Source organism: Budorcas taxicolor, chromosome 2, assembly GCF_023091745.1.
Source record: "Budorcas taxicolor isolate Tak-1 chromosome 2, Takin1.1, whole genome shotgun sequence".
Lineage (NCBI taxonomy): Eukaryota > Metazoa > Chordata > Mammalia > Artiodactyla > Bovidae > Budorcas > Budorcas taxicolor.
The window spans coordinates 70,983,596-71,044,543 of record NC_068911.1 but is presented as its reverse complement, the minus strand read 5'-3'; the positions used below and the strand labels follow the sequence as shown (position 1 = coordinate 71,044,543).

The 60,948-nt window shown below is 37.4% G+C and overlaps 2 protein-coding genes and 1 non-coding gene across 3 annotated transcripts in view; 1 reads left to right on the top strand and 2 right to left on the bottom strand.

Moving 5' to 3' along the window:
- Positions 1 to 791: 791 nt before the first annotated feature.
- FASTKD1 (FAST kinase domains 1) lies at positions 792 to 33,666 on the bottom strand. Its single transcript, XM_052635721.1, has 14 exons — positions 33,326 to 33,666; positions 31,588 to 31,656; positions 25,099 to 25,224; positions 22,717 to 23,115; positions 20,890 to 21,000; positions 20,016 to 20,147; positions 15,007 to 15,493; positions 13,607 to 13,721; positions 8,514 to 8,642; positions 7,683 to 7,814; positions 7,204 to 7,317; positions 2,687 to 2,825; positions 1,428 to 1,542; positions 792 to 887 (listed from the first exon to the last, which is right to left on the bottom strand). The coding sequence occupies exons 1-14, from the start codon at positions 33,658 to 33,660 to the stop codon at positions 792 to 794; spliced, it is 2,499 nt and encodes an 832-aa protein (XP_052491681.1). The 5' UTR covers positions 33,661 to 33,666.
- LOC128044086 (small nucleolar RNA U13) lies at positions 17,085 to 17,191 on the bottom strand. Its single transcript, XR_008199062.1, has one exon. It is a non-coding gene; the product is annotated as a small nucleolar RNA U13 (small nucleolar RNA).
- A 26,441-nt stretch (positions 33,667 to 60,107) lies between the features above and the next one.
- PPIG (peptidylprolyl isomerase G) overlaps positions 60,108 to 60,948 on the top strand; it is a 20,589-nt gene continuing 19,748 nt past the window's right edge. The window contains exons 1-3 of the mRNA XM_052635437.1: positions 60,108 to 60,135; positions 60,445 to 60,522; positions 60,624 to 60,698. Of these exons, the coding sequence (XP_052491397.1) occupies positions 60,462 to 60,522; positions 60,624 to 60,698 (136 nt within the window). The 5' untranslated portion in view covers positions 60,108 to 60,135; positions 60,445 to 60,461. The remainder of the gene's footprint in view (positions 60,136 to 60,444; positions 60,523 to 60,623; positions 60,699 to 60,948) is intronic.

Sequence of the window (60,948 nt, the reverse complement as noted above, 5' to 3'; positions counted from 1 at the left end):
AGTGATCCAGTGAAAATACGAGTTTTTATTTCTTTACTAGGAACTCTCCAATGGCCTCTTATCTCAGGGTAGCCAGGAGGTAGTATATATTTGACACTGTTATCAATCTTACCCTTTCATATACTTCTAACCTCCAACTCCCACTTGTGCTCCAGCCACGGTAGATTCCTTTTATTTTCAAACATGCCAGGAATACTTGCACTTACTGGTGCTTCTGCCTAGAGTTCTCCACTCCCAGATAACTCCTTATGTCTTGACTCAAATATCACCTCAGTGAGCCTTTCCCAGATTACCCGATATAAATTACACCCACCCACAATATCCCTATCACTCCCCCACCAAGGTTCAAATTTTTCTCCACAGTTTTTAATATCATCTAAGATATTGATATAACAAACTGTGTTAATTTATTGTGTTTAACTCAATCCATGAAAGATATACTGTACTAACTCCAGTATACCCAGTATCTAAAATAGTTCTTGGAACAAAAAATAATTAAAACAAAATAAAAAATAAAATAGTTCTTGGCACATAATATGCACTCAAAGAATGAACAGCAAACTATTTAAGTTTCCTAAAAGCTACATGTCTTTTATATTAAGAATTTTAAAGTTTCCCAACTAGACAGTAGAGAAAATACTCAATTGTAAAATGTATGTTAATTTTAATATTCAATTGACCTAGAAATCAGTCAGTTCTACATTATTACTTTTTAATTGAGTCAAGCCACTTAATTAAATTCAGTCCAAATATGACACAACATGATAACTCATTTTCAGTAAAAGCTACAATCATGATTTGCCTTCTCCAAATATCCGTTCTCTCAGGTAGTCCATTCGAGCATCCCTTGTTGACAGTGCCATGGAGTTCCATTCGAAATGAGGGATCTGTAAAATAAGTACTGTAGTCTAAACGAAAGCTCGAAAGCAACAACGAAAAAGATCAGGGAAGGCTTCTAAGAATACTGAAAAGAGCTGTGAGACCCTAAGATGTTAGTTTACATAAGCATAGCCTTTGAACCCTTTTTGGAAGGTTGTCCTCCATGACAACAGCTGGAAGACCCTTCTCTGCCTCAAAGCTTTCATGCTCCTAGTTCCTACAATAGCAAGAATAGACGCTTTTTCCTATGTGACTGTCTTATATTTATACACTAGCCTTTTTCTCTTATAACTCCATCCATCTCCATAGAGCCTCTCTTCATTGTAAGATAAATATAAAAATCAAGAGATCGTCTAGAGACAATTTAAAAATTGATTTTTATTTGCTATTCTTCAAAAAAAATGGAGAGTATTCTATTTCAGAGATATTTTAATATAGCTCTTAATATTAAAAAAAAGGTAAATCTATAACTTTCACCTTAAAAGAGGATACATGTAAAACCAATGTCTCGGGGTTTTTAGAGGCTGAATTATATAAGTATTTCATACCTGAATCACATGATAGCCCAAAATTTCCAAATGTCGTTTTTTCATAGCAGATTTTCCTTTTAAATGAGGGATGTTTCTACAAAATGCTCTTGAATCCAAAAATTCCAAAGCAATCCTATGTAAGAAAAATAAATATTTACTTCTGAAATTAAAGTGAGAAAATGAGTAATTAGAAACATTTCAGAAACAAGGGTGTATCCTTATGAACTAAAAAAGCCAACTGACTATACGAAGTTATTTTTATATTTAGTTATTAATGACAGGTAATCCTCTTCATTAGATTAAACCAAATTATAGTATCTACATGCTTTCATCTGTGTTTCTCTGTCCTGCATATATTTATTATTCACCTACCATATGTAAGGTACTGTGAGAGACATAAAAATAAAAAAGACACAGCTTATAGTCAAACGTATTAAAAAGCAGAGACATCACTTCGCTGATAGGTCCATCTAGTCCAAGCTATGATCTTTCCAGCAGTCATGTACAGGTGTGACAGTTGGACCATAAAGAAGGCTAAGTGCTGAAGAATTGATGCTTTTGATCTGTGGTGCTGAAGAAGACTCTTGAGAGTCCCTTGGACTGCAAAGAGATCCAACCAGTCCATCCTAAAGGAGATCAGTCCTGAATATTCACTGGAAGGACTGATGCTGAAGCTGAAGCTCCAGTACTTTGGCCACTTGATGCGAAGAGCTGACTCACTGGAAAAGACCCTGATACAGGGAAAGATTGAGGGCAGGAGGAGGAGAAGAGGGTGACAGAGGATGAGATAGATGGTTGGATGGCATCATCGACTCAATGGACATGAATTTGAGCAAACTCCAGGAGATAGTGTAGGACAGGGAAGCCTGCCACGCTGCAGCCCACGGGGTTGCAAAGAGTTAGACACAACTGAGCAACTGAACAACAAATAGTCAAACAAAGAACGTAAGATATGCAGCATATAACTGTAATTCAGTGCAGGAAGCAGCTGTGTGCTTTTCAGAAAAGTATAGAGGCATAGGAGGTTCAAAGAAGAAGATACTATTTATTTCCAAAGAAGACAATGGCAAGGTTAGTGCTTTAGAGACTGCTCAGCTTTGGACAGTGAAGGATGGAGATTCAGGCAGAAAGCACAACAAAAGCAAGGGTATGTAGGTAGAATTTGTGACATATATGAGGGGTATATTCTACTATAAACAATCCTTGATAGTTGAGCTCATTAAGTTGTGTCAGATTTAACATTTAGATAATAAAATCTGAAGCTAAAAGAAAGTTACTTTTCAGCTCCTGGTGGCAGTCTTGATCCAGCTATTTGAGTATTTGATTCCAAATGTATTTTTGGCAGTTTTTCCAAAGTTGTATTATGGCTTCCATAAGGAATAGGGTTTCTCCTTTTATCCAAGATACACTCAAAGTCTATAAGGAAGCACAGGAACCAACAATATGAATCAGGTAAATTCTTATAGGTAAAATTTTAAGATATATCTTAAATATTTACACATGTATATAAAGACACACACTCACAAACATGAAGAATGAGGTACCTCTCTAATTATCCTCTCTAATTATTCCATTTATTTATTTAGGCCACACCATGTGGCATGCAAGATCTTAGTTCCCCTGCCAGGCATAGAATACATGTCCCCTGCAGTGGAAGTACAGAGTCTTAACCACTGGACTGCCAGGGAAGTCCCTATCCAACTTATTATATGATCTTTGAAGTCAGTCAATAAAAATCAACCAGCAAGTATTACCAAACTATTGGTTAGCACAAGGGCTATAATTAGCACTGCACTAAGCCAAATCACAGCTTCCTTGGTAGCTCAGATGGTAAAGCATCTGCCTGCAATCCGGGAGACTCAGGTTCGATCCCTAGGTTGGGAAGATCTCCTGGAAAAGGAAATGGCAACTCACTCTAGTATTCTTGCCTGGAAAATCCTATGGATGGAGGAGCCTTGTAGGCTACAGTCCATGGGGTCACAAAGAATTGGACACAACTAAGCGACTTCACTTCAAGCCAAATCACATTAAGAAGTTTTATCTCAATCCCTTTAAATCTCTTGTTCACAGTCTAAGAAGCTAAACCAACTCATCAGAAAATTAGCAAAGACAAAGATCCAGGCAAGCATCCTGTCTTTCCTGTATGAACTGTATACCGGGTAACTAAACAGCTGACATAGGAAAGTTCTTTTTAGACAAATTCCAGGTAATAAATGCAGAAGAAATGATAGATGCACAATATCACTACTTTGCTACCCCTGATGAATGATGCATTTAAGTAATAATTTAAATGGCTGCTAAAATCATTAGGTGACAAGCTGAGGAGCAAACTTCCTAATGGATGCACTGATGACCTACAAACACACTGATGAATCCTAATATAATAATAGTAAGACAACTAGAATTGTATGTCTTATGATAAGATGCAATAAGCACATACCACTTATGAAAGAGCTGGCAAAAAAAACCACCACTACTGTCCCCAAACTAACCTAGCTGACTAATCTAGTCAAACCTCTAGATCTAACTATTGGTTTACAGGAAAAATGGGGGATGCAGGAACATGTTGAATGACATCACAGAACTGAAACTGGAAAAGTTCAAAATATGAAAAAACAAATAACTTATTTTCAATAAATAAACTGTAAGGGGAAAAACGACAGAAAGGTAGAACTTAAAAAGACAGATCACCCAAAGGGAAAATTTGGATTCCAATTTTAACAAACAGTAAGATACAACATATACAAGATAATGGAGATACTTAAATGTTGATAAGCAATATAATATTAAGAAATTATTGTGAACAGTTGTAGAGATGAAAATGACGGCACTATGGTTATATATCCTTTTAGATATATACATTCTGAAATGATATATTATCTGTGATTTGTTTGGAAAGGATCAGGTGGGATTCTGGTTAGTGAGTATTGACCATTTTTAATGCTGGATGAGGGTTCATTATACTATTCTATTTTTGTATATATATGAAATTTTTCCCATAATAAAAACAATGATAAAAGTATTTAAACCAAGAAAAAATGAAAAAAGAAACAAGGAATGAAAAAGAAGACTGGATTTAATTACCTATTCTTAAGGGAAACTGAGGCACTGAAGCATCTTCAAGTTAATTATGAAACATGAAATATACTTTTCTCATTTTTAAGAGAATGAATTCTGGAGCTAGAATGCATAAGTCATTCTGGCTTTGCCATTTGCCAGCTATATAACCTTGGGCAAACAATGTCTCTGGGCCTCAGTTTCCTCATCTATAAAAATACAGTATTTGCAAAACTTAAGGGGATATAATAAGCTTATTATATATAAAGTACTTAAGGGCTTGCCTGGTAGCTTAGTGGTAAAGAATCTGCCTGCCAATGCAGGAGACATTGGTTCGATCCCTGGTGTGGGAAGATCCCACATGCAACAGAGCAACTAGACCCATGCACCCCAGTTACTAAGAACACAACTAAACCCATGCACCCCAGTTACTAAGAACACAACTAAACCCATGCACCTCAGTTACTAAGAACACAACTAAACCCATGCACCCCAGTTACTAAGAACACAACTAAACCCATGCACCCCAGTTACTAAGAACACAACTAAACCCATGCACCCCAGTTACTAAGAACACAACTAAACCCGTGCACCCCAGTTACTAAGCCCACGCGTTCTTAGAGCCTGTGCTCACAACAAGAGAAGCCACTGCGGTAAGAAGCGCACACACTGCAACTAGAGAGTAGCCACGCTCACACAGTCAGAGAAAAGCCCGTGCAGCAACAAAGACCCAGGAAGCCAAAAATAAATAAACAAATAAAGTTTTAAAATAAATAAAATGATTAAATAATGTCTCACATGATAATCAATATGTGAGTGTATCAGTTACTATTAGTGTTGTTATATGAAATTATAGCATTGTTTAAGAGATGCACAGAGCAGCAAAAAACCTTAGTAAACTATAGCATACTCATTCAATGAAATACATACAGTTACTAAAAATAATGTTGTATATTTGCTGACATAGAAAAAATATTCACAATATATAAACAAAGTTGGGCTTCCCTGTGGCTCAGCTGGTTAAGAATCTGCCTGCAATAAATGAGAGCTGGGCTTGATCCCCGGGTTGGGAAGATCCCCTGGAGAAGGGAAAGGCTACCCATTCCAGTATTCTGACCTGGAGAATTCCATGGACTACTACTACAGTCCACGGGGTCACAGTAAGACACAACTGAGCGACTGTCACTTTCACTTCACTTTTAAAGTTACATACTATAAAAAGTCATTTTGGTTTTAAAAATTCAGAATTTTTTAAGATACATATTGCTTGTACACATGAACTCCTTGTAAAATTTAGAAAGAAAACAAATGTCATTAAAAATGAAAAAAAAAAAGCCAGAAAGAGAAAAACAGACATCAAAAGTAAACAGTGGTTGTATCATGGGTGGTTTTCCTTTTTTAGGTTATCTGTCCCTTCTCTATAAGCATGTGTTATGTATCATATAAGTAAGTGTTTTCTTCCCAATCTTAGTACCATTGTACTAAGTGGTACTAAATGGTAATCATACCATTGTATGAAATGGTACTAAATGGTAATCATATAATTGTATTCATTATACCATATCTTTATATACAAATATTACCAATTAAATCTTATTTTTAATGACATATATATTTTCACATAAAAATAAGCTACTTGACAACATAAGGTATTAATACAAATATGAACTGGCAATACAATGGGCTTGGGACATAATGATCCCAGTTTCCTGTTCAGTTCAGTTCAGTTCAGTCACTCAGTCATGTCCGACTCTTTGCAACCCCATGAATCGCAGCACACCAGGCCTCCCTGTCCATCCCCAGCTCCCGGAGTCCACTCAAACCCATGTCCATTGTGTTGGTGATGCCATCCAACACTCTCATCCTCTGTCGTCCCTTCCACCTCCTGCCCTCAATCTTGCCCAGCATCAGGGTCTTTTCAAATGAGTCAGCTCTCTGCATCAGGTGGCCAAAGTATTGGAGTTCAGCTTCAACATCAGTCCTTTCAACAAACATCCAGGACTGATCTCCTTTAGGATGGACTGGTTGGATCTCCTTGCAGTCCAAGGGACTCTCAAGAGTCTTCTCCAACACCACAGTTCAAGAGCATCAATTCTTCGGCACTCAGCTTTATTTATAGGCCAACTCTTACATCCGTACGTGACTACTGGAAAAACCATTGCCTTGACTAGATGGACCTTTGTTGGCAAAGTAATGTCTCTGCTTTTTAATATGCTATCTAGGTTGGTCATAACTTTTCTTCCAAGCAGTAAGTGTCTTTTAATTTCGTGGCTGCAATCACTATCTGCAGTGATTCTGGAGCCCAGAAAAATAAAGTCAGCCACTGTTTCCACTGTTTCCCCATCTATTTCCCATGAAGTGCTAGGACCAGATGCCACTTCGTTTTCTGAATGTTGAGCTTTAAGCCAACTTTTTCACTCTCCTCTTTCACTTTCATCAAGAGGCTCCTTAGTTCTTCTTCACTTTCTGCCATAAGGGTGGTGTCATCTTCCTATATGAGGTTATTGATATTTCTCCTGGCAATCTTGGTTCTAGCTTCTGCTTCCTCCAGCCCAGATCAAACCTACGCTCCCTACAAGTGGAAGCACAAAGTTCTAACCACTGGACTACCAGGGAATTCTCTGAAAATCTTCAAGATAATGAAATAACTTTTTTAAAGTTTTAAAATTCCAACTGATGAGATGATTCTATTTAGTCTGATTTCCTGAAAATTGTTAATAACCTATGAAAGACTTACCTATTGTGTAGTAATAAGGTGTAAGAACAGAGGCTTTCACAAAATTGATTCCTCCCAGTACCTCTGCTAACATTTTATAAATCTGCTGTTGTGCTCCATTCATGCTGCCAAAATCTTCATGAAATAAAAACAATTAGCTCACTTAAAATAATCAGTTTTTGAACAAAAATCATTTCACATCTATAAACTAAAAAATAAAAATTAATATTTCCAACAAGAGCCTTGCTGTATTAATAATACCATATGCAATGACATTAAATTCAATATAAGCTCTTTGGCTCTCTCCCAAAAGAGGTTTAGTGTCCTAAATATTAAGCAATTTTTACAACACAAATTTCATCTACAAAATGTTTCCATTAAACAAGTTATGGCACTTTGGAATTCTGGTGTCATGATAGGTTAAACAATAAAAACAGTGCACTACCTAATAATGTGCTTTAGAATTAAACTTTACTTTCTGACCCAAAGAAAACTCAAACCTTTATTATAGTGTTGTTGACAGAAGCGGTCATGAAACCACGGAATCTGATATTCAGGACATTCCAAGCAGACTGCTCTATTTAATTCCATAAGACGAAATTGGACCTTCATGTTTAGAGATGAACATATAACTGAAATTTTAAAAATACATTAATAGACTTTGAACTCAGCAAAGACAATTCATTTTTCACATTCATTTATCCCATTAATGACTGTAACTTTTCTTTTCATATTATAAAATCATTTCATTTGTATATATATGTTCTATATTTTTAAATTATTACACTCAATGGGATCATTAGGACCAACATCTATGTTGTCCTCCCTAATTATGAATGTTAAAACCATATTTAAAAAAATACTGCCAAAGAATATTCATTGACCTAATATTCCACATTTAGCAACTTATCCTAAGGAAACAAAGATGAGGACAATGCCAGATTCTACAAACAAAAAACAAACAATGACATCAAAAAAATATATAATGGCATGGAAAATCTTTCAAAATATAGTTCAATGATAAAAGGCAACAGACAAAGTGAATATATATATAATTCAAATTTTGTCTTAAAACATATAGATATATCAACGTATATATATGAAGGCAGGAGACATAAAAGAAACATTCTAAAATATTAAAAGTGGTAGTTTCACTTGGTGGTAAGATTATGAATAATCTTTCATTTTCTATTTCATACTGTTCTATATTCTACAATAGTAAAGAGAAAAAAATCAGTATGAACATTTAAATGCTTTAAGTAGGTAGGCAGAGCTGAAACTCGGATTTAAATATAAGTGATAATGTAGTAGATTAAATTGTTGATACATACGCTCAAGTTGAGAATCTAATCTGGCTAAGAATTTGATGTTAAAAATTGCCTTCAATAGATCTTCTGGAAAATACTGAAGCGTGGCCAAAGAGTAACCAAGAAACACTAACACGAGAGGATCCAATACACCTAAAACAAAATTAAGAAAAAAAAATTAAAATGTACAGCTGCTTCACATACATGTAAATACATACTTTATTCAGTAAAACCAGGTTTTTAAAAAATGATACGAACACAACCTTGACAAAATTAACCTATACTGTCACAGGTAAGTATGGTAGTAAAGTGGTTACTTTTGGGTGGAGGAAGAACAGAAAAGAAAGCCAGGAAGGTTACCATGCTCTTGATAATATTCTATTTTTTTGATCTGGGTACTGATTTCTTACATGATTCAATTTCTATAAAATCCACATACACTATGTATATGTGTGTGTGTGTATACATGTATATATATATAAATGATGTATAAACATGTCTGCATTATTATTACACTTCCAATAAAAGTCTTTAAATTGCCTTGAAAAGAGAAAGACTGGAAACAAAAGGTCATACTACCAAGCCATCAGCCACTGCAACCACCTACAATGGTGCACCCAGAGGGGAATTCAGAAACACAGGACACTGGCCCTAGGTAGTTAAGATTCATATCAAAGGAAAAATTTCAGTGAGCCCAGGCTCTTGTATTTTACCACACATAGAAAAGCACGAAAATCATTAACTTGAGATGTCTGTTTCTGTGATTAACAATAACTTTTGACGTTCAAGTACACATGTTTGTTTTTGGTTTTGTTTTTCAATAAAAACTCCTATATATAATGGGGGAAAAAAAAAGGAAACAAAAAGTCAGTAAAGTATGTAAAAGTAAGAAAGGCCACCATTCTCTATATACTGATGATAATAGTGCTCAGCCTGTGTGGAGAATCATTCTAAGCACTTTACAAATACTACCTCATTTAAAACCTCATTTTAGCGTACAATAGGAATGATTATTATCTCCACTTTATAAACCAAGTGAACTGAAGCACAGAGAAGTTTAATGACGTGCCTCAGCATGACTGGCTAGTGGAGGGTGAGATTTAACTTGGGAGAGTCCAGCTCTGGAGTCTGAACTGCTGTGCTGTGCTGCTTTCTAGGGCTCTCAGACCCCCAGGCGGAGGACAGACACGTATGAAGATCAGGTCTCATCTAGCACCTCTTCCCTGATAGGTCAGCCAGCACCACACTGTGCATCCCAGAGTACAAGGCTTGCAGTTATTTACCTGATTTGCCTCATCCAAGAGGAATTTCCTTTCTCTCTTTCTTTTTAATTTTTTATTGGAGTATAGTTGATTTACAATGTTGTGTTAGTTTCTGAGGTACAGCACAGTGATTCAGTTATATATATATATTTTTTTAAAAAGAGAACATATACATATATTCTCTTCTTTCATATTCTTTTCCATTATAGTTTATTACAAGACACTGAATACAGTTCCCTGTGCTATATGGTAGGAACTTGTTTATATACTTTATATATAGTAGTTTTTATCCACTAATCCTAATCTCCTAATTTATCCCTCCCATCCCTTTCCCCTTTGGTAACCAACTGTAAGTTTGTTTTCTATGTCACGAGTCTGTTCCTGTTTTGTCAATATGTTCATTTGTATGATACTTTAGATTACCCATATAAGTGATATCACATGGTGATATCTGTTTTGATATTTGTCTTTGATATTGATATTTGTCTTTCTGTGCCAAAAGACATTTCTGATGAGAGGGAAGGGATCACCTAAAATGCACCTTTAGCAGCAAATGTTCTTTCAAACGACGAAAAACAGATGTTAAATCTTCCAACTGTATTGCTGAGTTTATTTAATAAAGCAAGATCAAGTCACAAACAAGGTTACGTGATGATCTCTACCAGCAAAACTGATCTGTCAAAACTAATATTTATTTAAAATAAAGAAAAGTATCATTCCATAAATTACTTAAAATTCTGCTTTAGGTCTCTAAGAATTTTGCAATCATTTTCACAGTAAAGTCTTCAAAAATCAAAGCTGTACTTCTCAAACTCTCATCTCTTATATCCCTTATTTGAAGGAAAAAAAAAAAAAAAGAATGTACTTTCATTTCCTTCTGGTTGTTGACACACAACTGAACAACCAAGAAAGCATATGCAAAGTCTCACCTTTCAGTTTCAAGTCTCATCTTTCTATGAATAGTTCTATTACTAAAAGGGGAGTATATATGAATGCCACACATGCATACATCTGTACATGAATAAACACACACGTCACAGTCGCATTTTACTTGTCTATTAGAGACACAAAAATAGGTCAGATACTATCTGGCACAAAGATCCTACAAAAAATGTACCAAAGTCCATGAACATCATACTGACATCATTAATATATTTATACTGTCTCACACAGACTAACTAGAGGTCTATAAGCCTAGAGAAACATACCATAAAATAGAGCCTAACATCTTATGCTGGACACAGAAGCTCTCAGTTAAGTATTTGTTGCTTGGATAACAGAATGAGTATTTCTTACTCTCCAGGCACAGCAAAAAGTTCTGAGGAAAGCCAGTTTCTTCTCCTATCAACTTGGTCTCCCTCATTCCATTCCTGCCACACTGAATCTACTGTTCCGAAAAAGAAATCAAGCATGTTCTCACCTCATGGCCCTTTGCACTTGCTTTTCTTTATCCTGGGATGCTCCTCTCCAACTTTGGGCATGGGTCACTCCCTCACTTCATTCAATCCACGGTCAATGACATCTCCTTACTCCACCTGGCCCGCCTCACTATCCTCCATCCTACATACCTGCCCTGCTCTAGTACTGCTAGATTCTTATCACCATTTGAGCTTATGAACTTGCTGATTATGTACAGCAGTTTCACCCCGCCAGAAAGTAAACTCAATGATGGTTAAGTCTATCTGGTTTTTACTCTCTCCTATATCTCCAGTGACTAACGACCACCTGACAGTAAGTACTTGGTGAATACTGACTGAAAAAGCAGAACTACTGAGCTAGACATTTCACCTCTAAAACTCTCACATTATCCCGACATGCAAGACGTATGAGTCTGAGAAGAGAAGCCACATAAAGCCTTTTTCTTTAAGGCCAAATAGAAACAAATACAATTCAGGACCAAAATAAATGAAAAGAAAAAAATAATTTCCTGTCTTTGCTGTCCTCACATACTGCTTCTGCTAAGGCCAGTAGTAGGAAGGAATATTTCTATTCCACCTTTTTTCTGGTACTAAAACACTATTTAGACTTTTTAAGAAGAAGTTAGAAGTTAAGTTGCTCAGTCGTGTCCGACTCTTTGCGACCCCATGGACTGTAGCCCACCAGGCTCCTCCATCCATGGGCTTCTCCAGGCAAGAATACTGGAGTGGGTTGCCATTTCCTTCTCCAGGGGATCTTCCCAACCCAGGGATCGAACCCAGGTCTCCTGTATTAGAGGCATATGCTTTAACCTCTGAGCCACCAGGGACGAGACATAATAATCAGCACCAGAACAACAACCTTTCTGACAATTAATAAATATCTATAAAGGACCTTAAGAAATATTTGTTTTCTATTTTAAAAAAACCAAAACTATTAAAATTGACAAAAACAATCAAATGTTATATGTCTCCAGAAATGATACAAATATCAGATATACAGCTCCACATACAAAACATTTTTTGCTGAAAATGTTTACTCTGAATCTAACCAAGCATCTATAACTAACTTCCAGTTTACTAGGGATACAGATGATGGAGGAGCAAGTTAAAAGAAAGCACTCAAACAAATCCAGAATGTGGCACAACCCATAATAAATGGCCAATCCCTTTTAGAAAAAAAAAAAAATGTCAAGAGAAAAAAAGATAGGGAGAAAGTGATGTAGCCCAACATTAGTTTCTTTAAAAAATTTATCAAAGAAAATTTGGTGACAATTGGGAAATTTTTATTTTGGACTGAGTAGGCAGTAGCTTCCCAGTTGGTTTAGAAGGTAAAGAACCTTCCCACAATGCAGCAGATGTAGGAGATGCAGGTCTGATCCCTGGGTTGGGAAGATCCCCTGGAGAAGGGAATGGCTACCCACTCCAGTATTCTTGCCTGGAGAATTCCATGGACAGCAGGCTATGGGGTCACAAAGAGCTGGACATGGCTGAGTGACTAATACTAGGTAGTAAGTGGTACTTGTTCATTTTCTTAAGTGTGATACTGGCATTGTGTTTTCATAGGAGAATGTCCTTATAACCTGAAGTATTTAGGGCTGGCATTTCCAGTGGTTCATCATATACACAAACACACACACACACAAACACACAGAACAAATCTGGCAAAATGTTAGAGAAATAACCTACTGGAATGAGTGGACCTTGTTTGGATCCTGTGTCCAAAAAAATAACTGTAAATAAGGTATTTTGGGAATAATGAGGGAGACTTAAAAATAGATTGTATATTACATATTGTTGTTTAGGCTCTAAGTCATGTCTGACTCTTTTGCAACCCTATAAATAGTAGCCCTCCAGGCTCCTCTGTCCATGGGCTTTCCCAGGCAAGAATATTGGGGTGGGTTGCCATTTCCTTCTCCAGAGGATCTTCCAATCCAAGGATCTTCCGACCCTGTCTCCTGCATTGCGGGCAGATTCTTTACTGATTGAGCTATCAGGGAAGCCCTATATTATATATCAGGAGACAATTAATTTTCTCTATGTGGTAACAGTATTGTGGTGACTTAGGAGATCATTATTCTTAAAAGGTGTATGTCTAAGCAATTAAATGTAAAGAGTCACATTGCCTACAACTTACTTTGAAATGGCATAGAAAAAATGAGAGCAAGAGAAACGATAAAGCAAATATGATAAAATGTGAACAATTACTGAATCTACTTAGTGAGTTCACAAGTGCTACTTGTTCAAGTCTCTATTTTCTAATGCAAGTTTGACATTTATCATAATAAAAAAGTTTTTAAAAATGGATCCAAAACATTTTTTTGAAGGTATAAAACTCATGGGTATTTTTGTTATCCTTTAAAAAACAGTATGTCTTAAGAGTAGCAGCAATAGTATTCTCCAACCTCCTCATCCATGTAGGACTAAACAATATACCTACTTAAGTAAGAATTAAGGTGTTGAATGCAAGTTCCAAAAAATTCATCCCATTGAGGTGGATCATAGTTCAGGGTGCTGAATGGAAGAATAATAGCAAGAATTGCAAAAGGATGAATCTGTAAAAAATAGAACAAAAAAATTACTGTTTAAACCTCAGCAAAACAAAACAAAATTTAGCCTAATTATTATCCTAAGTAGAACTCTTTGTCAAACAAGCCTATAGTTAAATGAACATGCCCACAGTTAAATGACACATGTATCACTGTTAATAAGTTCTCTATCTGGCTATAATCTATTTAATTCCATCACTAATCTCTAGTAACTAAATATTAATGTAGGAAAAATAAATCAGATAAGTTACAAATTGATTTTATAAGTATAAAATTCTGTTCCAGAATTCCTTAGTCATTGAAATGACAAGACAGTATCACTAATTTCCATGATATAAGTGTATTTTATAGACTCTTCATATAACAAGAAAGCTTCCTAATTTATAATAATAATCAGACTTCATTTTTCTTTCATTCTTTTTTTAAAGTTCATTCATCCAATACTTAATAAACAGCAGGCACTATGCTAGGCAAAAAGATAGACTTTTATTTTCACTTATTAGAAATACTGTCTTCTAAGTAAAAACCATATTCTGATATATATAACTGATTTTGTAAGCAACTGTTTTCTCACATAATTCAAAAAGCATCACTGGGGCTTCCCTGGTGGCTCTGCGGTAAAGAATTCATCTGCCAAAGCAGGAGACACGGGTTCCATCCCTGGTCTGGGAAGATCCCACATGCCATGGAAAAACTAAGCCCATGTGCCACAACTCCAGAGCTTGGGCTCCCAGCAACAACAGAAGCCACTGCAATGGGAAGCCCATGCATTGCAACTAGAGAGTAGCCCCTAACTGGAGAAAAGCCCATGAAGCCACTAAGACCCAGCACAGCCAAAAGCAAATTAATTAATTTAAAAAACAAACAAACAGCATTTTACAAGTTCCAGAAATAAAACTGCAAGAAGACACACCGACAATTGCACAGCCAAAAGTAAATAAATTTAAAAAACAAACAAACAGCATTTTACAAGTTCCAGAAATTAAACTAGGAAGACACACTGACAGTTCAATTATTCTAAAGTCAGTGAAGACCTACAAATTTTCTCAGTTTTCACCTTTATCTTACTCTTTTGAATAGTTTTAATAGTAAAAGTATCACAGGACTATAGAAAATAAGAAAAAGAAAGCAAAAATCATATATCTCCATTATCCTAACACAACTATTATTATTTAACCAGAAACTAGAGCTTAAGTTTTAAACTTCAAATTCCAATCAAGCTCTTCAAGCACTTATTACAAACATTTATGCTTCTAGAAGTCGACAATAATATGCAACATTTCAATTTCACCTTTTCAATCTGTTGAAGGACCACTGAGGCTATCTTATCAAGTAGTGAAGTACTGAGGTAGTTGGTTCTAGAAATGAAAGATGCAATCCCTGCAACATTGATGTAATTGATTTCATCCATCAAACGCTGTAAGGTAACAACTGTTTCTTCAAGAAGTGAATCAGCAAACCAGTCTCCTTTTAAAGATTTAACTTCTTCCCATAACAGATTCAAACTTTTACATTCTTGTAGTCTCTGATGACCATAGTGATCTAATTTTTGAAGTACTTTCAACTGTTTCCCAGGAATATTATCCAGATACATGTGATCATACTGAATACATCTTAAAACAGATGCTGCAAAAATATTCAGGTCATGTAGGTCACACTGTGGCAAAACTGCTTCAATCTGAGACATCCTCACTTCGTCCAGGTGAGCAGAAGGAAGCATCGAAAGAGCATAGACCAGGATGGAAATCTCACTAGGTATGACACTGACCTTCAAATAACTATAAAGAAAGAAGGAAAAATAAAAACAACAGAATGAATCTATCAGCAACAAAACTTAGTTATAAGAATTAAAACGTGAATATATAATTATTACTACACTTAATAGGTGTGGCAGTTTTAAAATATAATTTGAAAAGGGTTAGGGGCTTCCCTGGTGCTCAGTGGTAAAGAATCCGCCTGCCAGTGCAGATGAGTTCGATCCTTAGTCCAGAAGATCCCACATGCCTGGATCAACTAAGCCTGTGTGCTACAACTACTGAGCCTGTGCTCTAGAGCCCGGGAGCCTCAACTGCTGAGCCCACATGCTGCAAGTACGAAAGCCCTTGCACCCTGAAAGCCCATGCTCCACAACAAGAGAAGCCACAGCAGTGAGAAGCCCATGTACCACAACTAGAGTAGCCCCTGCTTGCCACAACTAGAGAAAAGCCTGCACAGCAGCCAAGACCCAGTACAGCTAAAAATAAATAAATAAATAAAAATAAATAAAAGGGTTAGATAAATTCAAAGATGACAAGTTTCCCTTACTAAGGGAAGTCAAGGGAAGCTGTAAGATGTTCTAAAGCATATCCTCATTTTTTTATGCAAAAATAAAACCATAGTCCCTGACAAACAAAAGGTCTACGTTAGAACAATGTCTGCAGAGCTCTTGTGAGAGACAGAATTTGGACTGAATTTCTGGATGTGACCTGTCAAAAGCTGGTATGATCTAGAACAGGCAAAGAGTAACCACTCAATAACAGTGATCCCCTTCTTCTGCAACATAAGAAGCCCAACCTTTTAAAAAAAACAGACAAAAAAGACAAACACAGAGCATACAATCCCTTCTCTACTCCTTCTTTCCCAAATCCCTATGCTTAGAGACCCACCACCAGGACAGCAGTTGTTAAAATACAAATTAAAAACTGGGAGCTTTTAAAGCATCTTTTAAGTTTAGAAGTACTGGAAGAGATGATCAAATATAAATTAAAAGAAAACTGATTGACTTTTAAACATATTAAGTTAGCATATTAAAATAATGATGATATTCAAGGCTAGCAAGGGTATATTGATACAGACTTTCTCATTCACTAATAGTAAATTTAAAAAGTTGGTGCAACCTTTCTGGAAAGTAATTTAGCAGTATAGCTTAAGAACTTTAAAAGTAATTACATCATTTGACATGATCAATCTTAGTCTAGTAAACTAGCCTAAGAAAGTAATCTAAAATGAAGGCAAAGATTTTATGTTACATTATTCATCATATTTTTTTATGTGGCTAAAATTTGAAAACAGTCTACACACCCAGGAAGGGGAATAGTTAAGGTAATTATGATACAGTCGTATGATGGGCAATATCCAATCACTAAAAATATTTACAAATAGCTTTAAATGATGTAGGAAAATGCTGTTAACGTTAAGCGTATGGGAGGAGGAACACAAAGCTGTACGTTCCTGATTCTCAACTGTGAGAAAAACATATAGATGATACACACCACAAGCAAATAAACCAAACAATAAACCAAACTGCTCACCATAAATGAAAGGGCTTACAAATGACTATTTTCTCCTTTACACTTCTTTCTGTTTTCAAACTGATTTTTTTTTTTTTCACATGAGATGGGTCACGTGTTGACCTCATAACAGATCTGAGGGAAGCACATCTCACCCAATAGTGTGAACACCCAATTATTATGCTTATAAACTACAATCAAAATGATTTTCACATATCTGGCCCACTGCCTGACACAAAGTAGGTACTCAATAAGTACTAAATGAGTATTGTATTCTTATAACCACAAAAAATTAATATGCTATTTTATATAAAGAAAAGAAAAGACCTCCAGAGTTGTATCTGTTTACAGAATTGACCCAACGGGTAGGAACTCTCAGTATTTGCCAATCTTGTGATACTAATCTGAAAATAAACCTCCAAGAGACACAAACATGCCAGACTCCACTTGATGCTTTCCTTATAGTGTTCCCTAAAATTCCAAAACTCACAACAGATGCAATTGCGTTTATTTACGTTCTACCACAAACCTATCAGCATGGCTAAAATAAAAATGTACCAAGAGCTGGTGAAGATCTCAAGAAACAGGAATGCTCACATTTTGCTAGTGGTAAATAAACTGGTACAGTCACTTTAGAAAACTATTTAGAGTTCCCTGGTGGACTAGTGATTAGGATTCCGGGTTTCACTGCTGTAGCCCGGGTGCAATCCCTAGTTGGGAAACTGTTAAAAAGAAAGGAAGACAAAATAGAAAACTATTTAGCAGGATCTGCTGAAGGTGAACATATTATAACATACGTATAATCAACAATCATACTCCTCAGTAAATACCCACACAGATGTATACATATGTTCACTAAAAGATACAAATGAGGATGTTCACCACAGCAGTAGCCAAAAACTGGAAATAAATCAAATATCTATCAACATTAAAATAGACTAAAAAAAGCATGTTACGTTCTTACAAGAATATATAGCAAACACATGGGTAAATCTCATAAATAAAATGTTAAACAAAAGAAGCAACGCACTAAACAGGCAAAACTAATCCATGCAGTTAGAAGCAGGGACAACAGTTAGCTTGGGGAAGGGGGTAGGAGTAAAGAGGAGGGAGTAGGGTCAAGAGGAGGGAATATGTCTGTTTTATATAGATAGTTCAATATATCATCTTTTTTTTTTTTAAAGAACATATTATTCCAGTACATGAATTCCCTGGGTTCCCCAGATAGTTTCAGGAGATATTCACACAAACATTTATGTCAACTATTTTAACTAGATTGTATTCCTTCGCACAACCTGCACTGAAGTGGGGGAAGGGTTAAATTTAAAACTACAGAGGTATGTAGAGGCTCTTGCTACGCAGAATTACTAAACTTCAACATTGCCATATCTGCTCCAAATTTTTTAATAAAGTAAACAAAACATTACCGATAAAGTGAAATCTCCTGTGATGCTCCCACTCCTGTCTTTTCTGTTAGCATACCTGTAGGCCAATAGTATTGTGTAATTTACTATTTTAAGAAACACTGTACTGACCAAATAAATCATGTCTCTGGGCCAGTTTACGATACCTAATTTAGAACATAATTATATTAAATACTTAATTCAGAGGCTATATGAAAGTGGATGTTATTAATAAATATGGAGTGAAGAAACAATCCTGTACCTAATCACCGTGATAAGAAAGCTATTTAAGAAAACAGTGAACCTTCTTGTAACATATCTATTATGCTAAATTCTCACCTGATAAAGTGCTACCTCTTATTCCTCAGTTCAAATCCTTAACCATAATAGCATATCATTTTATTACAGCAAAAATCATTTTCAATTATATGTCAGTCTTGATTACAACATAAAGTCACATGCCTGGTCTTTCAAAAATCACAGTAAGAAATCAAACTAGTACGGGAAAAACAGAGGAGGAAAAAGATTAATCTGGTTTTAATTTCATTCAAGTCATTATTTTGATCCTTAAAGTCAAAATTTTTAATTGGAACACTCCATCTTAAAGTAAAATAAAAATCAATGGAAAACTGAATAACTTCTTAGTTGAAACAGGAATGCTATATTCATAGAAATGCAAAATTTTTTTAATTATAAAAGGGAAAATCATATGAATATACTTTACTAACATTGCCACCACATATTTTAGTTTTAAAATTTTAAATTTTAATATGCCTTGGACCCTCCGGGTGGCTCAGTGATAAAGAGTCCACCTGCCTACTCTTGCCTGGAGAATCCCATGGAAGGAGGAGCCTGGTAGGCTACAGTCCATGGGGTTGCGAAGAGTCGGACATGACTGAGCGACTTCACTCACGCACTCACTGCCAATGCAGGAGACACAGGTTAGACCCCTGATCCAGGAAGATCCCACATGCTATGGAGCAACTTAAGCCTATGCGCCATAACTACTGAACCTGAGCTCTACAGCCCAAGGGCCGCAACTACTGAGACGACATGCCCCAACTGCTGAAGTCTGCGAGTCCAGAACCTGTGCTCCGCAACAAGAGGAGCCATCGCAACGAGCAGCCCGTGCACCACAGCTAGAGAGTAGCCCCCACTCACTTCAATTAGAGAAAAGCCCAGGCAGCAGTGAAGACCCTCACAGCCAAAAGTAAATAAATACATTTTAAAATAAATTAAATTTTAATTATTCCTTAAAACAGGCAAGCAAGCAGACTAAAGGCCTACAAATGGGAGTAGTCCTAAATGGAGCTTTGCCTTCTTCAGCAGCTCTAATCTTTTCATGGATGGTTAGCCCATTACTGCAGGAAAGGAGAATGGCTTGGTATTATGTGTTCATGCCCTAGAGCTCTCATCACCCCACTGACCTCACTTCCATCTGAAAATGTATCAAGCACAAGCACTGGCAGAATGGGCAAGGCAGCAAGATAAGTGTCTTAATAATTTTAATAATAATCTACCCATTTGTTTTCGAAAGTTCCAACAACTTTTATATAACTAAACTTATACATAACAAAACAGGCTAGATTATACAATGAAAGACTTAAACACATCTATTTTAATCTTACCTAAGTAGTAATTCTCTGAGTCTCACAAAAAGCTCTTTACTTTGAAAATGTAGAAAAATCAACGCTTGAGTTATTCTCAACAACTCTACTGGTTTATAGTTATCCAAATGTTTATGCAGAATTGAAGTAATCCTAAAAAGAATGATAAAACATGTATTATAACCAGTTTACTCATGTACTATTATTAAACTTTTACTGAGGAGCTGTTTCATGCCAGACATGCTCTGTGCTAGAGAAACAGCAATGAATGATTCAAGGTTTTCTGTTCTTGACGAACTGTCTCAAGATGACGACAGAAATGTAAAATGATTTTTCTTCCTTAAATCCAGTATGGTCCTCTAATGGAGATGCTTAAAAGCAATGAAAAATGCAAACAGTCAATAAACTGGAGGAACTAGGGCAGAAGGAATATTTTTTAAAGGAATATATAATACACAATGAAATAATAAATATACACAATCTGAACCACATATGTTTGTTTCTTCTTAAATCTCAAGTTTAAAAAGCCAGTATGCTGCAGTATGATTTCAAGGTAACAACTATAGTATGAAACAATTCAAGTTCATGTAGATAGATGTTAACTGTTCTTCAGAAACTGTCTTTTTAAGAAGTCACTTGTGCTTTATGCTCTTCACTTTCCTAGATTATAATCCTCTGCCTGAGAATAAGAATAGCAGCAAATGAAATGAAAGATGTTGTAAACAATTAAAAACCTGTTTTGAAAAATTATTTAGAAAATAAACAATGACTTAAATGTTAATTATTTATTTCTTCAAAACCAAGATTATAGGAAAAAAAATTTTTTTTTTTCTCAAAAATAAGCAACTTATGAATGTCGACTAAACTTCACACCAAAAATTTCAGGAAAGTATACTTTTTAATCAGACGTGAATTTCTGCTTTCCATCTCTTCCATTGCTCCCATCACTGCCAGGGCCTGCTGGCCAGTCAGCTCCTCTGACATCAATAATATAGTTGATTTAAGTCTAGAAGCAAAGAAACATATGTTAGAAAATTAATGACTAGTTTGTTAAATTTTTATAAATAACAGTTCTTAGGTAATAAATAGAAATAATATAAACAAAAACTAAATTTAAAAAATAGATTAAATATATAATTCTAATTTTCTCCCCACCTAATTGGGGATAACACAAAATATTATTAAATAAAGAAAAATGAAAAAAAAAAAAGAAAAATGTATTTTCTTCAAAGAAACTAAGGCCTCAGTATAATCTTAAACTCTTAAAAAATATAAATAAAATGTTTTTAATTAATGATTTTCAAATAAGGTATGGTTTCATTGGGTATAAAATACAATAATTCAATGAAATTATTCAGTAGGAAAGAGCTATGGAGCAAACAATTGATATTTCAATATTGCCCCAATTTTTTAAAACTTAGTAAGATCTGACCAGGAAGTCACCGTATCTACATATTAACAGAAACCTTAACACTAAGTACTTATTATAACACTATAAACTGAAAATTTACTAAGATGGTAAATTTTGAAATCATCCAAAGTAGTGCAGTGATAAGTATATAAGTGTCTTTTAGAATAATTTAGAAGGCAAGTCCAAAATATGAAATCTGAAGAAAGCATGGCAAACTAATTCTCTATTCATTCTGGATAGTTCCACACCATCCTTTTCACTAACCTTATCAAGTATTTCAAACCCAGCTTCTCCCCATAGCTTTTCCCCAACCATTTTATCCACATTTTTCTCTCACTTTTCTGTCTGCCCACAGCAATTACTATCTATATCTATTTTTTAGTATACTCATAAACTATATTGACGTGTCATGGTATTTACATATTTCAATTACCTATTTCTATACTTCCAAGTGGAATAAAAATTTCCTGAAGTCAGAGACTGCCCTGTCTCTGCCCTGGCATAAGAGATTTTAACAGTACTTGGTGACAAGAAAAAACTGCCAATAAAAGTTTTTTAATACTCATCTTATTCCCATCTTGATCCAGTCTCTTAAAATGTACCCTTAAATTTCTTCACGTAATTTAGAAGACTCTCAAAAACTCTCTATGAAGTCTTTGCTAACAGAAACAAAGACATATACATATACCCAATATGTAATTCCTGGAACCCCTGCTTAACTGAATCGACTCATCACACTTAATCTGTTTGCTCATACCTACTAATCATGTATTAATTTAATATTTGCTCATCTTTACAGGGGCTTCCTTGGTGGCTCAGTGATAAAAAATCCACCTGCCAATGCAGGAGACACAGGTTGAATCCCTGGGTCAGAAAGATCCCCTGGAAAAAGAAATGGCAACCCACTCCAGTATTCTTGCTGGGGAAATCCCATGGACAGAGGAGCCTGGGGGGCTACAGACCATGGGGTCACAAAAGAGTGGGACACTACTTAGTAACTAAACCACCACAACCACCAAAGCCAGTCACACGGCCTAAGAAGGGAGAAGAATAGCACTGATACGATGTTCTCCTTCAGCAGTGCTATGTTGACCCCCAAGGGATTACTGGCCCCCATTCAAAACACCTTAGGAGACTGAGTTTGAGATATAAGTTAGGATAACCAGAGAAAGATCAAGGAGCAGAGTACTCAGCTCCCTTCTACTTTTGAGTGGAGCGACTTTTCTGACTTTTAGAACTGCAAGGAGATCTATGCCTGAAGACTCCATATATTCTTAACAGGAAAAGTAAAGCGCTTTTAGCTGAACTTACTGTTTCTTTTCTTCAGGTCCTGCCATGGGTCCCAATGCTACAAACAATTTTACACAGCTAGCAGGGTGGTCAAACAGAGGAATCATTTCTGTTAGCCTCTCCTTAGTCATTAAAATAAATTCAAAACTATGAAACTGTAGAGAGTAGTATAGACTAAGTATTTTACTGATGGAATCCAAATCAAGATGGTTCATATTGCTCAAAAATACTTTATTACACCTTTCTAATAGTGGGTAATATCTATATCTAATATTTCGAAGAAACTGTACTATTCTTCTTGCAGTGTTGACCTGGGAAGAATCCATAGTGTCAAAAAGTAATTCTGCTTTGTTCACTAATTTCTCTTGAAAACGCTGTGATATTAAAGAAGATATGCTGACCATCAAAACAGACAAGGACCTGAAAGAGGAAGAAGATGCAAAAGGTTTACATTATCTAAGAATAATGAAAAATCTTAAGACTAAATGCTTAGAAACAGAAAGGAATTGATAAAAATACTACAGGCTTTATTTATACAACAAAACTTATCTTTTAAATACTAGTGGAACTTGAATTCTGATCTCCTAGTAATCAAAAGCCTGTAGACAAAAAAAGGATTGAATAATAATTTTTGTTGAATGTGTATAATATCTTGTTCTATAGATAAATACTTTGAAGGGAAATATTTTAATGAAATTTACTCAGAAATCACTGTGCCAACAGCCAATTGAATGCAACACGGAAGGTCTCATTCTCTAATTTTCAGAAGTAGACTTTGCTTTATTACTCCTTTCTCTGTATTTATAATCTACCAGTAAAAATACTGGCAAAATATTTCTCTCTAATGAATGATTTGATATTTTTAATGTTTTATGCTATATTAATATTAATATATAACAGTAGGACAATATTGAATGAGTATTTTTTCACTCAATAAACACTTTTAAGAAACATAAATCAATCTCCTGGCACTGTAGAAGACACCAAAATTACAAAGGAGACATTTCTCCTTTCAGAAGGAGACAGTTCTTACCTAATACAAAAATCATAAAACTCTACATACAGGAATACACCTAATAATGAATAAGGAATGTAAAATGTAAAAGGTATGTAACAAACATGTGGGGATGATAATTAGAAAACATCTACAAAAAAGACATGAAAACGTGAATTTAAAATTATCTCAACCATTCCACTATCTCAGTTAGTGGAACTATTTGAAGTTTTTTGCTTCAAAATTTCTTCAATCTTTCCAATAAAACAAATTATTTTTTAAAAACCCAGTTGTATAATACTTCAGCTTCTCTAATCCAAATGTTTAATGTTAACATCAATTAACAGAAATTAGTAACCTAGTGTTGCTATTTAGTGTAATTATAAACTTGGATATGATTTTTTTAATTGTAATTGCAATTTGGAGTGGGGAAGTACCCAAAGATTTCATTAGCTTCTCAAATGGGTCTATAAGAATTTTTTTAAGTTAAAAAAATTTACAGTGCTTTTTATTATCTCTGCTTTTACAAGCTACTTTCATGTGTGTGTGAAAATATATATAAAGTAAAATTTACCATTTTAAACATTTTAAAATATATAGTTCAGTGGTATTAAGTACATTCACACTGCTATACACCCATCACCATCATCCACTGCAGGACTTTTTCATCTTCTCAAACTAAAACTTCTTACCCATTAAATAGTAACTCCCCATTCTCCCCTCCTTCAACACCCGGCAACTACCATTCTACTTTTTTCTATGAATTTGACTACTCCAGGCACCTCATATAAAGGGGATTCATACAATATCTGTCCTTCTGTGTCTGGCTTATTTCACTGGCAAAATGTCTGCAGGGTTTATACATGTTGTAGGATATATCAGGATTTCCTTCCTTTTCAAGGTTGAATGATACTCCATTGTGGGTATATACAAAATTTTGATTGTCCATTCATTTGCTGACAGACATTTAGGTTGTTTCCTCCCTTCAGCGAGTGCGACTAATGTTACTATGAACACTGGTGTAGGCTACAAACGAAACTATGCCCTCTCCCCACAAATTTATATGTTAAAGCCCCACTGGCAATGTGACTATATTTAGAGATAGGGCCTTTGGGGAGGTAATTTAAGGTTAAATGAGGTCGTAAGGATGGCAAGCAAACATGTTAGCTTGCAAGTAAGGAAAAAATCACAGAGCTCAACAATGTTGTGTCATAGTTTACATATTTTATGTCTAATTCCCACAGCAACATTGCACAGTAGATACTACTTACTATTCCTGTTCTGTAGGTGAGGACCATGAACTTGCAAGAGAAAAAAGTCACATAGTTAGGAAGTAGCAAGTCTAAGTGTGTGTGCACTCAAAGTCCAGAATCTTTCCACCACAACACAAAGCCCCTAAATAAACTTACCTTAAATCCTGTATGTTTTCCAAGTTCCTATTTACAATATCAGCTATTTTTCCCATTAATGGACTATAATGTAAATGTTGATCTGCCAGGCAAGAGGAAAATTTTGACAGCACACTAATATCAAACCTATTAAAGGAAATATACAAAGAGGATCCTTATTATTTATTCTCACTTAAAACATAATATACAGTTATAAAATAGGCAAAAATTTAAAAAACTAATACATCACTAACATAAAATGAATTTTCTAAAATGTTATCTATTACTAAAAGTAACCCAAGCTAAGAGTTAAAAAGCCACATTCTTCTCGAAGATTTTTAAAAGGGGGGAGAAACACTCAAAGTTATTTGAATCATTTTACTTATTAATTTTTTCAGGTGACAGAACAATTTCAACTCAAGGTTCTATGTGAAAGTGAAAGTCGCTCAGTCGTGTCTGACTCTTTGCCACCCCATGGACTGTAGCCTGCCAGGCTCCTCTGTCCATGGGGATTCTCCAGACAAGAATACAGAAAACAACAAAATTCTGTTAAGCAATTATCCTTTGATTAAAAATAAATAAATTAAAAAAAATCACCCATTAAAAGTTTTCTGCAAAAAACAAAAAAGAAATAAACAACTTTAAATAAAAGACATTGCTTTCTAGCACACACACAAAAAAGAATACTGGAATGGGTAGCCGTTCCTTTCTCCAGGGGATCTTCCCAACCCAGCAATGGAATCCAGGTCTCCCACATTGCAGGCGGATTCTTTACCATCTGAGCCACCAGGAAAGCCCATATTAACACATAAAACCAAAAATATTTTAAAAATAAATAAAACAACCTCTACTATAATCATGCTTGAAAAACCTGATTTTGTCTATAAGACAGATGACCCAATTTCTTCAACAAAAATGGCAAGACAAAAGAGCAGAAGGGAGAATTGTTGTAGATTTCTAAAGACTTTGAATTCACTTAAAGACAAGCATAAGGAATTTCACAGCAGCACGATATGTAATAGTAAAACAAAAAAAAGCAACGATCTCAATCTCCATCAAGAGTATAATGAATAACTGCACATATTCCTAGAATTCCATACAGCAATAAAAAAGAATAGTGCAATTAACACAGAAGAATCTTTAAAATATATTGAGTGAAAAAACTAGGTATAAGAGTTCTTACTATAGGATTTCATTTTTATAGAAAGAAAACTAATTTCTGGTGTTAGAAGTCAAGACAGTGGTCACTGTTGGGACAGAGAAGTGGGGAGTAACTGGAAGAGAGCACGAAAGGAACTTTGGGGAAACTAGTGATATTCTGTGTTTTGATCTTGGTGCTATTACATAGAAATATATGAGTATTTTAAGTATGTGAAAATTTATCAAGATGTATACTTATGACTGGTGTAACTATAAAAATTGGTATATTTTTACGATATTCTTTAATGAGTACTTACCAGAAAAAACAAAAGCAGAGAAAAACTTGAGACATGGCAACTAAATACAATGTGTATACCATGTTTGGATAGTTATTTAAACAAACTGCCTTTAAAAAGACCTTTATAGAGCAGGCAAAGAAATTTGAACTCAGACAGTTATTAGGTGATAATAAGAAATAATTAATCATTTTTCTTAGGTATAATAATAGCATGGTGATTATACATACTTTTAAAAGAGTGCTTTTTGTCTCTCAGAAATACATATTAAGGTATTTACTGGTAAAATTATACCACAATTTTAACTATACTGAACGGTAGGGAGGGAACTGGAGAATATCCAGACAAAACAAGACTGCTGTATGTTGGTAATTATTGACACTGGTTGGTGGGTACATCAGAGAAGGCAATGGCACCCCACTCCAGTACTCTTGCCTGGAAAATCCCATGGGCAGAGGAGCCTGGTGGGCTGCAGTCCATGGGGTTGCTAAGAGTCGGACACAACTGAGCAACTTCACTTTGACTTTTCACTTTCATGCACTGGAGAAGGAAATGGCAACCCACTCCAGTGTTCTTGCCTGGAGAATCCCAGGGACGGGGGAGCCTGGTGGGCTGCCATCTATGGGGTCGCACAGAGTTGGACACGACTGAAGCGACTCAGCAGCAGCGGCAGCAGATGGGTACATAGGAGTTCATTATACTGATCTCTCTACCTCACCAAAGGACAAAGATTGTTTTCCTTGCCCTCAACAAAAAGACAGTTACAGGTAGAGAGAACGCAAACCTGGAGATACGAAGACAGATCGGTTTAGATAATGAGATTAACTATAAACACCATTCAGTAAATGGATGTGAAATTTCTAAGCCCAGAAATTTGTTGCATCAGTCCAGTCGCTCAGTCGTGTTCAACTATTTGCAATCCCATGGACTGCAGCACGGCAGGCCTCCCTGTCCAGAACCAACTCCCGGAGTTCACTCAAACTTATGTCCACTGAGTCTGTGATACCATCCAGCCATCTCATCCTCTGTCGTCCTCTTCTCCTCCCACCTTCAATCTCTCCCAGCATCAGGGTCTTTTCAAATGAGTCAGCTCTTCACATCAGGTGGCCAAAGGATTGGAGTTTTAGCCTCAGCATCAGTCCTTCCAATGAACACCCAGGACTGATCTCCTTTAGGATGGACTGGTTGGATCTCCTTGCAGTCCAAGGGACTCTCAAGAGTCTTCTCCAACACCACAGTTCAAAAGCATCAATTCTTTGGCGCTCAGCTTTCTTCACAGTCCAACTCTCACATCCATACATGACCACAGAAAAAACCATAGCCTTGACTAGATGGACCTTTGTTGACAAAGTAATGTCTCTGCTTTTGAATATGCTATCTAGGTTGGTCATAACTCTCCTTCCAAGGAGTAAGCATCTTTTAATTTCATGGCTACAATCACCATCTGCAGTGATTTTGGAGCCCAGAAAAATAAAGTCAGCCACTGTTTCCACTGTTACCCCATCCATTTGCCATGAAGTGATAGGACTGGATGCCATGATCTTAGTTTTCTGAATGTGACTTCCCTGGTGGCTCAGATGGTAAAGCATCTGTCTACAATGCCAGGAGACCCGGATTCAGTCCCTGGGTTGGAAAGATCCCCTGGAGAAGGAAATGGCAATCCACTCCAGTACTATTGCCTGGAAAATATCATGGACAGAGGAGCCTGGAAGGCTACAGTCCATGGGGTCGCAAAGAGTCGGACACGACTGAGAGACTTCACTTCACTCACTCACTTAAGCCAACTTTTTCACTCTCCTCTTTCACTTTCATCAAGAGGCTCTTTAGTTCTTCTTCACTTTCTGCCATAAGGGTAGTGTCATCTGCATATCTGTGGTTACTGATATTTCTCCTGGCAATCTTGATTCCAGCTTGTGCTTCACCATGCCCAGCGTTTCTCATGATGGACTCTGCATACATATAAGTTAAATAAGCAGGGTGACAATATATAGCCTTAACGTGCTCATTTCCTGATTTGGAACCAGTCTGTTGTTCCATGTCCAGTTCTAACTGTTGCTTCCTGACCTGCATACAGATTTCTCAAGAAGCAGGTCAGGTGGTCTGGTATTTCCATCTCTTTCAGAATTTTCCACAGTTTCTTGTGATCCACACAGTCAAAGGCTTTGGCATAGTCAATAAAGTAGATGTTTTTCTGGAACTCTCTTGCTTTTTCCATGATCCAGCAGATGTTGGCAATTTGATCTCTGGTTCCTCTGCCTTTTCTAAATCCAGCTTGAACATCTGGAAGTTCACGGTTCACGTATTGCTGAAGCCTGGCTTGGAGAATTTTGAGCATTACTTTGCTAGCGTGTGAGATGAGTGCAATTGTGCGGTAGTTTGAGCATTCTTTGGCATTGCCTTTCTTTGGGATTGGAATGAAAACAGACCTTTTCCAGTCCTGTGGCCACTGCTGAGTTTTCCAAATTTGCTGGCATATTGAGTGCAGCACTTTCACAGCATCATCTTTTAGGATCCGAAATAGCTCAACTGGAATTCCATCACCTCCACTAGCTTTGTTTGTAGCGATGCTTCCTAAGGCCCACTTGACTTCACATTCCAGGATGTCTGGCTCTAGGTGAGTGACCATACCATCATGATTATCTGGGTCGTGAAGATCTTTTTTGTATAGTTCTTCTGTGTATTCTTGTCACCTCTTCTTAAAATCTTCTGCTTCTGTTAGTTCCATTCCATTTCTGTCTTTTATTGTGCCCATCTTTGCATGAAATGTTCCCTTGGTATCTCTAATTTTCTTGAAGAGATCTCTAGTCTTTCCCATTCTGTTGTTTTCCTCTGTTTCTTTGCACTGATCGCTGAGGAAGGCTTTCTTATCTCTCCTTGCCATTCTTTGGAACTCTGCATTCAAATGGGTATATCGTTCCTTTTCTCCTTTGCTTTTCGCTTCTCTTCTTTTCACAGCTATTTGTAAGGCCTCCTCAGACAGCCAATTTGCTTTGGGTAGCTTGCAATCTGTTGGGTCCCTTGTTTAATTTAACTCAGCTCACACAACAAAAGCCTACAGAGCTCACCCTGCAGTCATGTACGACTACAACTGTAAGAATTTATCATTGTTTATGCTTTAAAAAGCAATACACTAAAAAAGAATGATGAGGATGACTGGTCCTCTCATCTACAAATAGTTACTGTTTCTTATCTTAGGCAATCCCTTCTCTTCTGCCCTAAGTTACTATTTGGTTTAGAGGGAGTGTTGTTCTGTGGTTTCTAAAAGCTCCTGTCTCTTTCCCACCTTGATTTTTCTTTCATCACTAATATTTGTTTTATCCCACTAATAATGGACCATGGATACCCAGAACCCTTAAGTTTAAAAATTCTAAGTTTTCAGAAATCACCCAAATGCCCTCTGGTACAGCTAAGAGCCCTCAGCTGTTTTATAAATGGAGAGCTTTTCATGTATTCTTTTATTATTTTTTATATATTCTTATAAAATATAAATAGTATAGTACAGAATACAATAAGCTTCTCTGTACTCCAAATTTTCTAAATTTTCTGGCAAATTAAAAAGCAGAGGTATTACTTTGCCAACTAAGATCCGTCTAGTCAAAGCTATGGTTTTTCCAGTAATCATGTATGGATGTGAGAGCTGGACTATAAACAAAGCTGAGCACCAAAGAATTGATGATTTTGAACTGTGGTGTTGGAGAAGACCCTTGAGAGGCCCTTGGCCTGCAAGGAGATCCAACCAGTCCATCCTAAGGAAGTCAGTCCTGAATATTCATTGGAAGGACTAATGATGAAGCTGAAACTCCAGTACTCTGGCCACCTGATGCAAAGAACTGACTCATTGGAAAAGACCCTGATGCTGGGAAAGATTGAAGGTGGGAGGAGAAGGGGACAACAGAGAATGAGATGGTTGGATGGCATCACCAACTTGATGGGCATGAGTTTGAGCAAGCTTCGGGAGTTGGTGATGGACAGGTAAGCCTGCCGTCCTGCAGTCCAGGGGGTCACAGAGTTAGACATGACTCAGCAACTGAACTGAACTGAACTTATAATACTCTGAATAAATTTCATATTTTTCTACATATTTTTAAATTTATTTTTTTCTCTCTCTTTTTTTTCTATTTTAATTTTTTTACAAACACTGTGTCGAGGGCAGACTCTCAGCAGGGAGCTGCTCTGCTATGTAGGAAACCCCAACCCAGAAGCAAATTGCCTATGAATGCTTTAGCACCAGGTTCCCCACAAACGGGCGAGCAGGCAGCCAACTTTCTGGCGTTCCCTGTTTTAGATGATCATTGATTATGGAAGTATGCTAAAGATATAGCTATGTGTAGAGTAGGAAAGATATCTAAATTGATACTATTCACAGTAGTGGACCTGAAATATTCTAAGATACCTATGAGCTCTGTTCATTGCATCTTCATAAAAATGAAGTGATAGGCAAGTACCTATAGATGTTGTTAAACAGTAAAATCTTTCTTTCTCATAAACTCATTCTTCTTTCTCTTTTTATGAACATCTAGGGATTTTACTGAGAGCCTATCACTCAGAATTTTTTCCTTCTGAAGCAAAATTCTTTCAGAAAAGAAAGTTTAAAAAGCATAGCCTAAGAATAGCAATGACTTTAGCTTAACTATATTTTGATTAATTATATATGTTTAAAAGCACCTACATTCTGCAGCCTTAAGGAATATTTGAAATACCTTCTTTCTCTTAAGGAAAAAAACACATTCCCCATTCTCTTCCTACAAGATTTCACTGTGCTAGAAAAACACACCTTAACACAATCAAAAAACCCTAAAACTAAACTGAACTTAAATATATTTTTTTCTTTTTAAAACTTTTTGGCCACATCATGCATCATGCAGGATCTTAGTTCCCCAAAAAGGGATCAAATCCGTGCTTCCTGCAGTGGAAGCACAGTATTAACCACGGGACCACCAGGGAAATTCCTAAATACATTTCAATAAAGCTTGATAGTTAGGCAGCAGCTCCCTATTCCTCCGCTACAAGATTTCACTGTGCTAATCCTTAAAAGAATAACCCTGATCTTAGCTGAAGAACCCAGAGTACTTGCCTTTCCAATCTTCTCCATGCTTCTGTAACAAGTGCTTCAACTAGTGAGTCATGGGCCTCAATACCAAACCTCAAGAAAATCAAGAGAAAATAATTTTCCACAGAGAAACATTTTAAAATTATTAAAAGCACATATGCAGTAAGAATTATAATGCAAAAGTGAACCTCAAGTTACTACATTCTTACACAGTCAACCCTTATTTCTGGTCTGGTCCCATTTCAGTATTCTGATTTCTCAGCACTACCTAATAAACACCTATACTTTATCCCATGCCCTCCTCATCCTTTTATCTATAACATTTCAGTGCCGTCCACTGAACAATGAAAATGTTCAATGATATGTTTTATCTTAAAAGTACATCTAACATGTACTACTTTGCTCTGATTACAAAAATATTTTTAAAAGAGAAAGTTTATAAAATAAAGAGAAACTTCAATAGGGTAATAAAAATAATTTATAACTCTGCTACTCATAAATACTCACCATCATTAATTTGGAGCATTTCTTTTCAGTTTTTTCTCTACACACTTAATGAAATATATGTATTTCTTTCACATGTTTGTATCTTGCCTCTTTTAGTAAGTTAACACTATATTGTGGACATTTGCCCATTATCTTTACATATACTTCAAAACATAATTTTTAATGGTTGTATACTATTAATTATGTGAAATAATATCATTTAAACATTTACCTACTTACTACTACTACTAAGTCGCTTCAGTCGTGTCCGACTCTGTGCGACCCCATAGATGCCAGCCCACCAGGCTCCCCCCGTCCCTGGGATTCTCCAGGCAAGAACACTGGAGTGGGTTGCCATTTCCTTCTCCCATTAACTAGGATCTTAGTTTTTCAATATTATAAACAATGCTGGAATGAATAACCATGTACAGGAATCTTAACTTGTATTTTAGATTACTTTCTTAGGATAAATCTTAGAAATAAAATTATTTTGTTTATAGGTATATCACTATAAACAGTATTATCACTGATATAAAAGGTATATCATTCTTTTTTAGTCTAACCCTACCCCCCAAAATAAGAAAAGCCTTAAGCCCCTTTCTGTATACACCAATCCCTAATAAAAACAACTGTATCTCTGCTCTGTGTGGTGCTGACATCTATAGCTACTTAGACAACTATTTAACTTCAATAATTTTCACCAATGAGACTAATAAACAGATTAATTTTAACTTTTTTGCTCTTTTTTCCTTTGTACAGCTGCTGAATTCCTCTCCAAATAATGTAAAATTTCTTTTTTTAAAAATTTTTCCCCAGCTTTATTGATGTATGATTAACAAATATTGTATATATTTAGGTTATACAGCATAATATTTTGTTATTTTTTTTTTTAAAGAAAACATGATTTTAAACATTCATATCTTATTCATTTCGAAATGTCAGAGTTCTCGGTCAGACTTGAAAACACTTCAAAAACAAGTCTTTGGCAACCTCCAAATTATTCTTGGTGACCTTAATATTCCTCTGGCCATAGTCTTGGGATAGAGGGCATATAAAAAGTCACCTTCAGTATTAAGTTTTGATACACATGTACACAGTGGAATGATTACTGTAATCAAAGAATATCCGCCAAGTATCTTTAAAATATTAGATGATCAGGAAAACTATTTTAAGGGAAAAAACCACATTGCTTTTCATTTCAAAGAGATTTGTATAAAGTTAAAATATAAAAATAAACTATAATCATTTCTATAAAACCTAAAAGCACATTACTTACTGTTGTATGATGTATAACACATTTACCAAGGTACTGTCACTCATGAATCCCATTTTAGCTGTAGCTAAATTACAAAGAGTAAGAAATTGGGGATGGTTTCTGACACAGTCCGCATTTTTTACTGAGCTGGTCTTCTGCTTTTGAAACTGCCAAAGCATACTGAGTGCACATCCCACTTGCTTTTCTGAAAGTAGGGATTTGTTTTTTTCAATAAGACCGAATATTTGCTCTTCATCTGTACAGTTATTCATCTGACTAATTAATGGCTCAAAACTAAAGGGTCGAAAGTGAAACACTCTCCAGGAGAATGGACGAATAGCTCTTAGGCAAAGCATATTGTAAATAATGAATCTAGGGAAAAAAAACTATCTTTTCATTTATATCACAAATTTTCTTAGGTAAAGAAAACCATTTGCAATTAGTAGTCAGGTGCAATGTGCTGGTATAAAAATAACTGTTTTTCCTTCATGTATTTTGCTTCCATTATGATGACTCCAAATCCCATTTCAATATGCAGCTTCTGTAAAGAAATTGGTTTAACATAGTCATACTTATGTTATTAATACCAAATTAATTCCAAAATTCTCATTACAGGAACAACTTTTTTTCTGAAATAACTATAGACTTTGTTCTTAGCCCGACCCAGAGAGCAGGATTTGATCCAAAGTGACATGTCCAGGAAAAGGGGTTTCTTTCTGCATTTCATCTAAAAAAATGTTAAGTCTGGACTACCCTGGTGGTCCAGTGCTTAAGAGTCAACCTGCCAATACAGGGGACACAGGTTTGATCCCTGGTCAGGTACGATTCTGCATGCTGCGGAGCAACTAAGCCCTTGCACCACAGCTACTAAAATCTAGAGCCTGTGCTCCTCAACAAGAGAAGCCATTACAATGAGAAGCCCCTGCTTGCTGCAACTAGAAAAAGCCCATGCACAGCAAGAAAGGCCCAACACAGCTAAAAATAATGTTAAATCTGACACATAGTTTTCAAATTTGACTATAAAACCAGATGGGGTTGGGGGACCCAAACCAAACTCTTTGCAATAAATAAGTATACTGCCTTTATAGTTTTTACAAAAAGTAGCCATTAATTCATAGCCACAATTTTTCAAATGTTTTTTTCAGAAGGATAGTCTCTGGTATATTTAATTTCAAGATAATTTCTTGCTTCTTTCTCCTTGTACTCTAAAAGCATCCAATCAATTTAATCACTATATTGGCCTTAGGTAGGTTTTAAGCAATAAACGAGATGATTAGAGCCCAATCAGGAAATATGAAGAAATCAAGTAATGTATCAGGGTGTGGTGAAGCAACATGGAAACCAAAGATTATTATGAAACAGAATAATTTGTTTTTAAAGTATGTCTAAATTTCTAGTTGAGAAACAATGGTTAGAAAAGCTGGGACTAAAACCATATTATCTAACACTTCTACAACAGTTTACAACGGACTTTTAAAGTATTATCCCAATAAATTCTCTCAACCTGCCAGAGAGATACTATCATTTGAATTTTACAGATAAAACCTACTTTCATAAAGATTAAAAATCTACTCTAGTACTAATGAAGCTGGGACTACCACGTAGTTTTTTCACCGTTTCAACCTGAACATCCTCATTACATGAACAAACCAATGTTAAAAGTATGCCTCAAAATCCTGTCTATCGCTACGCCAAGCTGTCTGCACGCTACTCTGTGGCAATCTGCACTGAATCCTGACCCAGTCTGACTTGCGACACACACATACACAAAAATCCCCGCACAAAGCAAAGATATCTTCAAGAATCTCCTGCCTGTCTACAGCTGAAAGAGGAAGTAGCTCACGGCTTAGAACACCAGTGACAAGTCTAACCGACCCAGCTAACCGACCTTGGGAAACTGACTCTACCAAAGGAGGGATCTCGGGACTATAGAGATAGGCACCCGCCGCGAACAGGTATAGTGCAGGGTATATAGGGCAGCAGCACCCTTTGAAAATGGCAGGCATCTTCGGCGCTTGGCACACAGTGGCGCTGAACGAATGTGGTCTCCTGGTCCCGCAGGGAGAGAGCTCAGCCCTGCCCTAGTCCTCCGCGCTACGGGAAATACAATACCTGGAAGGAAGCCTCAGAACTCTGTACCCCGGAACCGAAACGTGCGGGGAAAAGAAGAAAACCTATCGCCGTCACCCGATCCTGATTTTCGGGCAAATTCTTTCCTCAACGCCAGGGAACTTTTCTGGAGAATCGCGGGGAAAGCTGGTTAGGAGGGCTGAGAACTCATGGCTATTCCTGGTCCCCTAGTATGGGACGCAACAGGCTTGGTTATGTCACTCACGCCTCCCTTCTATCCCAGACCTTTCTTATGGTGGTGTCCTTTTCAAAATCCGGAAAAAAGGCCGAGGGAGCCCAGCGTGCACAGCCAAAAGCATGCACTACATGCCCCAGGGGACCTCGCGGCGAGGGACGTGGAATAGACGTGGCATACGTATTTTGGGGGGAATTCTGGGTATTGTAGTTCCTCATTGAGAGAGACTTGGGTAGAACGTCTTCAGTTCAGTTCAGTTCAGTCGCTCAGTCGCATCCGACGCTTTGCGACTCCATGAATTGCAGCACGCCAGGCCTCCCTGTCGATCACCAACTCCCGGAGTTCACCCAAACTAATGTGCATCGAGTGGGTGATGCCATCCAGCCATCTCATCTTCTGTCGTCCCCTTCTCCTCCTGCCCCCAGTCCCTCCCAGCATCAGGGTCTTTTCCAGTGAGTCAGCTCTTCGCATGAGGTGGCCAAAGTATTGGAGTTTCAGCCTCAGCATCAGTCCTTCTAATGAACACCCAGGACTGATCTCCTTCAGGATGGACTGGTTGGATCTTCTTGCAGCCCAAGGGACTCGCAAGAGTCTTCTCCAGCACCACAGTTCAAAAAGCATGTCTTAAACCATTGTAATTATAGGTCCTTGTTGTTTAGTCGCTAAGTCGTGTGGGACTCTGTTGTGACTGCATGGACTATAATCCACCAGGCTCCTATGGCCATGGGATGGATTTCCCAGGCAAAAATACTGGACTGGGATGCTATTTCCTCAGGGGCTTTTTCTGACCGAGGGATGGAACCCGCGTGTCCTGCATTGGCTGGTGGATTCTTTACCGCTGAGCCACCAGGGAAGCCTTTAGGGTACTCGTTTCTCAGCTATAATAGGTTTTCTCCCAGTCCATGAAACACTGATATTTTTATAACATACAACATAAATGAATATTTAGAAAAGTGAAATCTGAAAACTTAAATGTGGAAAAGACATGTGCAGATTATTTCTTATTATATTCAATATGTATGGAATAGCTTCTCCGATGGAATAGCTATGGAATGACTATAAAAGCATCAAAACTTCTCTCCATTTCTGCACTGTGTCATGGCAGACAGGTCCCAGTTCTAGACCACAATTTTTATTAACAGCTTTATTGAGAAATTATTTACACACCATACAATTCACCCATTCACAGGGTAAAATTCAGTGACTTTTTGTAATTCAGAGTTGTGGAATATCACCACAATCAATTTTTGCCCTTGTGTTATCTTGTGGAAGTTTAATAGGGATGCTCTAGATTGGCTAGTATGAGGAATTTACTGGGCATCTTAATATATTTTATCTAGAAGGCAGAAAGAATGAAGCTCAGTTAAAGCTGGGATTGGTAAAGAAGCAGCTGTCACCCCTACTAGCCACAACAGGTGGATGTTTGGTCATTTTTCGTGGTTTGGACAATACTGTTTTTGGTCTAAGTTCAGGTATGATTATGGTATGGTCTTGTTTTGGTCCTGATGCATCAGTCAGAAAGTGGCCTTGTTTCATGTTGGTATTCTGTGCAATTGTTATGTTCAGCAGAAATACCAAGGCTAAGCTATGAGTGCCAGACCAGCTCCCGGAAACAATAGGCCTGAATGATAGTGACAGTCTTCTTTATGGTCCAACTCTCACATCCATACATGACTACTGGAAAAACCATAGCTTTGATTATATGAACCTTTGTTGAGAAAGTGATGTCTCTGCTTTTTAATACACTGTTTAGGTTTGTCATAGCTTATCTTCCAAGCAGCAAGCATCTTTTAATTTTGTGGCTGCGGTCACCATCTGCAGTGATTTTAGAGCCCAAGAAAATAAAATCTGTCACTGTTTCCACTTCTCAATTTGTCATGAAGTGATGGTACTGGATGCCAGGATCTTAGTTTTTGTAATGTTTTCCTGATGGCTGAAACTCAAGGCAATACACTCTAATCTAATCATGCAATGTCAAGGCCCTGGAGTATGTTGGAATTACATATAGGGAACGTAAGGTCCTGACTGACTATATGGAGGAGAGTTGCCCTTTGATCTGGTCCACTCACCAGACCTATTATTTAAGAGAGAAATAAGTCCTTTGTTTCTTAAGCCACCATATTGTTGGAGGTAATACTTCCTTTTACTTGCAAGACGTTCTTTCTTAGAACAATAAATCATGTCAAATTTATTTAGGAAAGTTTTCGATTTCAAAGACCATTGAACTTTCAACATGTTTGGGACCCAGCAAAGCACACCAGTTTTTCATTCATTCAAGTAAGGACATCTGGATAACGAAAGCAACTACCACAGTCTAAGAAAAGATGTGGCTTATGGGATTTTAGTTCCCTGACCAGGGATTGAACCCAGGGTCCCAGAAGTGACAGCGCTAGAGTCCTAACCACTGGATCACCAGGGAATTTCCCCCAAAAAAACTCTTCTTAAGAAAAGAATAGTGAAAACTTTGTCATAGTTCACCACCAGCCACCAGTCTTTGAACTGACATTTGTAAAGCTGCTTCAAGACTTCTTTCATGAATCCTCTAAAATGTGACCATTTATAATGGATACTATATCTAAGTACTTATTAATACTTTACTATTAAATAATTCTTCAGTGACTTCATATAAAAGTCTATCTCTCTAAGAAAAAAAGTATATCCTGGAACAAACTAGTAATACTACCTTTGTACACCTCAAAATGTTAACTACGGTATAATCTGTACCATATCCTCAAAGATTGTGTCTAACTAAATGGATGAGAAAGAGGGAAACTACACCAATGTCATAGCAATGTTACACATTACCCCTACAAGTAGAAATCTAAGAAATGAATCTGTATATCACAGTTAAATAAAAGTATATTCTAAGGAATCTGAATTAGCAAAAATCAAATGAATGCTTACAAAAATCTATCTCAATATAGTGCTCACTATAAATTAGAATTTTAAAGGTACTAAAGAATTGCCCTCCTCACTGCAAAGTGTGAACTCACATACCCTCTAAATCGTTTGAAGATGAGTATGACGCTGCTGCTGCTGTTGCTAAGTTGCTTCGGTCGTGTCCGACTCTGTGCGACCCCATAGACGGCAGCCCACCAGGCTCCCCCGTCCCTGGGATTCTCCAGGCAAGAACACTGGAGTGGGTTGCCATTTCCTTCTCCAATGCGTGAAAGTGAAAAGTGAAAGTGAAGTCGCTCAGTCGTGTCCGACTCCTAGCGGCCCCATGGACTGCAGCCCACCAGGTTCCTCCGTCCATGGGATTTTCCAGGCAAGAGTACTGGAGTGGGATGCCATTGCCTTCTTCGGAGTATGACGCTACTTTCCTGCAATGAAAGCAATGGCTTAAAGTGGCCAGGATTGTCCTCTCAGTTATATAGCTAATAAAACCGGTGAAGACCCTTAAGTGTACCTACCACATGCTCAGCTGTTGTTGATAATTACTGATTTACCAAAGATAAAGGGGTGAAAATTTTAAATAATTGTAACTTTCTTTTCATACAATAATAAAATCTAAGTCCTCTGTTTCCTTTTGTTTGTTTTTACAGAAAAACAGATTTATTGTAAGGAATTGGCTTACAATTGTGGGGGCTGGAAAGTCTGAAATCGGTAAGGTGGGTGAGCAGGTTCTAAGTGTATGTAAGAGTTGATATTGCAGTCTTGAGTTTGAAATCAACACAGCAGGCCAAGCATGTTGGAAACCCAGGCAAAGTTTCTATAATGCCATCTTGAGGCATAACGCTTTCTTCCTTAGGAAATCTCAGCCTCTGCTCTCAAGGCCTTAAGCTGATTGGATGAGCCCCACCCTGCTTTACTTTAAGTCTTGGAATTGTAAATGTTTACCACATCTAAAATATACCTTGGGAAACACATCTAGACTATCTGACCAAATAACTGGCCACCATATCCTAGCCAAGTTGTTACATAACACTAACCATCACAAGGGGGCTGTTTTCTTTAAAACACATGGCATATCTTCACAATGACTGCCCTCAACTCGCCTGAATATCAGGGAGGATTATTATAATTCTAACAATCTTATTACCAAATTCAGACTCAAATTGAAGAAAATAGGGAAAACCTAGACCATTCAGGTACGACCTAAATCAAATCTCTTATGATTATACAGTGGAAGTGAGAAATAGATTTAAGGGCCTAGATCTGATAGATAGAGTGCCTGATGAACTATGGAATGAGGTTTGTGACATTGTACAGGAGACAGGGATCAAGACCATCCCCATGGAAAAGAAATGCAAATAAGCAAAATGGCTGTCTGGGGAGGCCTTACAAATAGCTGTGAAAGGAAGACAGGTGAAAAGCAAAGGAGAAAAGGAAAGATATAAGCATCTGAATGCAGAGTTCCAAAGAATAGCAAGAAGAGATAAGAAAGCCTTCTTAAGCGATCAATGCTAAGAAATAGAGGAAAACAACAGAATGGGAAAGACTAGAGATCTCTTTAAGAAAATTAGAGATACCAAGGGAATATTTCATGCAAAGATGGGCTCGATAAAGGACAGAAATGGTATGGACCTAGCAGAAGCAGAAGATATTAAGAAGACATGGCAAGAGTACACAGAACAACTGTATAAAAAAGATCTTCACAACCCAGATAATCATGATGATGTGATCACTAATCTAGAACCAGACATCTTGGAATGTGAAGTCAAGTGGGCCTTAGAAAGCATCACTACGAACAAAGCTAGTGGAGGTGATGGAATTCCAGTTGAGCTGTTTCAAATCCTGAAAGATGATGCTGTGAAAGTGCTGCACTCAATATGCCAGCACATTTGGAAAACTCAGCAGTGGCCATAGGACTGGAAAAGGTCAGTTTTTATTCCAATTCCAAAGAAAGGCAATGCCAAAGAATGCTCAAACTACCGCACAATTGCACTCATCTCACATGCTAGTAAAGTGATGCTCAAAATTCTCCAAGCCAGGCTTCAGCAATACGTGAACCGTGAACTCCCTGATGTTCAAGCTGGTTTTAGAAAAGGCAGAGGAACCAGAGATCAAATTGCCAACATCCGCTGGATCATTGAAAAAGCAAGAGAGTGACAGAAAAATATCTATTTCTGCTTTATTGACTATGTCCAAGCCTTTGACTGTGTGGATCATAAGAAACTGTGGAAAATTCTGAGAGAGATGGGAATACCAGACCACCTGACCTGCCTCTTGAGAAATCTGTATGCAGGTCAGGAAGCAACAGTTAGAACTGGACATGGAACAACAGACTGGTTCCAAATAGGAAAAGGAGTACATCAAGGCTGTATATTGTCACCCTGCTTATTTAACTTCTATGCAGAGTACATGATGAGAAACACTGGGCTGGAAGAAGCACAAGCTGGAATCAAGATTGCTGGGAGAAATATCAATAACCTCAGATATGCAGATGACACCACCCTTATGGCAGAAAGTGAAGAGGAACTAAAAAGCCTCTTGATGAAAGTGAAAGAAGAGAGTGAAAAAGTTGGCCTAAAGCTCAACATTCAGAAAACGAAGATCATGGCATCCGGTCCCATCACTTCATGGGAAATAGATGGGGAAACGGTGGAAACAGTGTCAGACTTTATTTTTGGGGCTTCAAAATCACTGCAGATGGTGACTGCAGCCATGAAATTAAAAGACGCTTACTCCTTGGAAGAAAAGTTATGACCAACCTAGACAGCATATTCAAAAGCAGAGACATTACTTTGCCGGCTAAGGTCCGTCTAGTCAAGGCTATGGTTTTTCCTGTGGTCATGTATGGATGTGAGAGTTGGACTGTGAAGAAAGCTGAGCACCGAAGAATTGATGCTTTTGAACTGTGGTGTTGGAGAAGACTCTTGAGAGTCCCTTGGACTGCAAGGAGATCCAACCAGTCCATTCTGAAGGAGAGCAACCCTGGGATTTCTTTGGAAGGACTGATGCTAAAGCTGAAGCTCCAGTACTTTGGCCACCTCATGCGAAGAGTTGACTCATTGGAAAAGACTGATGCTGGGAGGGATTGAGGGGCAGGAGAAGGGGTCGACCGAGGATGAGATGGCTGGATGGCATCACTGACTCGATGGACGTGAGTCTGAGTGAACTCCGGGCGATGGTGATGGACAGGGAGGCCTAGCGTGCTGCGATTCATGGGGTCGCAAAGATTCGGAGACGACTGAGCGACTGAACTGAACTGAACTGAACAATCTAGGAACACTTAACCTCTTGAAACAATTAAATAGCAACATATGTCCTAAATAGTGTTCTCCCCAGAAAGCACTGGATTTGGAGTCAAAGCCTTACTTTGGTATTTAGGAACAATGTATTTGGGAACGCACTTATCTTCCTTGAGCCTCAATTTCTTTATCTTTGAAACAAGGATAATAACATATCATGGGGTTGCTGAGAATATTTTTAAAAGACAACAAAGGGCGTCAATGTCCTCTATAATTTCCTTCTTTCCTCAAATAGCACTTGTTCATTTCTTTTTTTTTTTTTAATGTGTGTCACAGCATTAACTAGAAGCTGACCTGGGAAGCTCTTTGAAAGTAGGGTCTCCTTCCCAATACCCTGGCAGAAGCTCAATCAATGTTTATTAAGTGAAGCACTTCCATTTCACGAAAGACTTGGCATTCTAACGGTTACATACGCTGTCAATCAACTTACACAGAAACCACTAAGCTACCTATGGGCCAGGCATTTAACTCGCTCCAAAATCCTAGAACTCCAGGGACGGCGAGGTAACGCAAGCAAAGGATCACCAGAAGACGCGGGCCACCGAGCAGTGACGTATTTCCGGCGCGACGTTTCCCCTCCACGCCGGGACTGGGTTGTGGGGGGAGGGAGTCGGTTAGTGGTCTTTAGCGCCTTTTCTGGCGGCGGTAGATTTGAAGCGCTTTAAAGGACCGGACCCCGGGAAGAGGAGACCGGACTGGTGCAAGTAGGTGGCGCAGAGCCTGTGTTGTTTCGGTACTGTCCTTTGCAGCAATGCCGGGGTGCGAGAGCGGGAAGGGCCCTAGAAGAGGGGCGGAGCCGGCGCGATAGGCCCAGACCGACTTAACCGTCTTCCTCTCAAGATATTGGGGCTGCCCGATCCCAGAGCGGCCCCCGAGGATCGTGGCGCTAGCTTTGCAGCAGGTGCTGCTGGAGAGGGCTTCCAGCCGTGCCTTCCGGACCTGGAAAATGGCCCTCCCCTTCCCAGCCCCCGCCCTCCCTTCTCAGGCGCACACCTCCCTCCCTGACGCATTTTGCCGCACAAGCTGTAATATGGCGGCAGCGACGGTGGCCTGAACTCCAGGGAGCTGGGGTGATTTTGATGCTTCAAAATCGTAAGACCGAGCACGAGTGCGGGGTAGGTGGGAGGATAGGTGGGGAAACGGGACGCGTTACCTGCCATCCTGTCACATTAGGGGTGGAGAGTGGCAGGCAAGGAGCCTGGATCTCAGGGGTTAAGATTAGAACGAAGACAGGCTTTCCCCCTGCTCAGACCTTTTCCTCTCATAGCGACTGTCTTGCGTAGTGTAGTGGCACAGGCCACTTAGTTCTCCCCAAACTCCAATCCAGGCTCTTCCCTTCTTATCCCAGAACTGACTCCAAGTTCTCCCACGTTTCCGAAGAACTGTGAGCAGCGCAGGCCTTTTAGGAGGGATTACTCTTGGAGGAAGGTGATGGCTTCGGAATTCCAAATGCTTTGCGGGAAGTGTGCGAATTTGGCTAGTCTTTAGTCTTTTAAGGCGCTGAATCGAGGTCTGCAGGAGTGGGAAACTCTTGGTCGTTTTAAAAATGTTATAAAAGCACCATTTTGTGCATTGATTTTCATTTCTTCCCACAATAGTACTTTATGCAGGACCAAGTGTTTGCAATAGTGGTCAGAAATGCGTCCAAGGAACAATTAAATGTTGTGGAAACTAGGGGGTACGGTTAATTTTCAGTAGTCAAAACCAGATTAAAAAAAAGTGAGTCTGTGTTTTACCGTTTGGCAAAGAATGGCCGGTTTGTACAGATGATGGAGAGGGGGGTGTGTAAACAGTTTTGAAATCGCGGTATAAAATCCAGAAAAGGCACCGACATCTAGAATGGCTATTTCTCTAATTCATGTTTTTTATGTATGCGAAAATTTACCCGTTTTATCACTCCTCCTTTTTTTTAGTTTAATCATTTAAGGTGGGATCTTCTCTGTAAGGAATTACATACATCTGTTTTAAACAGAGCTCTCTTTACCTTAACGTTTTCTTTATGATTCAAGAGTATTGGTGTCCTGAGATCCTAATGGCGTCTTGTCTTGTAGTAGGATTCTGTGCGTTTTTAAAAATTTTGTTTACTTTTTAAGGTTTTTGCTTTTGCGAACTTTTGTCAGGGTTGCCTTCCCCTGTTGTCAGGAGTGTACAAGTAAGCAAACTTACAAGGTTCGAAATTTTGAGTTCTTTTCTGATCCAACCATCTTTCTGAACCTCAGGTTTTTTTTCATCTATAAAATTATATTCTAATTTCAGGTTATTATCAAGCTGTGGGCTATCAAAAGTAAATATTCAGGTTTGTTAAAATTCTGTGTAAAATTAGCTTTGAGTAAGAGCTCAGTGGTTCCCCTATGAGTGAAAAGCATACGTTACATTTATTGTGACTTACTAAAGGCCTTTCATTTGTGGTGCTTGATACTGTGGTCTTGCAGTATTGGTGTTCTTTAGGTAAAGTCTTTATTCTTTTGATATTTTGCATATTTTAAATTAGGTTTTCCTGTCAGAGAGCATCCATTCTCCCATACATCGGGAAATTGGTAATAGTTAGAGTGGGATGAACTAGTTCTACTAGTTGTCAGGACATCATCTACAGTTCTTCAAGTGTTGCTTTTTTGAGAAATATATGTTGATGTTTTCCCTTATTGTTTTATGTATAGGATATTTCAACAGGATTAGAATGTATTATTTATTCTCTATCCTCATGTACTAATGTGTCTTACTTGTTATATGTAGTTGGAATCCATAGATAATTAATTCAAGTTATTTGAAGAGTTTATTGCCAATCTCTCTGCTACACAGTTTTTTTTCTTCTTTTTTGTTTTTATTATTAGTGCCAGTTTTTAGTTTTCATTAAATGTCAGTGGTTTTGACTTGGTTTAATGAATATATGGTCTCCATAAGAACTCCATATATTTTTATTTCTGTAAGGCAGTTCTTGCATCTTGAAATATACTACAGGCAGTGTTATAAATTCTGTATATGCTGTAACTGGGACTTTGTATTTTTAGTACCAGACAGGAAATGTTTTATACTTCGTTTTAGTTTGAGTAGTGGCTTAAAATGATTACCAACTTGTTCTTGGAATTTAATTATGTCATACTTATGGGTATCAATTTTTGATATTAAAACAGTTATTTTTTTAAGCATGAATGATTCCTTAATCTACTTATTTTAAAACTGCATGAAGCCTGATTGTATATATTAGTAAGCTACTGTTAATTGTGCATAAACTTTAGCTTAAGGTTTATTCATAATTAAATCTTTGCATCGTGTCACTTGATGAAAAGTAAAATTATGTAACCATTATTTGGAATACTTATGAATAAGCTACTTTCTTTCTTTAATTGGAGGATAATTACTGTACAATATTGTGATGGTTTTTGCCTTACATCAGTATGAATCAGGCACAGGTTATAAGCTACTTTTAACAGTGAAGCTATAATCTTAACCAGAAAACTTGCCTTTTTTTTTTTTCCACTTGGGACTTTGAGCCAGTCACTTCAACGCTCTAGTCTTCTTGTTCCCAAGTCTATACAATTAGAAGATTGAACCAGATTACCTATATCCTTCAAACTTCAAAAGTCTGTAATTTTTTATTTAGGAGTTACTGGATTAAATAACAGTGCTAAGATGGTTTGGTTCTCTCTGTTGAGACAGTGGGATAAGTTTATCGTTATAAGAGCTTAGATAATTGCAGGTACAATATTAAGAATATTAGCAGCGACTCCCCAGTTGGTATATGCTTTTTAGTTTGCACTAGCATAGTTGTTGGAGAAGGAAATGGCAACCCACTCCAATGTTCTTGCCAGGAGAATCCCAGGGACAGGGGAGCCTGGTGGGCTGCCGTCTGTGGGGTCCCACAGAGTCAGACATGACTGAAGCAACTTAGCAGCGGCAGCATAGTTGTACTAGATTTTTATGTCTCTCAGATTGTACGTGCAGTAAGTTATTTAACACCAAACTTGGTGTCACACCAGCTTTTCTCTTTTTAACTTTTCTGAAGGATTTAGGAATTTAGTAAGTGCCTGAAAGTGAAGTGAGTTAGTTGCTCAGTCGAGCCTGACTGTTCGCGACCCAGGGAGTGCAGCCCACCAGTCTTCTCTGTCCTTGGAATTCTCCAGGCAAGAATACTGGAGTGGATGGCCATTCTCTTCTCCAGGGGATCTTCTTGACTCAGGGCAGACCCAGGTCTACTGCATTGCAAGAAGATTCTTTACCATCTGAGCCACCAGGGAAGCCCTACTAACTGCCTATACGTTTTTAACCATGTTTTTACCAGTGCAGAGGTTTGTGACTATCAGAGACACTAAGGGAAAAGGAACTATATGGAAGATCATAGTTGCCTTTTCTGACACCCCAGAATGTCAACTTATTTGTACTTAGTTCACTAACAACCTGGCATTCATAAATGTATTTAGATATTTTAACCAATCTTGTTTTTATTTCTCATTCGATTTCTGTGAACTACATTAAGGTAGTTCAGTTCAGTCGCTCAGTCATGTCCACCCCTTTGCAACCCCATGAATCGCAGCACGCCAGGCCTCCCTGTCCATCACCATCTCCCGGAGTTCACTCAGACTCATGTCCATCGAGTCAGTGATGCCATCCAGCCATCTCATCCTCTGTCGTCCCCTTCTCCTCCTGCCCCCAATCCCTCCCGGCATCAGAGTCTTTTCCAGTGAGTCAACTCTTCGCATGAGGTGGCCAAAGTACTGGAGTTTCAGCTTCAGCATCTTTCCCTCCAAAGAAATCCCAGGGCTGATCTCCTTCAGAATGGACTGGTTGGATCTCCTTGCAGTCCAGGGGACTCTCAAGAGTCTTCTCCAACACCACAGTTCAGAAGCCTGAATTCTTCGGTGCTCAGCTTTCTTCACAGTCCAACTCTCACATCCATACATGACCACAGGAAAAACCATAGCCTTGACTAGATGGCCCTTTGTTGGCAAAGTAATGTCTCTGCTTTTGAATATGCTATCTAGGTTGGTCATAACTTTTCTTCCAAGCAGTAAGCATCTTTTAATTTCATGGCTGCAATCACCATCTGCAGTGATTTTGGAGCCCCCAAAAATAAAGTCTGACACTGTTTCCACTGTTTCCCCATAAGGTAGAGAATAATGTAAAATGTGATGTTAGATTGCTGTCCTTGAAAGTCTTCAATATCTGCTATACTTTTAATTAATTTAACTTAATATGATTGCACTTAGAGGTGCAAGTCTTCTATGAAAATTGCTACCTGTTTTATTAAACTTAAACAGATGAGAGCTTCCCATCTTTATTTCTTGCTCTTGAACTGAAAATGCTCTCTTATAGTGGATTCTGTTTAAAGAAAAGAAAATAGACACTTTGTTAACAGAATGCAGCCTCAGTAGGCATATCTAAAGAATAAGCTGCTTTCAGTTGTGGAATAGGCTGAGAGGATTTACTCACCACAGATACATATTAGCAATACTCCCTGTGGGAAGCGTGTGGGAGAAGAGGCACTGGGTAAGTCTGCTCAAGCCTTAACTAGCATTCTGTTTGGCAGTGTAGTGCTGGACCAGGCATTGTGCTTGGTGTTGAAGATAGAAAGGTTCTAAGTTCAAGGAGTTTGTTATTGTTTAGTTGTTAAGTTTTGTCTGACTCTTTTGCGACCCTATGGACTGTAACCCGCCAGCACCTCTGTCTATGGGATTCTCCAGGCAAGAATACTAGAGCGGGTTGCCGTTTCCTTCTCCAGACAAATTTATGATAATGAAAATAAAATTCAACAAACAATCATTTTAACTTCAGAGAGTCAGGGTGAAATTCCTAGACTGTACTTTGGCTGTGTTCAATCTTTAAGGACAATTAGGAATTAACCAAGGGAATCAGAAAGGGCAAAGACCTGCTTGTCATTGCAATAGTTAAGAGTATTTACTATCTCCATTTTCAAGACTTAGTACTCTGCAGACTCCCTCAGATTGTGTGAAACTTCCAAGTGATTCTTGGGATTATGAATGTAATTCCATGTATTAAAGAATGTAATAAAGTCACTGCGTTATTTATTGCCTAATTACAAATTTCACTTTCACTTCGGGGCTTCCCTGGTGGCTCAGCTGGTAAAGAATCTTCCTGCAATGCAGAAAACCTGGGTTCAATCCCTGGGTTGGGAAGATCCCCTAGAGGAAGGCGTGGCAACCCACTCCAGTATTCTTGCCTGAAGAATCCCTATGGACAGAGGAGCCTGGTGGGCTACAGTTCACGGGGTTGCAAAGAGTTGGACACGACTCAGCAACAAAGCACAATTACAAATACTGTGTTTTTTTACCGTATGTTTTAATAATCAGTTGCCTATGTCCTTCTGCCCCCCACCTCCAACCTTCATGTTACTTTAGGTGAATATGGAAATTATTTCATGTCTGAAGCTACAAGATAAATTTTTTACTTATGAATTTGTTTCATCTCTGATATTTTTATGAAATATATTTGTTGCAGAAGTTTCAGGTGGAGCAGTGGTAAAGAATCCACCTGCCAATACAGGACACATAAGAGACACAGATTCGATCCCTGGGTCATGAAGATCCCTTAGGGTAGAAAATGCTAACCCATTCCAGTGTTCTTGCCTGCAAAATTCCAGGGACAGAGGAGCCTGACAGGCTGTAGTCCATGGGGTCACAAAGAGTTGGACACAACTGAGCGCAAGAGCACAGGGCATATCATACATCCTAGCATTTAATATTTTGAAATTTTATTGCATTATATATTATTGACATATTAATGTGACTATGATACTATTGATAAAATATTTGTAATTCTATCTGCTTAAAAGAAACTTAAAGAATATACATTAAAATGTTAAAAGTTAGGGCTTAATTTTATTCAACTTTTTTCATGAGCTTGTTAGCTTTACTGATTATCTTTAAAAGTATTTTTTTTGTAAATAAAGTGGATGGAAGTAAGTATCAAATACTCAGATTTTGGAGGGAGTCAGGCAGGTAAGGTGAATTCAAGCGCTCAAGTAAATGATAAATGGTAACAGCTAACATGCAGTAGTGGAAACTAGGTCAGACAGGAACATATGTACCTCATCTAATGGAGTATACTATGCTGATTGCTGTACAGGAATGGGGCATGTTGCGCGATACGATGATTTTTTTTAAAAAAAAAATATAGCTACATTTTACAGGAATAGCTGCAACTCGTTTAGATTAAACAGCTATGCAGTGAACAGTTCACCTGCAGATTATTGCTCTGAAAGCTTTCTTTGTGAACTATTTTTAGGAAATTCGTGACTTATTTTATTGAAAATTGCATAGGCTTGAAAATTGTGTAGACTTGATTTTTGTCCTGAATTGTGTTTTTGGTATCTATCAGTATTGTTTTCTCTTTGCGTACATGCTGAGTTGCTTCAGGTATGTTTGACTCTGTGCAACCCTAGGGACTGTAGCCCACCAGGCTCCTCTTTCCAGGGGGTTCTCCAGGCAAGAATACTGGAGTGGATTGCCATGCCCTCCTCCAGGGTTCCTCCCAACTCAGGGATCGAACTGCATCTCTTACATATCCTGCATTGGCAGGCAAGTTCTTTACCACTAGCGCCACCTCTTTACTCCTTAAAAAGAAAAAGAAATGGACTAGATGTTTGTGTTGCATTTTTTAGATAGTGTAATAACAGGAAATCATAATTAAAGAGGGAATACTGTATCCTCTTTCTGATTAGATAAAATCTGATATCAGTAATGTTAGAGACATGGCATTGAGCCATCTTTTGTGTCATCATTGTTCTTCATTAGCTATTAATGTTAGAACATTTACATATTAAGGTATTTATATAGTGCTTTTAATAATAATTTCCTGTCTTTCATGTTTCTTAAATTTAAAGCATATTTGATTTGTTATTTCAAGATACCATTTAAATCTGTTTCTAAGAAAAGTATCCCTGTGTGGTGTTACCTAAATGCGTATTATAACCACACAGAGACATGTACATTATAATCTTAGATTGTATGTACATTTTTTATTATATTATGAATTTTTATTTATAATAGCAGTTATGTTTATTAAAGAAGTAGAAAGAAGTACAGTGAGGCAAAAACACTCTTCAGGGTTTTTTTTTTGTAATTGGAATATAGTTGGCTTACAATGTTGTGTTAGTTTCTGTGATTCACATATAGTGAATCAGCTATACACATACATACATATATCCCCACCCTCCAGTCTTGAAACCAAATACTGCAGTAATTATTTCCTTTCGGTCTTTTTTTGTCTTTTGTAAATCTCTGAATTTGAAGGAGTAGTTTATGTGATTGTAATACTACTACATTATTGTTTTATATCGAGTATTTTTAACAAATTATGAGCATTTTCAAGTTATTGATCACTGTAAGCATTGCTTCCACAACTGTGATATTTTGTTCAATTATCATTTTTCATAATACTGAAAAGGTTACTTCGAATAGTATAAAAGAAGCACTGACATGGCCAACTTTATACATGAAGGCTTTCTAAGATGGTTCCTTACAGTAGATTCCTAGCAATTGGATTTTTAAGGTATAAACCAGTTTGAGGTATAAATAGTTTTTAGATACTTTTCCAGTGGATTTGCTTACTGTATTGGGAATTATTCTTTTAAAAGATCTTTTCTATTTTAATAAGCAGAAAATTATCTCATTTTGTTAGTATTTCTTAAAAGTATTTTCTTGATTATAAAATTATACCTGTTGAAGAAAATTTGGAAAACAGAAATACATAACAATTACCCTTGAATTCATGACCCAGATATTATCAGAGTTAATATTTTGTTGTATATCCTTTTGTTTTAAGTGTAATTGACACATAACTTTAAATTTGTTCCAGATGTACGACATGATCACTGTGTCTATGATTATGTGTGCATAATTCACTGTGTATGTGATTGATGGCGGTGATGGTTTAGTCGCTTAGTCATGTCCAACTCTTGCGACCCCGTGGACTGTAGCCTGCCACGCTCCCCTGTCCATGGGATTCTCCAGGCAAGAATACTGGAGTAGGTAGCCATTCCCTTCTTCAGGGGAGCTTCCTGACCCAGGGATCGAAACCAGGTCTTCTGCATTGCAGGCAGATCTGTACCTGCTGAGCTATGAGCAAAGCCCACGTGTGTGTGACTGTGTGTATATATTGCAAAATGATCACCATAGTAAGTCTAGTTGCCGTTCACCTCACATACAAATTTTTTTTTCATTGTGACAAGATCATCTGTTTAACAACTTTCAAATACAGAGCGCAGTATTACTCGCCATGCTGTACCCTGTATTCTTGGGGCTTCCCAGGTGGCGCTAGCCATGCAGTGCAGGAGATGTAAGAGACATGGGTTTGATCCCTGGGTTGGGAAGATCCCCTGGAGAAGGGCATGGCAACCCCCTCCAGTATCTTGCCTGGAGAATCCTGTGGACAGAGGAGCCTGGTGGCCTACAGTCCATGGGGTCGCAAAGAGTCAGACCAACTGAAGAGACTTAGCATGCATGCATGCACACTATTTTCTTGGGACTTTATAAGGTCAGATTTGGGGGGGTTTTTGTTTTGTTTTATGATTCCATGTATGAGATTGTACAGTATTTGTTTTTCTCTGCCTGACTGTTTTCACTTAACACAATGTCCCTGAGGCTCATCCATCTTGTCACAAGTGGAAGGATTTTCTTCCTTTTTTGTGACTAAATAATATTCCTCAATGTGTGTGTGTGACACATTTTCTTTATCCACTTATTAGGGGACATTTAAGTTGTTTCCATGTCTGTAAGTAATGCTGCATAGTTCACGATTAATATTTTGATGTAAATCCTGTTTTTCCTTTTAGTTTTATTGAGGTATAGCACTGTGCAAGTGTAAAGTGCATAACATAATGAATTGACTTACACATTGAAGAATGATTGCCACAATAAGTTCAGTTTAACATCCACCATCTCATACAGAAACAAGGGGGAAAAATGATGCTTTTTCCTTGTGGTGAGAACTTTTAGAACTTTATTCTCTTAGCAGCTTTCAAATATACCAAACAGCAGTGCTAACTGTGTTAACAATGTTGTATATTACATCCCTAGGAGTTACTTATCTTATAACTGAAAGTTTGTACCTTGTAACCATTTCATCCAGTTCCCTCAAGCCTAGCCCCTGCCTCTGGTAACCGTAAATCTGGTATCTTTCTCTCTGAGTTCGGTATGTTTGTGCATGTGTGAATATATTTTTTAATTTACTTTCAAATTCCACATACAAGTAAGATCATACAGTATTTCTCTGGTGACTTAATTTCACTTAGCTTATTGTCTTTAAGGTCCAACCATGTTGTTGCAAATGGCAGAATTTCCGTTTTTTATTGAATGATATCTTTTTTATGTGCATTTGATACGTGTAAAATTGGAATCTTACAGATAATACTGCTTGCTAACTTGCTTTCTTTCACCTAATATATTATGAATATCTTCTCATCTGTGAGTGGTCTTTGATAATTTTTCTTTTTCAGTTTTATTTTTAAAGAACTTTTAACGGTAGTATTAGTGTGCTTTAGTATTAGTAGTGGCATAAAATTGAAAAGTTATACGGTAAAAAAAATCTTCCCCATCTTCCCCAGCTACCCATTTTCTCTCCCACCAGATGCGTCTGTATTAGACAAAACACATTTTCTTTAAAAGTTCTTTTGAAAAAATACAAAGAAAATATACCATATACGTTTCTGTAGTTTGTTGTTGTTGTTGTTTGTTTTTTGTTTTTTACTTAAAAGGCCTGGGAGATAGCAGATAACCAGCTTCCTCATTCCTTTTTATAGCCAGTAACTTTTACGGAGGTCGTATGATTTATGTAACCTCTTCCTCCTTTATGTACAGTTAGGTTTATGGCCTGATGGTGCCTTGTATGACCTTGTGCATACCTTATTTTCGTGAATGATACATAAATTCCTCGGAATAGGGTTGTTGAGTCAAAGGGCCGTTAATGCATTTGTAATGTGTGTTTCACGTTGGCAAAGGATTATCAGATTTACCCCTTTGCTAGCGTCAGTAATATATGAGGTCAGCATTTTTTATTTCTTTCAATCCAGTTGGTGAAAAATGTTACCTCTGTTATTTTAACATGTAAGAATATGATTTCCAATGGCTAGATGAATACCATCCATTTCATGATGATAGCATTTATTTAACCAATTCTATCAGTATACAACTTTTTTTACTATTATGAAAAGCACTACAGTGACAGTATATGAATTTTTTTACCATTAAAATCCTTTATACTACATAATTTTGCTATTTTTTTCACTTAAACATTTTTTCCATGTTATATTAAAAATTATATTTTCATAAGCAGCGTAGCAGTCCATCAAATGAATAGTTCTTAATTTACTTGTCATGTTAGACATTTAGGTTGGTTTTTTGTTTCGTTTATTTTTTATAGAAGTAAGGTTAATTTACAATGTTGTGTTAGTTGCAAGTGTACAGCAGAGTGATTCAGTTGTGTGTGTGTGTATTCTTTTTCAGATTCTTTTCCATTATAGATTATTACAAGATACTGAGTATAGTTCCCTATGCTATACAGTAGGTCCTTGTTGATATAAAGTAGGTCCTATTTGATATAAAGACACATTGCCTGGAAAATCCCATGGACGGAGGAGCCTGGAAGGCTGCAGTCCATGGGGTCGCTGAGAGTTGGACACGACTGAGTGACGTCACTTTCATTTTTCACTTTCACGCATTGGAGAAGGAAATGGCAACACACTCCGGTGTTCTTGCCTGGAGAATCCCAGGGACGGGGGAGCCTGGTGGGCTGCTGTCTATGGGGTCGCACAGAGTTGGACACAACTGAAGTGACTTAGCAGCAGCAGCAGCAGTGTGTCTTTGTGTATATAATTCCCAACTTCTAACTCCCTCCCGCTGCATCCCCTTTAGTAACCATAAGTTTATTTCCTATGAGTTTATTTCTGTTTTGTAAATAAGGTCATTTGTATCATTTTTTAAGATTCCACATATAAGTGATGCCATGATATTTGTCTTTCTCTGACTTACTTCAGTTAATATGATAATCTCTAAGACCATCCATGTGGCAGCACTTGGGATTTCATTCTTTTTATGACTAATAGTCCATCTTGTATGTATACCACATCTTCTTTACCCATTCATCTATCGACCAACATTTAGGTTGCTTCCATGTCTTGACTGTTGTAAACACTGCTGAAATGAGCCTGTATCTTTTTGAACGGTGTTTTTCTCTGATTTTATGCCTGGGAGTGGGATTGCTGGATCATATGGTAATTCAGTTTTTCGTTTTCTTAAGGAACCTGTATACTATTTTCCATAGTAGCTACACCAGTTTACATTCTCATCAACAGTGTAGGAGGGTTATCTTTTATCCGCAGCCTCTCCATCATTGGTTGTTTGTAAATGTTTTCAAAATAATTTTATTTATTTTTGGCCGTGCTGGGTCTGTGATGCACTGGCTTCTCATTGCAGTGGCTTCTCTTGTTGGAGCTCCTGGGCTCTAGAGCATACTCTCAGTAGCTTAATTGCTACTGGGGCATTTGGGCTTAACTGCTCCAAGGGAGGTGGGATTTTCCCAGATCAGGGATCGAATGCGTGTCTCCTGCATTGGCAGGCAGATTCTTCACCACTGAGCCACCAGGGAAGCCCTGATTTTTTGATAATGGCCATTCTGACTGGTGTGAAGTGATAACCTCGTTGTAGTTTGGATTTGCAATTCTTTTAATAATTGGTGATGAAATTCAGCGCCTTTTCATGTGTATTTTGGAACATCTGTATGTCTTCTTTGGAGAAATGTCTATTTAGGTCTTACGTCTGTCTGTTTTTTTTTTAAGCTGTATGAACTGTTAGATTGTTCCTAATTATTATTCCCTGGTGGCTCAGACGGTAAAGCATCTGCCTGCAATGCGGGAGTCCAGGGTTCGATTCCCGGGTTGGGAAGATCCCCAGGAGAAGGAAATGGCAACCCACTCCAGTACTCTTGCCTAGAAATTTCTATGGATGGAGGAGCGTGGTGGGCTACAGTCCATGGGGTCGCTAAGAGTCAGACACGACTGAGCGACTTCACTTTCACTTTCTTTAAAGAAGATTTTATTTTTAAATGGCTGCGTTTGGAGACATTCAACGGAGAAGGCGATGGCACCCCATTCCAGTACTCTTGCCTGGAAAATCCCATGGATGGAGGAGCCTGGTGGGCTGCAGTCCATGGGGTCGCTAAGAGTCAGACACGACTGAGCGACTTCACTTTCACTTTTCACTTCCATGCATTGGAGAAGGAAATGGCAACCCACTCCAGTGTTCTTGCCTGGAGAATCCCAGGGACGGGGGAGCCTGGTGGGCTGCCATCTCTGGGGTCGCACAGAGTTGGAGACGACTGATGTGACTTTGCAGCAACAGAGACATTCAAAGAGTTTGAGTTACTAAAGTGTTAAAGGTTAGAATGATTATGAATATATTCTTGGTCTACAGTGCCAAGTTGCTTAGCCAAAGTTTTCATACTGTTTATATTTTTTATTTCATTTTTTTATGAATTGTTTGTTTATAGTCCCCTGGGTAGCCTTTGTGCTTTTAATTGTTGCCTGCATGGACCATACAGTCCTCAAGGAGGGGAAGAGGGACAGTGAGAGGGCTGCTTTTGGTTGTCACATGGACTGATATTTACATATCGGGACCAAAGGTGCTTCATGTTCTTCAGTGAGTAGTATGGGCCTTGCCAGTGTTCTGCAGTAAGGAAACTAGCACATCATGTTTGGAAATATTTCCCCCAATTTTTTACTTTCTAATTTCCGTTTGAAAAATAGAAATAATACATTTTTTCATGAGATCAAATCTGTTTGTCTCCGTTATTTATTTATTTATTATTTGTTGTTCAGTCACTAAGTCGTACAATCCCAAGGACTGCAGCATACCAGGCTGCCCTATCGTCCACTATCTCCTGGAGTTTGCTCAAGTTCATGTCCACTGAGTTGGTAATGCTATCTAATTGTCTCATCTTCTGCCCACCTCCTTCTCAGTGAGTCAGCTCTTCACATCAGTTGGCCAAAATATTGGAGCTTCAGCTTGAGCAACAGTCCTTCCAATGAATATTCAGGGTTGATTTCCTTTAGGATGGACTGGTTGGATCTCCTTGCAGTCCAAAGGATTCTCAAGTTTGTCTCCATTATTTATTTCATTGTTAGTGAACCTGAAAAGTTACTTAACATCCAAAGTTTATTTAGGTAAATACTCAAGTATTTTTCCTTACTTCCTTTGGAGCAAATGTACCCTTCCTTTGGAGGGGTACACAGTTTTGTGAAAAGAAAAATAATTTCCTGAAATCTTCTAGATTCAAATATGAAACAACAGTAGTATGCCTGAAAGTGAAACACTTTAAAAATATGTTAAGTCTTGAATGCTCATTTGAAGAGTTACTTTTACAGGTCTGTATTTGTCATAGAAAACTTAGAAAATGAGAAAACTAAAACAAAAATCGTCTATGACTCTTTCACTTAGAAACACGCTCTAAATATTTTCACATATTTTCTGCTATTTTATTTTACTTTGGAGATATGTCTTTCTTTAAATTGGAAACTAATACGTGAACATATTCTTGTTGCAGATTCAAACATTATAGTTAAAGACCCTCATTGACTTCCATCCTTACTCCTGTACCCCTATAGAGTACTTACTATTTGAAGTTTTGGTATTTATCTCAAGACCTTTCTCTCTGTGGAAGCAGACTATTATTTTAGGGTATTAAAAAAAATACTTGAATGCAACTTTGTTTTTTCTTTTCACCTAAACAGGTGTTTTGGATAGTGTGCGTAAAGACTTTTTAAGCTGTTTTATAGTATTAAATAGCATGTATATACCACAATTTACTCAGATATTATCTCATTTGGGGACATTTTGGTTGTTTCCTTTTAATTATTGTTATTGCAGTGTTGCAGAAAAGCATTCTCACACATGCCTAGTCTTCCTTGTATGTTTATTGATTTATTAAATATTGGTTTCCTGCCATAATCAAGTACTGTTTGAGGCACTTTGGAATTAAGAGGGAGCAAAACTGAAGAGGTCTCTCACATCATGAAGCTTATATTCTAGTAAGAGGAAAATATACAAAAACTTAAAGTATCAAGTAGCAATAAGTGCTAGGAAGAGAAGTAGAGCAGAATAAGGGAATACAAAGTGCTGGGGGATAGGGCCTGCTTCTGTGAATATGCTAGCAAAGAGTGATTTCCACGAGGAGGTGATCCTTGAGCACCGACTTAAGTGGAGACGTGAACCGTGTGAAGAGCCGGGGTAAGAGCATTCCTCAGAGGGCACAGTAAATGCGAAAGACTTGACGAAGGCTGGGCCTTGGCTGTTGGGTCTTCCCAGGCGGCACAGTGGTAAAGATTCAACCTGCCGATTCAGGAGATGTGGATTCGATCCCTAGGTTGGGAAGATCCCCTGGAGAAGGGAATGGCTACTGGAGTGGCCAGTGTTCTTGCTTGGGAAATCCCATGGACAGAGGAGCCTGGTGGGCTGCTGTCCATGCGATTGCAAAGAGCATGACTGAACACAGACTTTTGAAGAACAGCAGGATCTCCAGTGTGGCTGAAGCCAACTTGGGAAATTTTTCCATAAAGTTGTAGAGATCAACATGAGCTGAAGTATTCAGAACCATGCTGTCCAGTACAGTAGCCACCAGCCACGTGTGGTTATAGAACATTTGAAATGTGGCATAAACACTGATTTCTGGAAATTCCCTGGCAGTCCAGTGGTTAGAACCTGACCTCTGCTGCAGTGGCCCAGGTGTGATTCCTGGTCAGGGAACAAAGATCCCACAAGCCTCGAAGTAAGGCCAAAAAAAAAAAAAACCAACCCGCTCAGTTTCCAAGACTTGTAAGACTTGGTAACATGGCAAATAATTCCCTTATTTTTGCCTGGAGAATCCCACGGGCAGAGGAGCCTGGCAGGCTACATACAGTCCATAGGGGGGTCTCACAGTCAGATATGACTGAAGCAACTTAGCACAGGATAGTAACAGAAAGAGAATGTGAATCATCATTAATAGCATGTTATGTTGATTATATGTTGAAATAATATTTTGGACATAATGAGTTCAATAAAATTTATGTTTTCTTCAGTGGTAGCAGCTGGGTTGGATAATGGTGTTTACTATTTTGAGAGAATCAGGGGTAGAGAAATAAGAATTTCATTTTTAAAAAATATTTATTTATTTATTTTTGGCTGGGCTGGGTCTTCCCTGCTGCTCGGGCTTTTCTCTGGTTGTGGCAAATGCGGGGCGACTCTTAGTTGTGGAGCACGGGGTTCTTCTTGCAGTGGCTCCTCTTACTGTGACGCGCTGGCTCCAGGGCATGTGAGCTCAGCAGTTGCAGCTCCCAGGCTCCAGAGCACAGGCTCAGTAGTTGTGGTGTCTGGGCTTAGTGCTCTGCAGCATGGATGAGGGATGGAACCCGTGTCTCCTGCTTTGGAGGAGACACCAGGAACCCCAAGAATTTTGTTTTAGATAAAGTTTTAACAAAGTAAATTTAGTGTAACATAACATACCAGAAACTACACAAATTCTAAGTGGAGTTTAATGTTTTCCCAAAGTAAACTTACCCATATAAGCAGCACTTAAACAACAGCCAAAAAAAAAAAAAAAAAAAAAACAGAGCAAACAGCTATCCTAGTAGCTTCTACTTATAGTCCTAACTCCATAAATTAGTGATACCATTTATTGTGATTGCAAAGTCTCAGAATTATAAGATTGTTTACAGTATGCCTTAGAATTGAGAAACTTGGAAAATCATCAAAAATTTTATCTAGAAGATTAAGGGTCTTAGGAAGTACTTTGTAAGCTTTCATAATATTTACCTGTTTTTCAAATAAAGAGTTTTTAAGAATACAGTAAATAGGAGATCAACTGTAATTGTAAACAATTTGGTATGTTCTAGGCAGTGCTATCTATACTCTTTTTCTGAGAATGGAAATCTTTGGGATATTGTGGCTAAACAGCTAACTTTAGAAGTTTTTTATGGAGGAAAATAACTAAGTCTCTAAATTTCCTCTTTTTTCTGCCTCCAAATGTAGAGATTTTAAGAAGGCCTGCACAAGTTATTTAGAAGATAAAAGATAATCAGGTACTAAGTATCAATAATAATTTAATATTTTTCTTTGAGATAAGATAGTTTCCTCAGATTTATGGATCCAGTGTATTCTCAACTTCAGATGTGCATACATTGAAATTTTATACAAATAAAAATGCTCAAACTTAGCAAGCTATTAAAATTAATAAGTTTTTGTTTTGTTTTATTGTTTTCAGGAAGTCTATGTCTATAATCTTCCTGGAGGATTGAAAGGCCTCTTTTTGTTTCATATGAAACAAATTTTAGTTTGTTTAGTTAGTATATATATTGTATCTTCTAGAAATAAAAAATGGAGGAGGTTGCAGAAAAAGTAGTTTGTAACCCCCCTTTTCCATACAACAATGAATAAATACATAGGATTTGTATTTTTCAAATTGTTGGTGATTTGGGCAGTCTTTTATTGTTGACTCTTCTTACCTGTGGTTGTGGTGTGTGTAAAATTGATAAGGAATGGTGGTAGATAATATGTACCTATGTATTTAATAAAATTTTGTAGAACTAAATAAATACACACAAATGAGTACTGCTAGAACTGGGGAAATGTAGATTGTGTCAGCATTGTTACGCTTTTTACCCTACAGCTGTGCTATTATACTATAATTTTGTAAAATGTTACCATGGGGAAACATGTATCTCTGTGTATTATTTCCTATAACTCTGTGAATCTATAAAAATTTAACTCGATTTAAAGTATCATTCATTGCTTACTGAGCTTACTGAGCTACTAGCTTTAAGACATAATTTTCACAAAAGCATAAACATTTCATTTAGTCTCTATTTTGAACAGATAGACAGATTTTTATAGTTCATTGTTTTGAATGCTGTTTATACTAAGTACCTTTGTTTCTTCTGCTTTTCACTTTACCCTGTCATTCTCCACCAGGTATTAGAATTTGGAGGAAGTCCTTACATGCTTATGAAAACAATGTCTTAACTAGTAGCTACCTACTCTGTAGATAAAACTTACATAGAGTATCTCACTTATTGATGTTTTTGTCTACATTAGATAGATCAGTATAGGCTGTTGTTCATGATCAAAAAATAACTTCATATGTAAAATGTAATGAATTTTTACTCATAATGTAATCTACCATATATATAACTATTGTTAAAGTAGTCCACTTTCTTTTTTCCTTGGGGAATTATTTTAGGAATTTGAATGTCTTTCTTTTTAAAACTCCACTATTTTAATCAAAATTTATTTTTGTTTTCTAGGAGCAAAAAGATTGGATCAGTGTGTCCTTGATTTTTTCCCTATTTAAAGGTAACCTGTCTCTAGTTCACTAATCATACAGACTTGATACAATTTTCTGTTTGAGGTGGCAGTCTGTATTTGGTTTTTAAAATAGAAATTGTTTTATATAATGGCTAAACCTTTTATGTCTTTTCTACAAGATGTGGTATAATCTTTCAAAGAAAATAATCATGTAATTTATGTCATGGAAGTAAATACTAAAATAAATTCAGACTACATTTCTTGTTTATGCTCCACAGTTTTGTTTTGTTTTCTCTTCAGAAATTTATGAAAAATCTTTGCTGTTTTAATGTGTTTGCCTGAAACCATTTTACTCAGATTGAAGTATTGACGCCATGGGAATAAAGGTTCAGCGTCCTAGATGTTTTTTTGACATTGCCATTAATAATCAACCTGGTAAGGAAATTAATGTCCCTATTTGACATTTATACATGAATATTTAATATTTTAAATTATCTTTACATGAAGAAATATAAACCAGCTACCTTCTTTTTCAGCTGGAAGAGTTGTCTTTGAATTATTTTCTGATGTGTGCCCCAAAACATGCGAGAACTTTCGATGTCTTTGTACAGGTTTGTTGACATTTTCACTCACCCTAATAGTTTCAGTTTAACACATTTTAGATTTGTTCATGCATTGTATTTTTCTTTCTCAGGATGCTGATTTGCAACATTGACTAGACGGGAAAGTAATTCTTAGACATATTAATTGCAATAGGATTATATCAGAGATTGATTTTTCCACTCACTAGAAAAGCATGGGTGATTTTTAAATTAATTTTTAAAAGAATTCCTGGGATTGAGTGAAAATTCTGTAGCTTAG

Coding starts and splice junctions, on each gene's coding strand:
- FASTKD1 (XM_052635721.1), bottom strand. CDS start 33,660: ATGCTTTGCCTAAGAGCTATTCGTCCATTCTCCTGGAGAGTGTTTCAC. Junction 21,001..22,716: donor GGACCTGAAGAAAAGAAACA/GTAAGTTCAGCT, acceptor CTTTGCTTCTAG/ACTTAAATCAACTATATTAT. Junction 13,722..15,006: donor TCCTTCAACAGATTGAAAAG/GTGAAATTGAAA, acceptor TATTTTTTACAG/ATTCATCCTTTTGCAATTCT.